Here is a 62,378-nt window from a genome sequence, read left to right as displayed (position 1 = left end):
ATACCTATTTTTTAGAAATTAATAAAAGTTATTTTAATAGTTCGACAACGACGCCATCTAATATCCATCAAAACGTTTATCACTACCCTCGTCAAAAATTGCAAAAGTCACCAACCAGTTCTTATACCAAAAAACAGTAGAAATAGTCGTCCAAAAAGCTTTTGAAAATTTTCGAGGGCTTCTTTTCACCATAAAAAATCATTTTGACGAGCTGATAAAGTCGTTGACTTTTACGCTGTCTGTCATGACCCAAATCACAAGTAATTTTGTAAGTTTATTTCTCCTGATGTTTTGTACTTTCTTTTTTGTATATAAAGGATTGCTCATCTCTACATGTGAATGTTGGCTGATTGACCGAACCATGTAAATTTATTGTGTCTCTATTGGTATATTTCTGTTTTATTCTGATATTGTCTTTCAAAGCTTGGTTTGTTAGCTTCCACATAATATTTGGTTATTTCGACCCTGAAACTAGAGGCTACCCTAACAATTTGTAACTAGAGTCTACTTAATCAATAGAATCCACTCGTATAACATATCAAAGAAATTAACATCTCAAATGGAGCATCTAAAAGTATTAAGTGCATACAAGTCGAACAGAATAAATTAAGAAAATATTTAAACTAAACAAACTAACCACCATGTTTCTGTCTAAAAAGTTTGGCAGAAAGATCAATCATGATGCTCACTGGTAATAGTGTAGATATGTACTTTGGAAGGATAAATCTTTAATGAACTATAGAAAGTAATCTCATGCTGTGCTATGTATAGTCGAAACATATCAAATGGAGTCCGGAGCCTAAAGGGTATAAAAATACACGGTATAAATTAAAAGGGGATGACCAAAAATTTATATACCAAAAGGGGTATAACGTGGATTGATCCACGTTATACCCCAAATTTTTTCTTTCACCTGTCAGACGATACACCGAAAAATTAAAAAAATTAAAAATAAAATGTATAACATGGATCAGTCCATGTTATAACAATATATATGTTACACCCCGTATCTTAGAACTAAGGTTAGACTCGTATCATTAGAGTTTTAGTGGAAAAACTGAATGTTTGAACGTTTTGCGAAAATGGTTGATAGGCCTACTTCGGGCAGCCGTAACCCCTTGATTGGTGGGGAAATTGAGAAAGTACCCTTAATGAAAGTTGTAGTACGTAGAAATACCTTTCTAACAATATAAGGACCAGGCCAATCAGAGGTCGGAGCAAGGAGATATGATCATCTAAATATGACTAATAGTAAGGCACTTAAAATTCTATAGAATCGGCTAAGTTTTCGATACGTCTGTCTTCCAGTCAAATTTCGTGAACATCCGTTGGGAATTTGAGGAAACTTAAAACATGAAAGTTGTAGAACTTTGAAATATCTTTCCAACGGTATATTGTGGAGCTCAAACAAAGCTGTGTACAAGAAGTTATGTCCATTTTACCGAACACTGTGCGGAACTGACACCCGTCGCTTCTCGAAGCGCGTGAGGGCGCGTGCAAAGGCCCCACATCTCGGGATGATAGCGAAAGTCTGAGTATTGAGCTGCAGAATATTGCGCGATGGCCCCGCATCGCGGACCCATCGCGTAACAGGTCGTGTTCGGGTCAAAAAGTCGGGATTTCACGTTTTAAGTTATATTTAAGCTTGGGGTTTATTTCCCTAACACCCCTAGTCACGAAAAATCACCCTAAAGTCAGAGGGAACGAGTTCCAAGCCTCAAGAACCCTCCAAGGTAAGTTTTATCATGATTCTAGATTGAATTCAAGTCTCTAATCTCTTTCTAACTTGAGTAAACCCTTCTAATCAATAGAGTTGTGAGTGGAACATTATTGTTGGGCGTGGAAACCCTAGAACTCGTATTCAAGAGGATTGAACGTCAAAAAGGTAATGCTTCTACACTCTAATCATTCATAATAGTGAATTGATGAGTTCTTGGGAGAATAGTAAATGGGTTTAGTAAAGAGAATTACACGAACTATAGTAAGATTTTGGATTGTTAACTTGAGATTGTTATAATGATATGGGTGATGGAGAATGATGTTAATTACACCTAATTGAGATTCTAGAATCACCTAGAAGTAATAGAATGGGAATTAGGTGAAGAAACACCATTAATGGAGATTGTGGAGCTTTATGCCTACTAAGTGTTTGATGAAATGCTTAGGTGACCAAAGCATGAATATTATTGCTAATATAGAATCCCTCTGACTTGTATTGATACAGATCAAAGTTGAAAGGGTTGACGAACATTGTATTACGCTCAAAGGCTGGAATTAAGGTATGTGAGGCTAATTATCTACGTTGGGGAATAATCATGATTCTCCCTATGCCTCATTCTTCATACTTGTCAGTAATTTGACTCAGAATATAGTTTAGCCCTAGTTTCATGGTATGGTATAAAACTGTTATCTTCTAGGGTTGCAGTTACAGAATTCGTTCATGGTTGTCACTTTGAACATCATGAACTCAGCACGTAATCTTTATAGACTTGTGCATTGTTATCACATGAGTCTCAGCCAGTGTATAACCAGTTATTTGCATGAGTCCCATAATCAGAAACAATTATCATGCTATCAGCTATAGCCAGTCTCAGTCTTGTAAATTGTTAATGTTGAACACCTGTATCTGTATTTTTGGGCCCCAGGCCACAGTTTATGCATACGTATTGCTTGGGCCTGAGGCCACAGTTTTTGTGCACATTATTTGGGCCCTAGGCCACAGTTATATTTACAGTTTTACAGGTGATTCTTCATCCAGAACAGGGAGTACTTCAGTTTCTTGCTTTCCTGTTTAGTTCAGTTTCAGTTCCAGTTCTAGTATTTTATTGCTTCAGTTGCTTTACATGCCAGTACAATTCAAATGTACTGATGTCCCTTTTTATTGCTTGGGGGCCTGCATCTCGCGATGCAGGCAATGATATACAGGTTCACGAATCAGCTATTTAGGAGTGCACGTATCAGCTACTGGTGAGCCCCAAATTCCTTCGGGGCGTTATCAGCTATCTAGTCATTCAGTTTATAGACAACTTTATTATTTAGTACTCTTAGAGGCTTCATAGACACAGTTCAGATAGTCAGATATGTTAGCCTTGTTGGCAGTTGTTCAGTCGTTTTGGTGTAGCCATGTTGGCTTCTTTCAAATATGTTCAGATTGTCTAAGTATTTCCGCATTATGATATTTCAGTCAGACTTTTAGTTAATCAACATGTGTTAGTTTTATTTTATAAATTAGTTATGTTTTGGTATCATATGTTGATTCAGCCAGCCAGTTGGTTCGCTCGGTCACATGCAGTCAAGCACCGAGTGTCGTGTTACGTCCAGGCCCAGGTTCGGGGCGTGACAATATATTTGTAAAGTGTACTGTCCACGACTCTCACATTTGTTGCCCTAAAATTTTCAGCTAAAGCCTCCGCCTCTTCCTCTATTAAAAACTTACATAACCTCTCCATCCATCTCCTTCTCCTTTTCCTTCTCCTCCATATTTTTTTAAACCCTGCATTACAGTCTAATTTTTGGAGCAACTTCTTCATCTTTATCTGTTGTTGCTATTTAAATTAAGGTATTTTTTCTAAATCATATAATATTGTATATTTATAGTAGATGTAGATATGTGTTTGTCTTATATATCTTAATTGTTATTTTTTATTTGTGTTATTTTAATACGTATAAGATATATGTTTGTGTTATTTGTGTTATTTTAATTTGAACTTAAGATATGATTGTTAGAAGCATTATTATATAAAAGGTCCGATTTGTTTAGTAGCACTTTTGAAGAAATTTGTTGTTATGTTACTGTTATTTTTGTGGATTGTTATATAAAAGATCTGAATAACTAATTGTTTTTCATTGTACCTTTAATGTGATATTTATATAGTCAGAAAAGTGAAACTTAATTGATGCCTTAGTAGCCAAAAAAAAAAAAATATACTTAAAATGTCATGATAATGCTTAATTATATGGGACCTAAGTCTAAGTGGGTGGACAATTATTTTGTCTATACCTTATAGGTATTAATGTGGTCCACTATCAGTGGTTTCTAAATAAGGCGTATGAAAGTTGGCTTTATCTAATCAGTGCATATTTGTTCTGCTAAAATTGAAATAATATATATTTTTTTAATAGTAAGTTACTCCAAACTGGACTTCATTTTTTTTTATCTAAGGTATAGAGTTTCCACGGGTATGCGTACATCTGGGGCCAGAAGTGTACGATGTGTTAACACTCCAGGAGAAGCATCGATCACAAGCTGTGTGGGATGGTGCCTTGAGAGGATCGACCGGATGCCTGTTTCCTCCCCTCGCGGATACCGAATTTTGGAAGCACGTGAGGCGTCATCCTTTTCATCCTCGCATCCTTGACTACTTTGGCCTGTGTGGATTTAGGGGAGTAGTAGAGGTAGGATGTGTATCATATGATTAGGCAGTCATCATTGCACTTATAGAGAGATGGCGTCCCGAGACGCACACCTTTCATCTGCGTACAGGTGAGGCGACCATCACATTACAAGATATTGAGGTCATGTTTGGCTTGGCTGTTGATGGTAATCCCTTGAATGATCTTAATGCTAGAAATATAGGTATTGTTGGATGGCAACAATTGATCCATGAGCTTACCGGTTGGGCACCCGGTCTGGATTGTTTTAATGGTGTTAGTAGGTTAGAAGTACATAAATTAATTGAATATATTAGAGGCTTAGATGACATTACAGATCAGACCCCAGAAATTGATATGCAACAGCGGGTTAGGTTGTACTTGCTATGGCTTTGTGGCGGCACGATATTTCCGGATAAGTCCGGTGACTTACTTAATTTAGACTATTTGCTTGACATGTGTGACCTTAGAGAAATGAGTAGACAAGCTTGGGGAGCGGCTGCATTGTCATATTTGTATACTTGTTTATGCCGCGCTTCGTTGAGGAAAGCCAAGGATGTGTGTGGATTCATTTCCTTATTGCAGGTACGTGACCTTTAAAATTATATAATTTTACTTGGTTGTCCTATTTGATAGTTATAAGGTTTTTATGTATTTATTTTAAATTTTTAATATAGGTTTGGGCTTGGGAGCGAATTATACTGATGCAGCCACCACCCAGGGCCCTTCAGCCATACACGGTCATCAGTATAGACAAGGAATTGGACTTATTTCTGACCGTCATCAGGGCATCTTGCAATGTGTCCAAACACATGATTGGTTACAACCACCATCCACACACCATAGATTTTGCGTTCGGCATTTGAAAAGCAACTTCAATAAAAAGTTCCTCAGCAGTGACCTTGAGAAGCTAATGTGATTGACGGCTACAGAGCGCCAGAAGAAGAAGTATAAAATGAGGATGGAACAAATCAAACAATGTCACCTCCAGCGCATCTGTGGTTAAAAGCTCTTCCGGAGGAGAAATGGACATTGCATAAGGACAACAGTCATAGGTGGGGGGCTATGACAACGAATGTCTCCGAGTCTTACAACGGTTTATTGAAGAAAGCTCGTGGATTGCCCGTTACTGCCATGGTCCGTTATACGTTTAAAAATCTTGTTGATCGGTTTGTTGAGAGAAGCACCCTTGCTGATTTGTTGATTGCGGATAAAAAGTTTTGACCGCACGCTGTTGAAAAGAAGTTTGATGAATACTGGGAGAGGTCTCTAAAGCATACTGACATGCAGCAATACAATGTAACTGAAGGGGTCTTTGAGATTCTGACATTTGCACACGAAGGTAAGGGCGGAAATATCCATAAAGTCTCTGTCGAAGGGAAAAAGTATTCGTGTGGAAAGTGGAGAAACTACCATATGCCACGTTCACATGCAATTAAATTTTGTGATATTCGCGTAATTCAACCAAAGACCTATGTTAGCAAGTACTACAGTCGCAGGTTTTACAAGCAAACGTACAGTGGAAATTTTTCACCGTTGGGTGATGAGGCATATTGGCCACCTTCTCCCTTCAGTTTAATTGCAAACACTGAATACAAGCGAACTTCAAGAGCACGGACTACAACTAGAAGGAGGAATGAAATGGATATAGCTCCTGCTCGCATGGCTAGAAAGTGTAGTACGTGCAAGCAAACAGGTCATAACAAGAATTGCTGCCCCGACAGAAATCAGTAGTTGTTGTTGCTTGTTGGTTTTTATGTTTTTTCTTAAGTTGTACGATTGTTGTTTCCTTATGTAATCTTCCAAGAATATATAACATGTCTTGTGCCGTTTAATAGTTAGTATGCAATTTAACATTTACTACTCAGTTAATGTGTGACGTTTATTTAACTTATATTTTATTTTTTATTTATGTTCGCATATATAACACATTTAATTATTGCATGTGTTAAAATATTTGAGTTAATCAGTGAAATTAAATATATGCTTTAAAAATTAAAAAAATCAATAATTTTTTTTATTAAAAACACAGCCGAATATGATTTAAATAGAGGCAACGTCTTACCAAGTATTTGTAAAACGGGGGAAAAAAATTAATGAAGTTATAACGTGGACTGATCCACATTATACAATATATTTTGTATAACGTGGATCAGTCCACGTTATACATTTTAATTTTCTTTTTTTTTTAAAACAATTTCGGTGTATCGTCTGACAGGTGAAAAAAAAAATTGGGGTATAACGTGGACTGATCCACGTTATATCCCTTTTGGTATATAAATTTTTGGCCATCCTCTTTTGGTTTATATCGTGTATTTTTATACCCTTTAGGCTCCGGACTCATATCAAATGTGTACCTAATCATGTTGTCAGGAGTTTGGCAGAAAGATCAATCTTAATAGTTCATGTTAGTCATGTTAATACGGGAGCATCAGACTGGGATAAGATATGATCATGATATGCAACGAATGCACCTAAAATTTTCTTTTGTACTGGACATTAAGATACGTCATACGTATAGTAAGGCTTAACACATTGATTGTCTCTTAAATTTGTCAGTAAATATGATATTAAAGTGTTTCTAGTAGATATTTTTTATTCAAATTTTAAAAAAGTTTTTGTGTGTATATTCAGACATCCGTTATGTATATAAGTTAACTATATAAAAATTTGAAGAGAGATGCATGCAACAAGGTTGAAAATATAGATGAAAATCCGTCTCTTAAAATTTCATTAATCATAAGGCATTAAAAATTCAAATAAACAAAGTAGTAGCAGACTCTTACTTTAACTAAGAAACTAAATATTCTAAGAATTGAAGTCAAATATTAGGCTTCTCATATAACTAAACAACTACTTATTCCAGAAACCTGTAGCGGTAATAGATGCAAATATCCAACAAGAAATTCATTTACGTTTCAAAGCGACAAATAATTGGCATGCTTTCTCGCAATCAATTTTCATCCACGCTGAAATCTCTTCACTTTTGAGAATAGTCCTTGCAAAAGCTTCTTCTGCAATTTTACTCCCAAAGTGATTGATGAAAAGTCCTTCTAAAACCGCCCTTAGGTTTATGATTAAACTTTTTGCATCAGCCTCATCCACAAGCTTTGATGGGGGATATGTCAACTCTATTCTCTCAATGTTAAAACAACCATTTTTCTCTACCACTTTAGTCATGTCTTTAGGAGAGGGAAAATACACTGGCACATTGAATGAGTCGACTAGAGATTCATCTAGCATTCCCTATATGTCAAAAAGAAAGAAAGTTTAACTACAAATGTACGATAAAAAAGAATGTGCATCACATTAATTAGGAGAGAGACAGTACTAGTTTTGTTTTCATTTTATTTTATATGATGGTATTGTTGTTGAATATAAAGATTAAAATAGATTTTTTTTTTTTTTTTTTTTTTTTGCCATACTGAGGTTGATTTATGATTTGAATTTATTAGGTTCGGGTGCGGATTCAACCTTATCCCTCCATCTTGCATGTCAATTAATTATTGCTTTCTTTGTCCTTTCTTTATTTAGTTTATTTTTTCTAAATCCCCTAATAGAAAGGGAAGATATAATTAATCAGTTCAACTAGTCCCAACATTTTTGGTACGGAGTGTTAGATATATATGTGAAAAAATAACTAAAATTAATTTAAAAAGTAATTTTAAACTTATAATTCAAAAATGTGACAGGTTCAATATTAGGAACTTAAAGGTTGTCAAGTTTAAATCCTAGGTCTCTTATTCATGATAGTGGATTCATCTTCTTGAAATATAATGTTGGATCCTATCACACTATCAAGTCACCCATAATATCTACGGATAGTCTTCTTAAAATCTATATATAATATAAAGCTAGATATAGATAAGATGATGTGGCACCTCTCAATGACCACCATTCCTATTTATCTTTTATCTCCTTTTTTTATATTTTCCCCTTATTTTTTAATTAAAGAATTAACAATAATATACCCTATTTATTGAGTTTCATTAAATTTTGCTATATTAATTCATTGTGTATTAATTATTTATGCCATTATTTATTGTTGTATCCGATTGGTTTTCTTCAGCAGATGATATAGTCATTAACAGTAGTGGTTTTTCATTTTAATTGCTATGCTAATTAAGTATTTGTTCTGCCATATTAATCTTAAGTTACTATATTAATAATTAATTGTTGAATGCTAATGGAGAATTAAAAGCTCACTATCAGCTTTCAAGTTCATCCACCACCGTTTCTCCTCCCCATTACCATATTTGAAGATACTTATTTCATTATCTATTGTTTGGCCTCCTAACTATAGATTCTTTATATTCTCAAAAGAACTTTTGTACACCTTTTAAAATGCCATCAAAAAACCTCTTCAGATATGGGTTTTTGGTGATGAAACCTTTGCTTTGTCTCTTATTCTGATGATGAATTCTTCATTTCTTAATTTGTTTTTGTCTTCTTTCATAACATGTGAGAGTGCTTCTTGTAATGATGTTTTGGCTCTCTATATTGTTTTTCATTAAAATCAATAAATTGCTTCGTCATTTCAAAAGAGGGCAACCTGGTGCACAAAGCATCTCGTGTTGGCAAAGTTCGTAAACAGCCGCACCCCAAAAGTTTTGTTAATTATTTTTACATGTGTATATGGGTTGTAAACATATAATTTTGCTTTTGTGCACCCTGATGAGTTCATGAAATCTAGGACAGATCAAGTGATGCAGACAGATATATAAAGAGACAAAAAAGGCATACCAGTTACCCCTGTGTTAGAGGCGTTGGATGAAGCTATCAGGATAATGATATTATTAATAAACGACAAGTTGAGAAAAAAAAGGGAGAACAAGCTGAAGATTGAGGTGAATCGTAGTAATTTGAAGAGAGAATTATCTAATGTTCATAGATCTTAAAATTTATTGCAGTCAAATCAGAGTTTATGATAGTCTTTTGTAGATAGATGAATAAGCTATTGTTTTTTTGTGTTTAATTTCATAATAATTTTTTTTGTCTTTCACATAAATTCCAACCTTATTCCTCTATCTAAACACCATGAATATGCATATGGGATGCAAAAGATATTATGAAATTTTTAGATCTATTTTTGGTTTCTCAAAGTGTCCTCAATCTCTGAAAGTTGTGTTTTATTTATCATTTTAATATATATGTTTTGTTGATACGGGAAATATTTCGGGACTTTTATTTTAGGCTTTTTGTTGTTATAGTGTTGTATTTTTGTTTTCTTTTTACTAAGAATGTTGGTGATATTTTTATTTATTTTGACTTTTAATTTAGTTTTTGAAATATAAATAAGAGTTGAATTTATAAACTTATTTGTTTAGTTATCTTATGAAAATTAAAATTACTTTAGATTTCAGATAACATACTTTGTGTTTAGTTTTTTTTTTTATGAAAATTTAAAAATATTTTAGAGCTAACAAAAGTATTTTGTGATTACTTTTAATATTTGGGTATTAGCAGTGTTTTAAAAGGCGGGGGCGTAAGGCGGGGCGTTTTACATACGCCTCGACGAGGCGTAAGCCTCGAGGCACGGGGCGTAAGCCCCATGGGTATTTAATTTTTAGTATTTCTTAAAATAATATAATTACAATAAATATTTTTAAATAGGTAAAATTACATAAAAAATAAAAGAAAACTGTATATATATATGTGTGTGTGTGTGTGTATGTGTGTGTGTGCGCGCGCGCGTTGATCCTCACAAAGAAATGATCAAAGCAATCCATTATACACCGCTTATAACTTGTAATTATATATAACATAATTTTACAAGTATAAACAATACAATGAAATAAAAGCTATTATGAAATGCAAATCAATTCTAACATTTTAACTTTCAAACACGGAAAAAAACATAGTTTCTTAAAACACTATTATTATCATACTATTCATTTTATCTCCCTATAAGCAAACAATCAATAAAATTTATCAATATTACAATTAAAACATAACTTCTTCATGAACAAAAAATAAAATTATATGATAATTCTGATACATAGGACTTATGACCAATGACAAGTGAAAATGTACAATTCCGCTATGTGTTTTTTTTTTTTTAAATTAAGTGATATTCACCCTCACGACGTTCTCAAATAGTAAATATCCAATACTACGACTTGTTATATGAGTTACACCCAATCTTCTATTTCTATAGATGAAAAACTATTAAGTATCATTATTTTGTTAAACAATTATGAGGGTGAATGATTTTAATTAAGGAATTTAAAATATAATTTGTGTAAGAACTGTTAGGCAAGCCCTGGGCGTTGGGCGTTAGGCGTGTTTAGGGCGTACGGTTGGGCGCTTAAGGCGTAAGCCTCATAGGAACTAAGCCCCGCACGTTAGCCCCAGGGCGTTTTGCCACTGTCGTACCCCGAGGCGAGCCTCGGGGCGAGTCCTAACACTGCCTTTTAAAACAATGGGTATTAGAAATAAATATATCAAAATCTAATAAGGTCTTATATTCACGCGGACAATTTCACTAGTGTACTCCATAATTTTGAAGATAAGACAGGTTACCTGTTATAATAGGTAGGTGACCCGACAATATCTTTACACAAACGATCCATATAACTTGAACTCAGTGACGGAGCCACACTATGCCGGGGCGTTCATCCGAATCCGCTCAGCGGAAAAAAACATTGTTTTTACAAGATTAAAATCATTTTTTATGTATATATAGTAGATGTTGAACCCCCTTAGACTTTTTCGTATGTTTACTTTTTTATATTTTGAACCCTCTCGACGGAAATCCTGGCTCCGCCATTGCTTAAACTCAAAATAAAACAGTAGGAATATTTGAAATATGTGTTGATGACGAACATTTACTTACCTCATTCACCAAATCCGTAAGACTAGATGCAAAAAATTTGAGGTAACGATAACCAGAATATGGTGAAAGTAGCACCATCATTCCTCCTTCAACAATCTCCTCAGCTCTTGCATTCAAGAAAACTTCCATATCCTTGTTGAATTGAGCAATATAGGCATTCACTACTTCAATATTTGAGGCATCTACATAGTGAATCAATCCTTTATTCCATGCAGGGGATTTCTCATCTAATAACTCTTCTGGACACTTAGATAACCAATGTATAGCACATGAACAATGCGCAAAATGTATCGATTGCGATGGAAATAATCTTCCATGGAAAGATCCTGGAACTCCGGTTGAATAATAGGACATATCGACGGGTAGTGATCGAAAGAGAGTGTTGAAATCATTGGTGATATGGTCATTGAAAAAAACTTGGAATTCAAGAATGTTATTTGTGGAATTTGTGAATATTTGATTATAGTATTTGAATTTTACAGCTTCTACAATATGTTGCATTGAGCTGAATGTGTTTGGTCCAATTGAACATCCCAAGTCCGTAATACGGAATGTGTTTGAAGAAGATAACAATAGGCTTTTGATGTCAAGCTTTTCAACAATTGCATCTCTGACCATCTCCTTTGCACCATCTAAAACTTCTCTCTGCACATATATTACCGTGAAGTTATAGAATTTGTTTTTGTCACGTTAAATAATTGATCTTACCCATATCTAACAGTAAAATTACAAAGTTACTATTTTCTTGTCGAATTAAAGTAACTGAACTTTAATCACTATATGTAACATTAAAGTCATAATTTTATCCACTAAAACAGTAAAGTCACCTTGATGGGTAGCAAAGGTGTATTCAAATCTGGGATTCTCGAGTTAATTGTACAATAATAATTGGTTTCACGATATTGATAGATATTTGGTAGATTTCTTGATATACATACTGGGTCTCGATCAGCGGCGGAGCTAGAATTTTTACTAATTAGTGAAAATATAAAGGAGTAAACCCACGAAGAAGCAAATGAGAGTCAATATAGTATATACATACATAAAAAAGATGTTTTTACCTATGTTGCTCGGACCCTTCACTTTTGCCGCCGTACTCGTGTCCGACACGACACGACACGGGTTTGGGTACGGAATTCGTGTCGGATCCGGTCAATAGAGATCGGATACTTTGACCAAAATTCATGACCAAATTAAAGAAAAATTTTGACATTATGATTTCTCAAGATAACAAAAAGTAGAGATTTGAAGACATGAGATGGCATACCTTCAATATTATGTAGAAAATTTAACTAGTTTCTCGGAGCACGCAGTCTAGCACCTAGTAGAATGGAAGATTGAATCACATGTCTGGTACAAACTACATGTAGGTGCTTCCACAAAAAGCTCTCATAATCTAGGCATATTCTTGTAGCTATATTATTAAAATTTTGAATTATTTTTGCCGAATTCCCGCACCCGTATCCGTACCCGGATCCGTACCCACAAATCTTAAAATTTAGATCATGCCGAGTCCGACCTCTAGATCCATACCCGTATCCGACACCCGCACCCGAATCCGAGCAACATAGGTTTTTACCTTGCTATACAGTATAATTTTCCAACTAAGGGATGTCAATTGACACCGTTGAATACATGTGGTTCCGCCACTGATCTGAGTAGAAACTGTTGGACTCAAATAAACTTGTAACCAACCCTCTAGATCCACCCCTGATGGGTAGGTTTTGTTGTTACAGAGAATAAGGTTAAGTGTTTGTTATTATTATAGAAGGGAAAGTAGTTACTTTATTATGACAAAAAAAAAAGTATGATTTTTCGGTTATAAAAAATATAATTTTCTTATAACTAATCCAGATTCAAAATGGTGCAAGAAATACCTGTATTTGGGAGTTCTTGGAGTAGCTGTAAGCAGTATCACCAGCATTCATGGGGTAAAATCTTGGCATTTTGGCTAATGCTGATATTCTTCACCTGCCTTTTCTCTGATCAGTTCTTGCTCATAATATATAGCCTTCTTCATAGTGCTTATATATAGGCTATAGGGGTCGTTTGGTAAGCGAGATAAGGTGGGATATTCCGGGATTAATTTTGGGATAAATTTTATAACTTGTTTTGTTGAAGGTATAAATTTATCCCTTCATACCTTCAACCAAACAAGTTATAAAATTTATCCCAAAATTAGTCTAGGATAACCGATCTTATCCTATCAAGGTTGGTATTATTTTATTCCACCTCCCAAATAAAATAAATTAGTCCTGAAATTATAATCTCTGAACGATAATATCGGAATAACTTAGTACGCATACCAATATGTAGCCGGGGAGGGAGGCAGAACTTTAGATCGAGTTGGCCTGGTCAGTGAGATTAGAAAACACTATTTCAACATAATTAATGCAGTGCACTTGGTTGGCAGTATTAAAAAAATGGGTATATAATTAATGCAACAACAAGTTGGCAGTATGAAATGATATCTATATTAAATTATTTAAGAAATTATATACTTCCTCCTTCCATTTTTATTTGCCCCGCATACTAAAATAGTTGTCCATTTTTAGCTATTCAGTTTGGAAAGTTAAGAGCTAATTCATCATTCCATACCGATTTTACCTTTATTATTAATTATTGGGTTGAAAAGTTTAAGAATTTTAGCAATTGCACAACTTTTAAAGTATGTTATATTGATTTCAATCATTAGGTTACTTCGCAATTGTCACGCCCCGAACCATGGCCTGGACGTAACACGGCACTCGGTGCCTGACTGCATGTGACCGAGCGAACCACATGGCTTGCTGAATCATCATGATACATAACATATGCGGAATATAACGTGAATGCATGATGAGTCTTTATAAAACATGTTAAGTCATAATACTTAATAAAATACTTGTTTAAACATGAGTGAGCCAAAATGGCTATACGACTCCAAATGTCTGACATGATATAACTGACTTGTCTAGTCTATGAAACCTCTATCATGAGTCTGACTGGAAAACATACTTACTGGGACAAGGCCCCCAGCATACCTTTAGATGCATAATTAATCATAAAATAAACGTTGACTAAACCCCGAATGAGATGGGGCTCACCAATAAGCTGATACGAATGTTGTCCTACTGAGCAGATGTGTCGTCCTGTATATCAGTACCTGCATCGTGAAATGCAGGCCCCCGGGCAATAAAAGGGGACGTCAGCACATTGAATGTACTGGTATGTAAAGCAACCGAAAGAAACAACATGGGACATGAAATAACATGATAAGAACTGAAACTGAAAACCTGGACATGAACATGGGCATGAGTGCATATGTATATATATAACATAAGTAAAAACATGATAAGTAGGGAGAGCAATAACTTATAACCGATCCATGGTCTGGTGCTTGCGTCCCGCCAGCAGAACACTCAGTCCTTGCCAGGGAACATGAGATTTGATAAAATATGAAAGGATCCAATCATTATGAGAGATCGTCCGGAACATGGGTGGAGCGATCCTCTTCCTACGGTGGCTACGTAATTTCAGGCTATCTGAAGCCCTCCTCGGTAATTAATGCAACTCCCAAAACATGAACATGAAAAATAGTGGCACTTGCTGCCCATGGTATATCATGAATCATAACTTGCTTGTACATAGTGTTCATGAATCATAACTTGCTTGTACATGGTTTTCATGAATCATAACTTGCTTGTACATGGTTTTCATGAATCATAACTTGCTTGTACATGGTTTTCATGAATCATAACTTGCTTGTATAGTTTCATAAGATAACTTGTCATAGTCTTGCAAAACATGTTTTTCGTTCATGAGTAATAACAATAGTTCGAAATCATATATATATACTTTTCTTGAAAACATGCTTGTAACTTGCTGGATGAAATCATAAAGTTTCATATAAACATAATGAGAACACATGAGGAAGAATTCATTATTCATGGATTAAGCTAGGATTTCCTAATAACCGTAATGGAAGATTAGGAATGCAATAACGAATATAGATACAAAATTCATGCACATAAATACATAATTACGGGCTACCAATATGTTGAGTTTAATGCCCTAGGATTTGAACTTCATGGATTTTACGAAACGGATCATGGGGAAGAACATAGAGATTCCCACATGTGGATGAAAGTTATACATACCTTAACTTCCTGCTTTTGAGTGTATCACAATGTCCTTCAATCCCTTCAACTTTAATCTATAGCAATACAGGTCATAGGGACTCTATATTAGCAACAATATTCATGTTTTGTTCATCTAAGCATTTTATCAAACACTTGGTGGGCATGAAGCTCCACAACCTTCATTAATGGTGTTTTCTTCCCCCCCAATCCCCATTCTATTACTTCTAGCTGATTCTACAATCTCAATTAGATGTAATTGACATCATTCTTCATCACCCATATGAATACAACAATCCCAAGTCAACAATCCAAAAACCCTAGCATAGTTCATATAATTTTCTTTATCAAACCCATTTACTATTCTCCCAAGAACTTATCAACACTTTAATCATCAGGAAACATCATAAAACTTACCTTAGTTATTGTAGGAATAAGCCTTGAGTTGAAATGCTTCACTTGAACAAAACCCTAGTTCCACCTTCCATGGAATTTCTTGACTTGAATGGATTTGATGTGTTTCTCACACTTAGTTTTGGTGGATTGATGAAGTGGATCTTTTGTTTCACTTGGATTCTTGCATATGAAGTGTTTGGATGGCTCTAGAGAACCCTTGAGTCGTGTAGGAGAAATGGGAATGAAAAAAAATGGGTTTGGGTCTCTTATTAACATCTTAAAATCTGACCCATCGGGCAATTCTACGCCCATTTTTACGTTCCGTATAATGGTTTTACGGACCGTATAACTCACCGTAAAACCATTCCAGTGATTTGGACATTCTGTGCTCATTTTACGGTGTGTTTTACGTCCCGTATAATGGTTTTACGGACCGTATAACTTACCGTAAAACCATTCCAGTGATTTGGACATTCTGTGCTCATTTTACGGTGGTCTGAGTCAATTTTACGGACCGTATAATTGTTTTACGGACCGTAAAATTGAACCGTAAAACTGACCAACGAAATATCATTCTCTGTGACCATTTGACGGACCGTATAAATATTTTACGGACCGTCAAAATGTTTTACGGACCGTCAAATGGTCCGTCAAAATTCTTCTGCTCGGACAGTCTGTCGTATAATGGGCATAACTCTTTGCACAGATGTCCGTTTGAGGCCCATAATATACCGTTGGAAATCTATTTCAAAGGGCTACAACTTTTATCAAGAAAGTTTTCCCAAATTCCAAATTAATAATGGGGTTATGGTCGTTGGAAGTAAGGCCATCTATAAACTCACTTGCAAACATGCCCCGTAGAGTGGTTTTCAACTTTGTTTTGCCCAAAGACTCTTCTCAAGTTTTGATTGGGTTTCAAACACCATTTATACACTACTAAAATTGGGTTCATTATACCCCCATCTTATAATACAAATCTTAACCCGAATGCACGAGGTGTTACAGCAATAATTAGCGGTCATATAGTAAAATTATCATTCTATTTTTAGCTTATTAATTAATAGGTGTGTCAAGTCAATACATGACAACTGACAAGTAAAAAATGACCGCAGGGAATATTATTTTATGCGTGATACCATTTAGAATAAGAATATGTATATTAACAATTCGGGGATAAACATATTTGAAAAGATTGGGGAAACAATGTAGGTATAACATGTTAGGATCTCTTAATGACGTGAGAACTTTTGGAAAAAATCGTCCGAATTAATTTGATCTGAAGTGGACAATACCCAGTTACCCACAACATATTAAAAGTATTTTTTTTGGCTAGCTTAATCCAACACAATCTGTTTTACTATTTTCCACCCACTCCTCAAAACGTATTATTTGAAGAACAGGAGTATATTGTTACTAACAGTTGGCTAGCTTAATCCAACACAATCTATACATTATTAGTCGCCAATTATCTGTTCATTATTATTTACGTTATCAACAATTTCGACGTTATAATCTCTAACCAAATGATTAACTGCTATTAAGAACGAACAATATCATGCATGAACACACACAGGGTATGTTTTCTGAATAGCTTAGATATTCTAAAGATCTTTCGTAGGAAAATTAATCACAATTATTGATCACAACATAATTAGCCATTTACTCTGGGAAAAAAAGCCACTTATCCACAGAAGTGAACAAAATGGATGCAGAAACTATTAGCTGTAATTATTGGAATATATTTATGCAGCAAGCCAGCAAAGCGTGGACATATGTTTTTGGTTCCTCAATTATGATATATAAAATTTTGATGTGAATATTCAGGATATTTAACAGAGCACATTTAACTTTAATTAGAAAATGTATGATAGAAATACCTCTTCTTCATAAAAGCTGTCTCATGGCCAATTTTTGCACACCTAGCTAGACAAATTCAGGGGGGGGGGGGGGGGAGGGGGGGGGGGGTTAGGTATATATTTTACACTATTATGATTGATACTGGTGGGGCGGATCGAGAGGGACAGAGGGTCGGTTACGAATTTATGTGAACCCAATTCCTGTATACATATTAAGAAATTTACTGAATATTAGATTGTAGATTCGCTTGCATCAGTTGATATTCACTTGACATAGATATAAGAACTCATAAATTTCAAATTCTGAACCCTTTTTTAGATCGGGCGACTTACCGACTAAGACTTAAGTAGGTGAAAATACGTCACATACCTCTAACATGGGATTAAAATTCTTGATTCTTAAGATTATTCCTTGTCAGTGCGTAGATTGAAAATTTGGACTTACAAATGAGTAGTGGTGAAAAAAGAAGAAGTTTAAAAGTGTCTGGTAGGCTTGATGACTTTATGAGAGCCAAAGAAAGAGTAAATATCTCAAAATGTCACTCAACTATGAGAAATTATGTAGCAAAGTCATTGAACTTTGTTTTATATCAATAGAGTCACTCAACTTAGAGTTTTTCTCTTATAAAATCACTCAACTAAATTCTTATTAAAAAAACTCTACTTTGTCCCCTTAACATTTTAGGTTTGGGAAATAATATCCCCTTCACATTTTGAATGGGATAATAAACTCCTTTGATCTTAAATCAATGGCTAGAAACAAGTTGAATTATTACTTCATTTGAACCAAATTTTCAGGAATAGCACTGCACTTCTTAAGAACAAAACCCTTTAGAAGTAATAAAAGAACTGCATGCAAATACACACATAATAATAATTTACATATTCAAATTCTTATTAAAAATCACGATTATTTTAAACTCTCTTTTCATAATTAGTAGAACCTATTTTTTTAAATTGCTGGTAGATATAGCAAATTAGGTATAATTCCATAAGTTCTGGTAGGCAATAGTAGTTTCATCGTCAGGTAAATAGAACCTTGGTGGACGAAGTAACATCCCTTCAGCCATATTTAAAAGAACATTAGGCATATCATTTTCCCCATCTTAGTAGTAGACTTTGTTATTATCATAGCTAGCCACGAATAATACCTTGTAACACGCCATACTTCAAAGTTAACACATTTTCCCAAAGTAAGTACTAGCAGTTACTTGTGTTTTAAAAATATATACAATAATCCAATTCATTTCTAGTCATTGATTTAAGATTAAGGGAGTTTATTACACCCTTCATAATGTGAAGAGGGTCTTATTTCCCAAACCCAAAATGTTAAGGGAGCACAGTGGAGTTTTTTCATTACAAATTTGGTTGAGTGATTTTATAAGATAAAAGACCTAAGTTGAGTGACTCTATTGATACAAAACAAAGTTCAATGACTTTGCTTACTCGCCAAAGAAATAAATAAAGATAACGAAAAGTCCAAGTATTCGATTTGTGACATGTGCAAACAGGTTGTAAAAGAGGGGGAACTCCGATAATTCAGTCACTCTCTCAAGGAAAGGCACCAGGAAGATCACCATATCTGATTAAGCCTAAAAAGGAAAGATTTTTATTTGTTTATTGTTAGAATGTAGCCACCTCCATGCAGGGAGCTAGAGGAAACGTTTAACTTGTCCCCCTATTGTCAGATATGGTGATCTTTCTTTCCTTAATAGGGTGATTGAATTATTGGAGATAGACTTAGATACTTTAATTACGGTTTGTTCCAATTGAATATCTGAACACATGACCCGTAAGGGGGGCTCACTTGAGCATGGGACTTCCATAATGGAGGTCTTATGTTCGAAATCCCTTGCCTACGATAGCAGGAAATTTGCCTTCTGGGTCGAGCTCGTCGCACGGGACTTGCCTAGTTCGGGTTATCTCTCCTGTGTGGTTTATGGGCTATTGCACAAAAGCGGAATTTACATAGGAATTGCGGCTGCGGGTTCCGTTGTCATAAAAAAAATATCATAACACATGATAAAATATTAGACACTTTGGTTCAAATGTTGATTCTTTTTTTTTACACGTGTACTCAAATATATTACTTTCTTTAATTATAAACAACAACCTAAACATCGATGTAAGCAATTTGCTATTTGTGGTATGGTTTTTTTTTTCTTTTTTTGGTAAGCATATGGGTCGACGTTATTGGTCCCAATGGGAACAAAGAAAGAGTCGCCATATATTCACCCACCATGTGTCCGGGTCCCAATACCTAATCAAATTGTTGGCCTCTTCGTGATAAGGTACTTGAAGGGATAACTTTCTCTAATCGTATATTGGATATCCGTTATGAATTTCTAAATTCGAAAAGTTCATTCCGGACTAAAAGTAGTGTCGACGTCAGAATTTCACTAAGAGTGTTCAAAATATAAATAACTAAACACATAAAAAAGTCAAAGAGGGTTCGACATCTATTATATATACGTAAAAGATAATTTTAATCATGTATAAATAGTATAATTTTTCATCAAAGAGGGTTCGCTCCTTGTCCCTACATGGCTCCACCTCTGAATAAAGGACTCTATAAAAATTGATTTTGTTTTTAAATTTTGGATTGAAATAAATTAAGAATGAATAGATAATTTACTTTAGGCACTCCAATTTCTAAAAGGAAGATTAACTTAAATAGTTGTCAGAATGTCAGCCAAAAAAAATAGCTGACGAACTATTTAACTGGTGTACTATTGACTAGTGACTTCTATTATTTTTTGTCCCAACGGCTAAATGTGTAATTTGCTTCTTTTTGCAATCTCTTTTTATTTTATTCTTCAATATTTCTTAAACATGCAAAAATGTTGATGTCGCTCAAGCACACCTTAAGAGTGTAACTCTTTTCATGTTATTTCACCCATAATTGTGTCCTAGAGTTCAAAAACGATACGATAGTGAAATAGACCCTTATAATTCAGCCTTTTTTCTAATTCCGTGCATAACGAGAGATTAGTATATCGGGCTGTCATCTTTTTCTTTTTAGTGAAATAGTAATTTTTATATTATTACTCGTACTTATTTCACTCATCATACCTAATTTAACAGTTATATATTTTATCATTATTTTATTGATCATACTTACGTAAACTTTGTCATTATTTCACTCTTTGATACATATTTCAAAGTCCATGAAAAATCAATTGAGGAGTCGTTCCTTGAGTTTTCAAACTCCAGAAAATTTTCGAACTCCAACACATTATGTTAGAGTTACTTGTCAAAGTTTCGAACTTCAGCATTGTACAAGAATATTCTTGTCTAATTATTATTTGCATTAAAATGACGGCTAAATTTTGATTGCCGGTTAAAAAACTTATCATCAGCCTAATTTTTAGAGAAAAGACATAAAATTCCCCCTTTAACTTGTCTCGAAAACTTAGTTTAGCACTTTAACTTTACGGGCGTTTATATACCTCCTTATTCTAGTCTAAAGTGAAATTACTACCCCTTAAAAAGTGACGTGACACAAAAAATTCGGGAAGCGCGTGAAGAGGTAAAATTAACACTAAAAATGCTCCAAACGGTACATATGTAAATACGTTTAATTAATGGGTTTATTATAATACATAACAAACGAAAGGTCAAATTGTGTCTTATACAAATTAGATGTGGGTTTGTTTGGCAGGAAAAGTTGTTCGCCGAAGCCATTTATTTCCGATAAAGTAAACCATGTATATGTTTCTTTTCTAAAACACCGATTAAATCGAATTCCGTCAACTTTGCTTTCCTCTATATGATTGTCTATCTCATCCATAAACTATATTCTTGAGAAGCCCTTGAATTATGGGCTGTGTGTGTTGTGAATTTGATAATTGAAAAAAATATATATATGGCATGAAAGGGCACTTATAGCCATGGATATGGAGAAAAAAGTAGGGAAAGAATGAAGAAGAAGGCAAAAACTAAATAAATAAAAATAATTTAAAAAATAGTGTTATATACGTGTCAGGCTCGTGTATAACACTCATGTACACTAATGAGGGTTTTTTCGAGAAGAGGGTAGTAATTTCACTTTAGACTAAAATAAGGGGGTATATAAACACCCGTAAAGTTAAAGTGCTTGACTAAATTTTCGAGACAAGTTAGGGGAGAATTTTATGTCTTTCCCTAATTTTTACTTTGAACATGTGTGTCATTAAGTTACGGGCAATGACTTCCGCATGTCCAGCCCACAACACGCCCAAGTTGGCTTGACTGACTCAGAGTCTAAAACTTTTAATTCCACTCAAAAGTTAACGGGTCATTTGCATGATTGCCCTTCGAAGACACTTGTCTTTAATTTTTATCCCTCAAATTGGTGGTATTTAATTTTGGTCATTCGCCTAATGCCCCGAAGTCCTGAGTTTAAACTCCGGCTCAATAAAAAAAAAAATCGCAAGGCAGAATGTCATAGCAAAATTAGGCTCATTTGGGCAAAAGTTAGGCCTTAAGGCAGAGTTTTACAAAATTTCAACTAAATTAAAAAAAAAAATTGTATTAATGCAAACCTCTACTTTAAGGTAGATTTTGCCTTCCGGTATAAGGCCATGCCTGAAGGCAAAACTCTACCTTAAGGATCGGGTAGAGGTTGCCTCTAACTCTACCTGAAGGTAGCAAAAGTCTGCCTGATCTAGGGGTGGGCATGGTAAGGTATGGTACGGTATTTGAAACTTCGGTATGGTAATTTTGATTTTCAGTTTCTAAAAATACTATACCATTATTGTACCAAATTAATTCGGTATGGTTCGGTATTTTAAAGTTTGGTTTCTGTATTTTACGGTATGGTAAATCGATACCATAATTTGTCCGACTTCGACTTACATATACTCATATCGAAGAGAATTATGACTTCCACTACTTAAGAAATGTCTCAATTATTATGTACTAAACACCTTGCACATGTAAAAATATTCAAAAGAAAGTACAAGCAATCTCCATCGTAAATCAATTATACAAAAAAAACATTTAAATCAAGATAGAGTAGTCAAAGTTCCAACATTTAAACAATTAGTTTTCTAATAATACTAGTTTATATATTTGCTAGTATTATTATACTAAGATATGTGAATTGCATATGTAATTATATACTTCGGTATGGTATTTAGTATTTCGCTATTTTCTTTATGAATACTGAATACCGTACCGAATACCAAACTTATTGAAAATGCATACCAAATACAGTCCCAAATACCATAATAGTGAAATCGCGGTATAAAAAATTTCGATTTCGGTATGGTAATCGGTATCTACCATACCATATCCACCCCCAGCCTGATCAGGCAAAGTTTGAGGTAAAACTCTGCATGATCAGACAGAGTTTGAGATAAAACTCTGCTTTGAGAATCCAAACTCTATCTTACGTTTTTTTTTAAAAAAAAATTAGACTAAGCGGGGGTTCGAACCCGGAACCAAGGAATTTTTAGCAAAGGGCAGAAATTAAAGACCACCATGTTTGCAACAAATTTTCTCAAGATAAAGAAAATAAACTACAATCACAAAATAAATAAAAAGAGTAATTTTATTTATCAAGATTGTGAGTATAAATCTGTATATTCCCTTGATTCTTCTCTCCTAAATATACTTCATGATTCGAGGGCCGTTAGTAATGTGTTTCTCGAACGTAGGATGACCTCCTTGGGGATGTATTTGATCTCCATGAATGTCGAGCAGTTTTATAAAGGCAGTATTTGATGTCTTGATCTCTTGTGACTATTCCATGAGTTTATGCGATATTCGAGATATGTGTTGATCTCTTTGTGAATATACATGAGTTTATGAGATATTCGAGATGCTTTTTTAAAGGAATATGTGCTCCTTTATATAGGCGTAAGCTAGGGTTTAAGGTAGAGTAGCCTCCAAAAAATTCTAACAGATATTGGACTCATCTTGTAGAGTCCACAAAATTTTGATGTCTACACACCGATTTGAGGGGCAAAAATTAAAGACCCGTGCCTTTGAAGGGCATTCGGCACAAAAAAAAAAAATGAAAGTTCACTTAACAAATAATATTAAAATGCACTAAATTTCAAATATTAACAAAAGTGAAAAGAGAAAGTCATTAGCTTTATTTCAAACTGATAGAAGATTGAATTCCTCAATCCTGCATTTCTCGACTAACAAAAAAAAAAAACACTTTACTACGTCCCTATTCCCCTCCCATTCTATATTCCAAACAATAAATAAATGAATATATTTTACCCAAATAACTTAACTTAGTATATACATAGCACAAGTCACCAATTAATCAAAACTTTTAATTACAACCCACGTTATTGGGACTTCTCAAAAAGCTAAGAAGATACCATATTCAACAAGGAGAATTTAACTCGCAAGCAAATTTTCCCTCTTTCCAAGTCCAATTTTGCCCCGGTAACCAACCAATGACCCGGACTGTCCAATGGTCCCCTACACAATTGGGCCGTATCCACAAATTTTAGTAACTTTTGTGTTTGTACCGGTATTGGTGGGCCCGTCGGGTACACGCCCGAATCCACCACCACGGGTGGCGTTCTCTCCTTCTCCGATAAAAAACCGGGGATCGAGGAGCCCCCACTAAGAGCCGACAAAAAACTGGATGACGATTTTGTACTATTCTCGGAGGCAGATTGCATCCATTGAGACTGCACGATGCAAGAGTTTGAAACTTTGGAATATAACAATCTGAGATGTAAGACGTTTTTCGTCTCGTGTTTTTTAACGTGAAGTTGAGCGCCCGTGACGATGAAACTAAAGTCATTCTCGTAAGGTGCCCAATTCGGGTCGTATTTTACGGGGGCCGTGCATACATGGGAGAATTTTTTCCATTGGATGGCTTCAAAATATCGATCATCGGGTGTATCTTCGGATCCACGCCATGTTAGCGGGTCGTCTATTTTGTCTTGAAGGAGTACTGGAGTATTTAGTATGTGTAGTAGATGTATGGCCAGCCTGGAAAAAAAAACCATCTTCATTAATTCACTTATAATGAAGATCAAGGGCGGACTTAAGGAGTTCATTCGAACTCTTTTTGTTGAAAAAACACATTGTATACATAACGTCGAATATTCTTTTAAATATATATAGTAAAAGATAAATGCCCTAGGTAAAGATTCTGCCTCCATCATTGATGAAGATGTATGGAAAATCTGAATCATTCACATAATTCAAGGGAAAGCTTTTGTTGTTAGTGAATAAGTTCATATTTAGAGTTTTGGACTAACTTTGTAACGACAGAAGTATATTTGACTTCACTATCAACGGAGGACAAATTTGACATGTAAATGTACTTATATATTGTATTAAATGTAAGAATACTAATACACTATCTCAAAACAATCTTAGTATAGAATACTAAAAAAAGAAAGTTTCATACAAATTGGTAGGAGGAAGTACTATCTTGTCTATAAAGACTACTAATATATTTGGAGCTATTAGAAAAAGGAAATACCTGTCACATTTCACTCCTTCAAGGTAAAGTCGCATTCCAGTTACTGGTGTCTTTCCAACAATTACCTGATAATGTATAAAATATAATATTATTTATTTGGACGCGTGGAGTTAAAACAAATCTATCTAAATGTGCAACAAGGTAAATTTACAGTTAGTTGGAAGTAAACAAATAATTTCAAATTTGTGTTTTGTAGTTCCATGTGCTTTACATTTTAAAAATATACTTTTGGTACTATGCATACATTTGGCTTTATATATCCCAATAAACCTTCCTTAATTTCTTAAATTTTATATCCAATAAATACTACCACATAAAATAGAAGAATAGAATACTAATTAGGTACAGGAAAGATATTTTTCGATCCAAAGTTTTAAAAAATAATCGATGTTTGGAAATTCGTCGAAAAGTAGTCATTTTTAATGTGGAAAAACTGTGACAATATCATAGATTTCGAACTTAAAACAAGTGAAAATTCAAGATATTGTCCTGATTTTGAAACTCCGTGACAATATCCTGAATTTCATCTAGGATGCTATCATGGATTTCATTCAGGATACAATCACGGTGTCTCACTTTTTCTTAAATTCGAAATCATATTTTTTTTTTTAATGACTTTTAAATCTGTTACTATTCTAAATGAAAAGTCCGAAAAATGGCTATTCTTGAATTTTCCCCTATTCACTAAAGGTTTTTTTTTTTTTTGGTTAAAAGGTGGAATTTACCTGAGTTGGGTTTACATATAGCTTAGGGCCCATCAAATTGAAATGAAGAGCTGGAGGTCTAATGGACCTATTGGTAGTTGGGCCTAATGGAAGATCACTGTGAACAGGGGCCCAATTTTTGTGCACTTGGAAATCCAGAAAATACTGCAAATCTGCTATAGGTGGCTTGTCTGCAAATCAATACATAATATAATATACATTATTCAAAAATAAAAATCTACTACACTGTATATGACAAATACAGTTCAACTAACTTCAACTAACACATTTCTCCAATATTTAATGTTTGAATTATCATAACAACCCCTTGACTAAAGTCAAAATTTGCATCGTTATAGAGATAAAGACCTTAAGTCATTTTGGCATGTATTCAAGAAAATAAAAGGGTATAATTTATCTTTTATTCAAAACTTGAAACACTCCTCTCTACTAGCTTTTGGTTTTAAAAAATTCTGATAAAGGTGAAGGAAAAAATCATGAAAATTTTAAAACATTTTGGGAAACGAAACGCCTCTTGTGTATTTATAATTTTTAATGGCATCCATATACATACTCAGTTTTGTTTATATAGTTGAATTTCTTAAAATTTAGACTAGATAAAGAACAACAGCTCAACACACGAAGTATTCCGCATTCGGGAAAGGGCCGCAGACCAAAAGAGGTGTAATGTAGGTCAGTTTACCCTGATGCAATCATCAGTAGCTGATTCTATAACTCGAATATGTTATCTATAGGTCATACAAAGTTAACTATACCATTGGTACAAGTTTGAGACTACAATAAAAAAAAATGTCCAGTGCACAAAGTATTATGTGCTCGAATAGGGTCCTAAGAAGGGCTCCACCATCCCCTAGAAGGTGTTATGTAGGCAATTTATCATAACGCAAGCATCAATAGTTGATTTTACTACTTGAACTTTTAATTTATAGGTCACACAGAAATAACGGTACAATTGCTATAAATTTGAGACTATATAAAGAGATAAAATATTTGTCACTTACATCTTAGATAAAGGTTGATAGCATGTGATAAAAACCCCTTGCCAGGAACACCTTTAAGAAGAGAAGTAATAGGGATGAAGCTGAAGGCAATAGCATCTGGCATTGAAGGCACTGTTAGAAGCCATTCACTATGTGTATTAGCTGTTAAATCTCCACCTCTTTTTGAACATATCACTGTTACTCCCTGCAAAATGAATTTTTCATTATAATCTTTAAGATTTTTTTTAAAAAGAACAAATTCTTTATTTTTATTAATTTTTTTTAGTAAAATGGAACTAATATGTTCTATTTCCACCATCTTATTCATGCTTCAATTTCCTTAAAATTGGGTTTTGACTGTCAGAAGGGAAACTTGAAGCAAGGGTAAAGTTGTTTTTTTGTGTGATCTTATATGTTACTGGTTCAAGCAGTGAAATCATCCAATGATGCTTGTTGCATCAGGATAGACTGCTTACATCACACCCGACCCTCTTGAAGTACGGCCCTTTCCAAAACCCTGTGTGAAGGTACAAACTTACCTACGTCGGGTGTGATGCATGGCACGTGTTGAAATATACACATCTATCACTAACCATGATTAATAATATATATTTTCATTTTATTAAATCGTTTAGCTATAATAAATTGCACTAACTTAGCCCTCAATACGGGTAAGTATTCACCCTGTTTGAACGCAGGATATTACATGCATCAGGCAACCTTCTTTTGTGTGTTTATTGTCAACGAAAGTGTCAAATTTGGTTTCTTGATTCTTACAGCTAGCAAGAAAGTATATAAAATTAATCAGTCACATCTAGTCCAAAACCTGGTTGTCTGCATGATGCATCATTGTGTTTAATAAACGAAGTTGGACTAGTTTTTTTCTAATGTGTTTCTAGTAAGACATATTATATGGGGTACTTCTATAAATACTTAAGTTGAAAAGGAATTAAAGCATTATAATTTGAAAAGAAATTTATATAAATGGGGGATGGGTAATTAAAAGGGAAAACATAGACATTGCTTGGAACACGAGAGGAAAAATGTCTATAACTCTAAACCAAAGAGGGATAATTTGATTGGAAGGAGAAAATTATTTACCATGAATTCTTTTTAGTATTTTCAGAAAATCTAATAGTTATTATTGACTTGGAAATCTTTAGAGTTTTGTTATTTTGCTAATTTTTGGTAGGTAAAATTCAAAGAATCTCCCATATGTGATTGATATGAATTTTTATGATACTAGAAGCTTCATATTGCCAATATTTCACACTATTAGCTGAAGAATTAGACTTAATGGCTGCGCATGATACAAATCAAAGCAAGAAAATGGTAAAGAAAGGATCTTGGGTCTAACTCAACCCCAAAAGCTATCTTATAAGGGGAGGGAGGATTGCCCAAATCCATATAAGGAGTTCACCCATCTCTTAAACAACCAATGTGGGATATTTTAACACCCCACCTCACGCTCAGGATTGGACATCTGGTGCGTGGGCAATTTTAATTCGGGGCCCACTACCGAAAAATAATAATTGGAATGAGTGTTGCTCTGATACCATGTAAAGAACGGATCTTGGGCCTAACTCAACCCCAAAATCTAGCTTATGAGGGGAGGGAGGATTGCCCAAATTCATATAAGTAGTCCACTATCCCTCATACCACCGATGTGGGATATTTTAACAAAAATTGACCTATCAATTTATGAAAAATCAGATGAGAAAACAGTTTCAATAAAGTCGTTTCTTGGGGTTTTAAGGTCAAATTATTTGGTATTGTTAACTTACTACTTTGAAATTTAGTTTCATTATGAATTACGTGTCATTATTTTTGAGGGACAATTTTATCCATGTGATATTTAGGTGCAAGTTTCAATAATAACAACGGAACACACGAATTGAAAATCAATATGTACAATTATCAACGTACATTTTTCGTTGTTGCTGTGAAGCTGTTGAAGATGTTGGGTTGTGGATCAAAAACATTGTACGCCTCTAGAGCCTGCAATTAAAAAAAATGGAAAAAAGAAGTCAGTTCAATTGAATTTATACACAGATATATACATAATATATGTATATAGTTTAATTAATATTTCTTGAAAAAGTTCTTTAATCAGGTTAATCAACTAGCACCAATTTGTTTACGATTTATAAGTCATAGATACGTTTGTAATAACACTTCATTGAATTAATTTTAAACATAGATTCTTCGAGAATTTTATAATAAAGTTTACATATTTGAAAATTACATAAAAAGTACTATAAGTATGCATAATTAATAATGCACAATATGTGAAACAGTTGGAGAAAATCGTAGTCAAAGAAAGAACTGTTTGACTCCTAAACTGGTCAACCTTCAAATAAATTGGGACGGAGGAAATAGGTATTTTGCTTTACCGATGTTAAGTACAAAAAAAGTTCTCACACTATTACTTATCAATTTCAAGAACAATTTTTTTTTTTTAAAGAGATTAATTTGAAACATAATTTTCAATTTGAAAAAAGAAGCAAGGATTGTGAAAAAATCACTAAGAGTTGTAGCAGGTGATAGGATCCCTCCACCCTTAGTCGAAGGCTTCGGATACGAGTCTTCGATACAGAATAAAACTTGGTAGGAAGTGCTTCCCCTTTTAATGAGCGTCATACAATAATAATTCATATTAATCGAGGTCCCAATGCGAACACCAGACACCCAAGTGTGACATCAAAAAAAGATTATGAAAAGAGAGAAAAAACACCTTATGCTTTTGTTCTCTTGTTTTGCATTGGTGTGGACAGAAGTTACAAATCCCAGTGAATAATTGATCACCAAGTTCATCCAAATGGTTCTTGAGTTCTGATGGTTCCATGTTTGAAAATTTGTCTTGTCTCAGTAGGACCACATCTTGTCCTCCTATGCTTAACCCCACAATAACGTGGGTACCATATTTCTCAATAAACCTGTCACAAATAACCAATAATTAATTTTCATTGTATTAAAGAATTCAAATAGACATTCATCACATATTGATTGATATCGACTTCTCAGAATTTGATACGCTCAACTATATAGCAATAATTACATATAAATCATTTTACAATTCACACTATATTTTAAGTGTTTGGATCGAACTAATCCATTGACAAAAATAGTTCATGACAGAGCATTAGATTTTTTGGACTTTGGAGGACTGACAAAGCGAACCAATAATTTTCGGACAAGAGATATCTATCCTTCACGATTTTATATAATAAAAGTTATTCATATTGATTGTGTTGGTGTTGTAACTACCCTTCCATCATTAACTAGAGTCGCGGGTTCAAGTCTTGAGAATAATCTTATTTGATAAGGAGCACTTTAATCCTGAATTAAAATTTTTCAATGCGAAAACGAATTAGTCAGACCATAAAAAGAATATTGGACACCAAATATGAAAACAAACGCACAAAAAATTGCATAGACATCTTTCTACATTATAGTATACGTGGTCTTCTTAATTTTAATAATTTTAACTTGACTACACGAATTCTAACTGGACTTATTCTTCCCATTGCCAAGTTTTCTTTCTTCAAGTTATTTTATAATTATGACATGATAATTATAATATAAAAATCATTATTCTTTGTTGAAGAATAACCTCTAAATCACGCAACCCTCTAATTTTTAAGTAGACTTGGTCAAAATAGAGGAATAGAATAATTATGAATAATATATTATTCAAAATAGAAAAAGAGAGTAATTGATTTTTGACTTCTGGTGTTGGCAGTTATTGAATTTAATAAACAGTTAATATAGCAATGAGTTCTTTTTGCCACACCATTTTGGCCATAATGGCCCAAATGGGATAAATTCATACGATTATTTAGGTCAAATTTAATAATTTATGCTTACTTAATGTCATCTCTATCTTTTCTTCTCAAAATTTATCTTAATTTAAAATTATACAATAGAAGTTATGACAATTTTTACATAAATATGATCAAATTTAGGTCAACATTGCCAATATTTGGACGCCATTAATTCAAAAGTCAGTTACCTAAAAAAGAGCTGTCCTAAAATAATACTCCTAAGTCCTAGCTATAAGTTTTTTTATTTTTTTATTTTCCTTTTCTTTTAGAGGAAATTTTATGCTTGTAGTCCCTAGAATATTGACAAATTCTAGTTTTCAACCATGTGGTATTTGATTAATCACATTTAATCTTCCATTGACTAAAATTGTATACTTTTGATCCTTCTACTTGTGAATCTTCACAAATTTAACGTATTATTAATTATTAAACCATTCATTTAGTCCGTGATGTGTTAAATTTATATTGTTACATCATATTATCAAACTAGCCATAAAGAGATAAATTACGAGAAGACAGACGCGGACAAAAAAAGCAGCTATTGCTAGTTAAAAATAATATAGTTCTAAAAATAATTTAAATATAATAGATTTTCTATGTAAAGGTGAGAAATTAATCAGGAAAAATGAGATGATATTAGTTACCATCAAGAATTGTAGTTGGATAGATAAGATCCTTTGTTAGCGATTTTGGGTTCAAGCTCTGAAATGAAAAAAAAGCCTAGCTGGGAACGCTTTCCTATTAAAAGGTTTTACGCGGTACAAATTTTAATTAACCAAGAGTGCAAAGGGGATACCAGAATGCGAACATCGAATGAGAAATTAGAAAAAAGAGAGTTGATATTAGTTACCTTGCAAGAGCTGCAGGATCCCAAGTGGAAGGAACATCATTTATAACTTGATCATCCAAAACAAGAGAATATCTATCAATATGAACATCAAACAATATGATGAAGTAACCATCAAGGCCTAAGTACTTTGTATTTGCTGCATCAGTTGCCCATGAACCACTGGCAAATCCAAACATTGAATTAAACATCCCTGATGGTATTTTCCCAGGCACTGAACTTCTCCTGTTTATATATTCAGACATCTGTGCCACAAACAAAAATAAGAAAAGAAGTTCAAACATTTGATAATTTAAAGTGTGCCTGGTAGGAAAGAAATTATTTTGTTAGTTTTTTCATATTTAGTTGGTCTCTAAGAAAATAAATTTCTTAAAAGTCAGGAAAAAGACTACGATAAGTGGCATTTCACATAAATTGTTTCTTTCCCACCCCCTAACGCCCTGAGACTGTGAAGCAAGAAATTTAGTCAAAGAGTGTTAAAGAGCCCTTCAATATATATATTTTTAAAACAAAAAGCTAATTTTTTAAACTATATATACGACATAATTTTTTATCCATGCAATGTAATGTTTTGGCAAAGGATGTTCAACTAATTACCATTCGATTTATGTTGCTCTACCACTGCATCCCGCCACTCGTGCCCCCATCCAATCCCCATCTCTATTCCTATAGTATTTGACTAGATTAATTATAGAAGAATTAACATAAATAGCTAGTCATCCACGGAAAAAAAAACATTGCTACGCTAGCGTGCCTTGTTTCACTTTTCAAGCTCCGCCCCCAAGCTTAAACTAACAATAACTTACAGATATATAATATATATATATAATCCATATATAATATGTGTATAACTGTATATAATTTATGTATACCAACAACGAATAGTAAACAGTAAATTTGACCCGATATTTGTATAAAGAAAAATGCTTTTGTAAAAATATTTTCTGCTTATTTACTAAAACACCAGATTCTAAGTAGGAAAACCACTTAATTATTTCCAGGAAAATATTCTCATTCCTATCAAACACCCTTAAAGAATTTGTTGACAAAGAAGAAGAAGAGGAGGAGATTGATATAACTTGCCTGATTAAAATCAAGAATATCAGATTGATATCGAACTCGATCACCTTTATCACATTTAATATCAACAGGGACATTTTCAAAAGCTCCAAAACCAGGTACCATCATCTCCTTTGTAATATTTTCATTGAGCAATACAAGCCTTTCATCTCCTTTACAATACTTTAGTCTAAAATCACATGTTAAATCAAAGCCTTTGCCTAGACTCTTGATAGCATTCTCTACAATATTGTTATTGCCACAGTAATTGCTCATATTTTCTGGTCTTCCTTTTTCTCTTCTTTGTTGTATATGGTAGCTATTTAAAGGGTTTTTTGAAGGAAGGGTTTGGGTTTAAAAAAAAAAAAAAAAGAAGAAGAGGAGGAGACAACGTGTGTGAATGTGCAAAATGGGACTTTAGTTTTGTAAAAATAAGTTTGAATATAAGAAATTTATATGAGGATGTAACTTGTTGAAAAGTCTATGGGAAACTTCATTCTCTTTCTTGTTTGTTAGCTGGAACATACCCTGTTTTAACTGTTCTATCTATTTTTAAGTTAACTTGTGAGTACTACATCATCCAATACTTTTTTTTTCTCCTTATATAGTCAAACCTTTGTAACGGTATAGTTGGGTTCGAAATTTTTTGGTTGTTATAGAGAATGACCGTTATACATCTATAACAACATTGACGTTTAAATAATATTTTGCTGTTATAGGCAAAAAAGTCGCAAAAATCTATTTTTTCATTTTAATTGTCAAATTCTAAGCTTAATCACACTCTGTATAACGAAAGAAATCTTTTAATGATAAATATATATATATATATATATATATATATATATATATATATATATATTCATATGATATTCTTTGTCATAAATAGTGTATTAAAGGATCAAATATTCGGTCAAAATCTCTACACTTATTATTGGTAATCATAGATATTCTATTTTTATAAAGATGGTTAATTATTATATTATCAAAAAAAAATGTTGTTATATGAGGGGTAATTTTACGAAGAGCGTACTGTTATAAAGTTGGTTGTTGTTGTTACAGGTAAAACGTTGTTATAGAAAAAATATATATAACATAAAAAATCGATTCTAAAAATACTCGGCTATTATAGAGAGATGTTGTTATATGCGGATGTTGTTATGAAGACGTCTGATTGTATATGTATTGAAGATTAATTTAAACTATATATAGATACGTAGTAAGTCTGCACAAAATTTTCCACGGAATGCACTTGTATTTTTTTTTTCACTTACCAAAAATTGTAGAAAATAGCGATTACAGATTATTTTTTGAGCTTGTGTTTAAAACATTACCACTATCTAGAAGTTTTAAATCCAATAGTGAAACCTCAGAACAATATTTTAGAATTTCATTTGTAAATTAAATTCAAAATTCTAGAATAATGATTAATTTTTAATTACAGGAGCTAGAAGTAACTATTTTTGAATTCTACCTACTAAATATCTGAGTGTCAAATAGGCATGTCGAACTATATTTACACTGATTAAAATGTGTCAAAGTAATTAATAGGTTGATAGACTGTTTGGTCAAGATCTTAGAAGTCAAAGTGCTTAATTTTTTAAAAAGTATTTATTATTTGGATAGTTGAAGTGCTTGGACAAACTTTTAGAAAGAAAAAGAAAAATATTTTTGAATAGTATTTGAAATCTTGACCTAGCACAAATGTTGTTCTAATATTTATAAAAATATTTTAAATTAATATAGTATATTTCTGATGAACAACACTTTTTCAAATAAGCATATTTTGTAAGCTTGGTCAAAGACGTTATGAGTAGGTACTCATAATAACTGAATTAGTTAGCTCAAATTATAAGGCAAGTAACCTTACCGAATATGTTAAGTTATACTAGTCGTTGGGTAAAATTCATTTATGCGGTTAGTGGATATAAGTTAAATCTATACTTATTATTTTCTTAAAAAAAAAATACTCCCTCTGTTTCAATTTATGTGAACCCATTTCCTTATGAGTCTGTGCCAAAAAGAATCACATCTTTCTATATTCGGAAACAATTTGCGTTTATGCAATGATTTATAGCCACACAAAATATATGTGTCTCATTTTACACCACAAGTTTAAAAGTCTTCTCTACTTTCTTAAACTCGGTGCCCAGTAAAATGAGTTCACATAAATTGAAACGGATGGAGTACTTATTATTTTCTTTGAATAATAAACCAAACAGAGTATTTCAGCTATTTACGCACCATGTACTACTGTTTTGCATTGAATATCAAAATTGAACCAGGTTCAATGTGTAATGTGTTCATACATTGTAGCAATTACTTTCCCTTTTGCATTTTTTCCAAGATTACTTTTCTTTATGTAGCGTATTAATTTCTACCAAAAGAAAAGTACCAATAAAGACTAGAAAAACTAAACATAGAATATGAAAGTTTACCCCTGCGTGAATGTGAATAATCAAAAGGATCTTTCTAATAATTCAAAATATGATTGGCAGTGTTCACACTTAGACATTGTGGTCTATCCCACTTACGAATTTTGACTTTACCCACATTTAAAGAATTTATTAATAAGTTCTTGGCAAGGTATGTCAGTATAAAGTACTACTAACAAAAACTCAAATTAATTTTAAGAAAATGAGTTATGTTATATATACTGTTTGTGTAAGGAAATAAGGAATATTACATTATCAAACTAGTTTTACTTGTTGTAGCATGTAATTTACTTTATTTTCAAGAATACAAATATTATATTCAAAGGCATGGAAGACTTTGGGTGATCTGATCAGGGAGTAGAGAGTTTCAGAAGCGAATACGGCAAAACCCAATAATCTTATTCAAACCCTACATTTGTCTTAAAGTATTCATTTATTATGCATAAATTATTAATTTAGAACTCAATTATCTTAAATGACTAAAACGCCGAATCTATAGATTTCAAATCTGGCTTCGTCTATAATTTAAAAATCTTAAAAAATAAACAAAGAAGACGTTAAGAGTCTAGAAAAGGTCTTCCATACATACTAAAGTGGACCGTCACTGATCAAGGTTGACAATTAAAAGTAATAACTCTTATAATAGAAAACCCAAAAATTTATCTAAAAAGGAAATACAAAGAAAAATATATAAAAAGAGATGAAGTTTGTTTATTGTTTGTAACAAGTTTTCTAGATTGAAATTGCACCTTCACTTTATACCTCTCGTATGAAGGGTCCAAATATTACACAAGAGTATTTTTTTTTTTAATTGGTAAAAGGGGTTAGTAATATTATAGTTAATTAAAAGTTTTTTCTCTTTCTTTCAATGTCAATGTAATTTCTGGTTGTAGTAGTTTGTTTGGTCGAGTTTATGGGAAGCTTAAAGTACTTTTTTTTTTTTTTTTAAAGGGTGTTAATTTTAAATTTTTGAATTGCATTTGAGTAGCAGTAGCTGTGTTTCAGAATTTGAAAAGTAACATTTCATCATAAGTACTTCTAGAACCTCAATTAAGCGCATTTTTTTTATAACAACTGTGAAAATATTACCATTAACAAACAAGAATTTACAACCTAATGAGCACCCAGGACTGCAACCACCTTCCAGGAAGGGTGCTGCAGCCTCCTAGGCCTCAAACAGAAAAAGAACCCAAACACCTACACCTCTAATTACAAAAACTGTTGTATCAATTGTTGCCTTCTCCCTGTTCTCCCTGCTCTATGTAGTATAGTTACTCTATCTCTCATCTTTTTCTTGATTTGGCTAATAACAAAACTATTATTTACACTGGTCTCCTTAAAAAAAAATTCAATTTCTGGCCTGCCATGTGTGATAGATCATCGCCCCCAAAGACTGCAGTCATCAATTCCTTCTTCAAGTTGCTCCAGTGTTTGCCTTTGAACCATGTGAGGCTCTGCTGCACATCTAGATGTCGAAACTGAACCTCTGTCCATGTTAACAGCTCTTGCCTCACCTCTGTTATCCATTGGCAGTCAGCAAATAGATGAGTTGGTATCTCCAGTTGATCCAAATCACATAAACTACATTTGTTGCACTACACTGGGATGTTCAACCTCTGCAATCTGTCCTTGGTGAGTAACCTGTGCTGACTTGCCACCCATACAATGAACCTATGCTTAGGTTGCATTACTCTTGACCATATGAGCTCTGCTGTATTCAACCTTCTTTACACCCCTAATGTAGCATTATAGCTTTGTGTCACAGAATAAATGCCAGATTTTGTCAACCTATATCTTCCATTTTGATACCACTGTCCCATTTCTAGCTTCAAAGCATTCAATTTCTTCCAATACCAACTACAATCATTTGTTGGAGTATGTTCCCATATATTATTCTCCTGCTTCATATATAACTCATGGACCTATTTTACCCATACAACATCCTGTTTTTCTGATAATTGCCATAATAATTTCCCCACAGATGTTTCATTCCATCTTCTGCATCCTTTAATGTTCAAACCACCAAACTTCTTTGGAGTACAGATCCTTTCCATGCCACTAAGGACACTTTCTTGTGATCATCAGTTTTTCCCCATAGGTATTCTCTACATTTCCTATCAATCTCCTTAAGCACACTTTGAGGCAATATAAAAACTGCACCCCAAAAATTATATATTGAAAATAGAATTGCATTTATTATTTGCAACCTCCCAGCATAAGAAATGTTTTTTGAATAAGCAGCAGTAATTCGATGTGTTATTTTCTCCACTAATTGGTGACAGTCCATTTTCCCCCATTTCTTTGAAGATAAAGGTAATCCCAAGTATCTAATGGGCAGTGATCCTACTACAAACCCAGTGATGTTCAATATCTCAACTTGGGTCCTTTCATAAGTGCCAGCCAAAAAAATATTAGATTTATCTTCGTTTGCCTCCAATCCTGTGACACTACTAAAATGCCTTACTGACTCCATAATCCTTTGAACAAACCATACATCTCCTTTACAGAAGATCATAAGATCATCTGCAAATATTAGGTGAGTTAATTTCAGCCTTTTACACATTGGATGGAACTGAAAGTCAAGCAGCTCACTCATCATGTTCAGAGTTCTGGTCAAGTATTCCATTACTAATACAAAGATTAGGGGAGGGATTGGGTCTCCTTGTCTTAAACCCCTCTTGCTCTCAAAATAACCATGTCCCTCTCCATTTACCTTAACGAAGAATTTTGTTGAGGTTATGCACACCATTATCAACTGAATAAAGGACCTTGGAAATCCATATCCGGTCAATGCTTCTTCTATGAACTCCCAGCTTACCATATCATAAGCTTTCCTTAGGTCAATCTTCATTAGACATCTTGAGGTTGTTTTCCTGTTATAATGTCGCATCAAATCATGACAAATGAGTATGTTGTGCACTAAGGACCTGCCTGCCACAAATGCTGCTTGGTTCTCTGCAACCAAGTTTGACAAAGCCTTCCTCAATCTCACACAAATCACCTTAGAAATGCATTTATAAATCACATTACAACAGGATATTGGCTTGAACTGACTTGCCATATGAGGAATAGTTATCTTGGGGATCAGGGATATCATTGTGGAGTTTATCTGTTTAAGCAACTGTCCAGTCCCTAGAAATTGTAAGGTAGCTTTGGTTACATCTTCTCCTAATATCCCCTGTGCTTTCTTGAAGAACTCACTTCCATACTCTTCCGGCCCAGGGCTTTTATTACTCCCTATGCTAAACATGGCAGCTTTCACCTCTTTTGCAGTATAAGGCTGTATCATCCCCATTTGTTGTTCAATTGGCAGTCTATGCCCATTCTGAATAAAACTCTTGAAAACTTTGGTTTTGTCCCCCTTGTTTTTTCCCAACATTTCCTGATGATACTCCACAAATATCTGAGCAATTTCCCCAGGATCAGTTCTTATTTCTAATATTAAAAAAATTATATTTCAAATTGATTAGCTAAACACTTGATATTCTTCAAACGTATTTTTTCAAGAAACTCTTCCGACAAAAAAACAAAAAAAAAATATGTTTCAAAATAATCATATTTTGGAAGTTTGACCATCATTAACGTATGGTAAATTTAAAATCCAATAAATAAAGGAAAAGATTGAATTTGACCATAGATATTGAGCTTGCTAATGGCAAATCATGGTGTGTTTTTAAGCAATAGTATCGTCTCACATGTGCAAGGTGGGATCTTTCTTGATTTTTTTGTGCTTATTAATATCAAAAGAAAACAATAAAATATATATTCATGAAAATGTTGAAACATGTATGCATTTTAGTTCAACAGTTAGCTCACATGTTATGACCTAATATATCTTTAAAATAAATATTAATTAAAGGAGAATGGATTTGATTAAAACAGGTTAAACTTACATGTAGCCATGTAGGGACCAGTTAACTCTAGGGGAGTCTCTTGATTTTGCAAATTTCTGAAAAAATTAGTCAAAGATTTTTTTGCTATAAAAAATTAAAGAAAATAGCCAAGGATATCCAGCAAAACTTATTAGACTTTTGGAGAAAGTCTTAATTTAAATACCTTCTTATTTTGAATTATTCTTTTATTCAAATAACCATTCAAATAAATATATAATTCTTGTCATTGACTTCACTAGTCATAAGAAATATATTACCTTACTTACATAATTTTCAAATAAATAGCAGAGAAAAGAAAAAGTAAAACATAATAGGAACAAAGGGAGAAAAGTACCTTTATAAGAAGTCAAGGGGAATGACTTTGACCTAGTAGAATGACCAAGTCTGCTTTTGCTTATTCGTGGAGTAAATTAGTATTTTAATACTAAAACATTTTTTTTTTTTAATACTAAAACATTGCACTATTTGGTCATAGTTTTTCTTATATATGCAATTCTTGAGGAACTTGCCTTATTACTCGTACGCTATTTATCATACCGATAATGTTAACATTAGCCACTATCATAATTTCAAATTCTAATAAACATTTTAGGATAATTTCATAAATCTCCCTTCAAATTTAACTTTGTAACACTACTCCTCCAACCTACGTGGTGCAGACTGAGGTCGTGGTGACATCTGATGCGGTCTCATATGTATTTCTATAGTTTGTTCACGTGATGTGTAAGCACTCATAGGCCCAGAATCTAAATTCTTATATATGTATTATACTTTGTAATCGGGTTGGAAAGCAGTCATAACATTTAGAAGAAACATTTTCGATCTCTACTCCTGTTGGAGAATCCTTATAGTAGCTACACTTCTAGATTCATATGTCTATGATCTTTTGATTATCTAGGTAACTTTTATGGTATCAATATGGTTAGATTCAAGTGTGTGCGCGAAAGTACTTAATAGGTGTTATTATCACCACTAAAAAATTATTATTTTTCTAATGAAAACTAGAAAGTTTTGCCAGTGTTTTCATGGGAACTGTTTCCCGCCATGCATTATCCCAGTGAGCTGGTTCGGTAAGAATGAGGTGAAATCGTATTTTATAACACAAATATCCCACTGATTGGCGGTAGAAAAGCCTCTATTTCTAGTAGTGTATGAAACTCTATTAATTAGCACCTATATAAACCCCTTTATAAGGATATTATGTAAGAGTGGAGTATTTCAAATACTATGAAGTGAGCTTAATGTCTATTTCCCGCTTCCATCCTCTTTGTGACCTATGATATTATCAAGGGCCACCTAATATTTCCGACGATTATATACCAAAATTGTTTGATTAAGGTCTTGGGTCGGAATACCTAGGTTGATCTTATATTATTAGAGATGATCAACTTCAACATCATAGTGGGTATGAATTGATTGCCATAGTGAGTATGAATTGGAGGTATATGCCCTTTGCGGGGGAAAACTGTCTAAATTCTTATTCATTAATACCATTATATGTGCTAGTCATGATCAAGTTTGGATCTTGAGATAAAATTTAAAATTAACTCGTATAAAACGACATGGAAGACACGGATCAGGGTTATGGAGGTTATGAAGGACAGTAGGACACGAATCAAAGTAGAAGACTAGTAGTTAGGTAGTTGAGTGTTGTCACGCTTTGTATTACTCTTGTAATTTCTTGTCCTTTGATTTCTGTTATCATCTGTCGTGGCTTGTACTTGCCAGTCGTATGATTTTGTGGTAGGTACGTTATGTTCTTTTTTTTTTCCAGATGTTTTGTCATGTTTTATTTAGTAATTTGTCATCACTTCTTTACTTTTTTTTTTTCCCAGATTGGTTTGGTTTGCTTTTCTTTGAGCCGATTGTCTATCGAAACAACCTTTCTACCTCCCATGAAAGGATTAGCGTACACTCTATTTTCTCCGGACTCCATTTATGAGATTACACTGTGTACGTTATTGTTGTACTCGTATAAAACGACAAAGAAAGTCCAAAATGATTAATGAACGACAGCAACAATATTTGATAACAAGCATAATCGAACTAATATTGCTGATAATAATACTACAACATTATAAGTGGGAACATAGAGTACATCCATCGATAATGCTTTCGTCTTTTACACTTCCATTGGAAGAAAAACTTGCCCACTCTTACACGGCTGACAAAAATCCTAAGTGTCATCGACATCAATTTTTCTCATTACGATCTATCGAAAGAGACACTGTTAAATGATTTATTTTTTCTCTCTCACTAAAGAGTACTCCCTCCGTCTTAATTTAAATGTTATTGTTCGATTGGACACAAAGTTTTTAAAAAATAAATGGAGATTTTTGAATCTTGTGATTTTAAATTAAAGATGTGTGTAGTCCTTTAAATTTTGTGGCTTGAACTTGTCATGTAACGTTGGAATTGAAAATTTTACCAAATATAGAAAGAGACACTCTCTTTGGGACAAACAAAAAAGGAAATTAAAACACTTAAATTGGAACGGAGGGACTACTAATTAATATTTTTGCCAATTTCATTTTACATTTTAGCTGAATTCTTTTTCGCTATTCACTAATTACTCACTTAACTCTCTCTAATGATCCAACTTATCATTTATTTTTCTCACATAAATTGAAGTTTTCTGGGTCTTCTCCTTTCAGTTGTGATGCAATCAAGCATGCAAGTGTTGCAACAAACAAGTTTGCAACATTTAATTTATTCAATTATTTTGTAATATATAAAACCAAGTTTTTACCTTTTTTTATTCATCATATTCACTTGCCTAATTTCAATCAACAATGCTCACTATATATGAGGCCTCTTATAAAGATTTGGCTTTAGGCCTCTGACTTAGACGTGTTAGTTCTGAGATAGAGACTTTTAGACATGACTCATGAGTATACTTACGGTTTGAGTCGGTAATCTCCTATAAAAAATAAAAAAAATAAAAAATCTTTTTATTAGTAGACGATCATATTTTTCCACATAATTTTTCATTACTCATATCTATATATATATATCATCATTTTTATAACCGGATCATGCATTATCCACCGGCAGAATTGTTTTTTCAGTCTGTTATGGGTTCCAACCCATATTCTGGTAGCACACCTTTCGTAGGATGGTTGTGTCCTGAACCCAATTAGCAGCGCATCTCCTATCTCCTAGAGAAGCGGCTAAACAACTAAAATCGATTTTTTATTAGTTCGATATTTATTGATTTTTTTAATTTTATTTTCTATGACTGCCTATATACCCCTAAATTCTAGTGGATATCAATATTCGATTGATTGACGATATCATTAATTGTTACATTCTCTTGCCGTGCTTATTATGGCAGTATCTTCTTGCACTTTGACTAGGGTCATGGGACTAATGAGAACTCTAGTGGCCTAGTGGGAGCACAAGAAAATCTCGTAACACGGAGAAACGTACGAAACAAATATAAGAAGTGGAAAAGATGTAAATAGCTTCACACTAATAAATAATCGAAACAAATGCGTGGCTTTAGAGTGTGAGACAATAGCTTTCATGATAAGTCGATGACATTGGTATTTCATAGATATTATTAAAAGTAGTCGGCACTAGCATACGTAGAGGTGTAGAGGTGTTAATGGGTTGGTTTGGGTCGGTTTTAGGTTAAAACCAAAATCAAATCATTCTAGTCGGTTTTTAAAATTCTTAAAACCAAACCAAACCAAATATAATACTTATCCATCGGTTTGGTTGTAGTCGGTTTGTGTCGGTTTTAAAGAAAACTAACGTTATTTCCCTCTTTCATTTTCTTTTCTTACAATTAGGAGAGAATTTTCTATCATTTTCCAACTTATAATTCGTTATTACCCTTTTATAATATTCTTGGATTATGTTGAAAATGTCTTAGAATTTATAAGTAATAATTAAGTGAATAAAGTTTGAATTCATGGATTTGTTTTAGAAATGTGCTTAAGGTATAAAATTCTTAAGCCTATTAGAGATAAATATATTTTTTTATTGAAAAAGTATACAAATTATTTAAAAGTATTTATAAAAGTAATGTATTGTATATATATATAATCATAAAAATTATGTATAAAATTTATCGGTTTGGTTCGCTTTTTTCTTCGATTTACTTTTAGAAAAATCAAAACCAAATCAAATATGATCAGTTTTTTAATTTTTAAAACCTAACCAAACTCAACCCAAATAAATATCGGTTTGGTTCGATTTTCGATTTGGATCAATTTTTAACCAAACCGCGAACATCAAGGATTTGTACAAGTAGTATCGATTTAATAGTGAATTTATTATTTATTACCACAAATTCTACATATGTAATAGTGAATTTAAAATTTATGTTTCTGAGGCTTTACAACATGTCCTACATTTATGAATACTTAGCCATATTCTTATATAGCTGTGTCGGCATGTTGTATATGAGTTTAAGTTATGTACACTAATAGTGTAAAAGTTTCTTCCATTACCACTTACATGCTAGGTTACTCAAATGATAATGTGTGACATTTATAGTCTTCAACATAAACATACATATATATATTATTTTGCAAATAGAAATTGATTAGCTACGTATTATTTGTACTTGATAACGACCTATGATTGTTTGCTTACCCATTGTCATAGCTCAAAGGGAAACCTAAAAAGGACATAGATGAGTGGTCATGTAATAGGGTCAGTTTTTTGTACATTTAAATTTCATAAAAAAGGTGACGAAGATAACTTTAATATTCATCATAAATGATCACCTTCTAAAAAGTGCCAATAATTTTTGTACACATATTTTAAAATATTAATACTAGCCTTTTTGGAGTAAACGGTGCAACCTAGCTTTCCCCATTCTGATTCAACTCTTTATTTTTGTTCCAATCTCACACTTAAAAACTTGTTAGTCTTCCCTCTCATGTCACCTAAATGGTTAAATAATTATAATTGTTGTGCACTAAAGTTATACAATTTTATTTTGTCACTTAAAACTCACAATACTATCACTTTGCTAACCAAATCTCTACTAAAAAAAATCTATATTTTCCCACTGATTTTCCATTGAAAAATGTGCAGTGGCTATTTATGTCAGTAGAAAAAACTAAATAGTAGTGTTTTCACACAGAAAAATTAAGAAAGTTTTCAAGTGTTTCAATGAGAACTTGTTTCCCACCATGCGTTTTCCCAGTGAGCAGGTTCGGCGGGAATGAGGTGGGAAAAATCATGTTTTACAGCACAAATTTCTCACTGAATGTCAGTGAGAAAAATGTCTGATTCTAGCAGTGAATGGTAAAAGTGATAGTATATACAAAAGACAGGTTGAATGTTTGGAGTATGGGAGTGGATCCATTATGTACTTTCTGTGATATGTTAAAGGAATAAAGCATGCAACATTTATGTTGGGTGCCCAGTATCTGCTTGGGCCACTTAGAAGACTGAGACATCTGAGTTAATTTGGACAACAGTTGCTCAGCCCAAACACAGATTTGTCTTATGGGTGGTTAGCCAAAGTAGGCTACTTACCAAAGACAGATTACTCAGGTTGAACATTCAAGTGTAGGATGAACACACTACTAAATATGTTCCCACTGATTTTGGCTGAAATATGTTCAGTGGTTATTTTATATTGAATGCGGTGGGCAAAACCTTAATAGTGGTATTTTCACACGAAAAAAATAGAAGTTTCCCAGCATATCAATGAGACCCAGTTTGGCTCTTTCCCACTATGTGTTTCCTGTGAGCTGGTTCAGTGGAATTGAGGTGGAAAATTATATTTTATAACATAAACTTTCTACTGGATGTCGGTGGGAAAATCTCTTGTTTCTAGTATTGACACTACTGCTTGTGTATATTCAGGCTGTAGAAACTGCTCAGCACCTATTTGTGGACTGCTTTTGGACTCTCGATGCAAGTGGGCTGGTGCCCAACTACAACTTGGAGGTGTACAACAAACTTTGGCTAGAATCAAAAGGAAGCATTGGCCTCAATTTAAGAAGGTGGTTGCAGCTATCTGGGGTGCAGTAATTTATCATACATGGAGAGCTAGAAACTGGAGGATTTTCAAGAGAATAAATGTACATAGTGAGGTTATTCTTATACAGATAAAGCTCAATTGTAGAGAGGATTGGTATACTTAAAATGTCTAGGAAAGCTCATAGGTATAAAGGATTTTTTGCATTAGTTAAGGACCACCTCTCATTGCACCCTTCTTAGTAGTTCAAGAATTGTTCTGCAGGGCGCTAATGAAGTTCAAAGTGAGGAAAAATTCCGGAAAAAAATAAATAATTCTCGGTCCTTTTCTTTGGTAAAATTTGAAATTGAAAAAATGAATTATATTACTGTGATTTCAATTTTTAAACAGCAGATAAACTGAGACCCTTAATTGAGGAGCAAGATTATGGAGCTTGAAAAAGGTGGAGCAGATGTAGAAACTAAATAAATAAATGGATTAATTGTAGTGTACAATACAGATGCAGAGACTAATAATTAAATAGTTTGTCATATTTAGCAGACATTAAAACCATAATGCTGCAAAAGCAAAGAGAACAGTAAGTAAAAACTTACCAGCTACTGCTTAAAAAAGCAATTTCGTATACTGGTATTGATATAATGTCTAAAATAGGAATTTGACTTTGGTTAGGATGGAAGACCATAAAACAACAAAAGAGACAACATCATAGCAACTTAAAACACTTATGTATAATTTACTAGAAAGAGATCAAATACCGAAAGGGGGTAAAACAGAAAAAATAGAACATTAAGTCAAGTACTTCGAATGCAGCTTCACTATAGTTCATTAGTAATTTACAACTGATCGAAACACAACAAAACAAAGAGACATTCAAGAACTAGTAATGCAGCTTCCCTATAGTTCCATTATAATTTACAAATCATCAAGAAACAAGAAAACTTAGAAAAACCGCATTTGGCCTTTACATCTGAGGTAACATTTGTTCAGCAACAGAGGCCAATCCCTGCATGAGTCTGACTATCTCGGTCGTGTCATCGAGATAGTATTTTGCTTTGCTTGGCTTCCGCCCGACAGTGCAAGCAAAGACTTCAGCTGATGGAGCCATGGACGGGCCAGACACCGAGCTCATAATCACCTCGAACATGTCTTCATCCGATCGGTCATCTCCTATGCAAAGGACAAAATCTGGTGACATTCCTTTCTCTTGCATTGTGGTAAGGAGCCGCTTGGCAACAAGCCCTTTGGATACACCCTGCAGGAAGGAGCATGTTTTTGAGGACATACATTCACATTACCAGAAATTTAGCACATCTCAAGGACTAAAAAAATGTTTAGAGGGCAGATTTGAGTTTGCAATTGTGAGGTTTAGGACTGTGCCACAATATAGAGTTGCTATACAAAATCCTGCAGTTCGCCCCTTTCCCAGCATATAAATCATACTCAATTCATTTCAATTTATGCGTCTTAATTTGACTGGGCACAAAGTTTAAATAAAGGAAATTTTTGAATCTTGTGGTCTTAACCCTTAAACCATAGATATATGTATAAATTACTTCATCAAAAAAAAAAAAAAACTACAGATGTGTATTGTACCAAAATACCCGTGAATCTTGTGGTCTGAGACATGTCATTAAACATGTCATGTATGATGTTGAAATTGAAGAGTTACTTAAATATAGAAAGTGACAATTTTATTAAACAGACTAAAAAGGAAAGATAGCGTAAGACACAATTTGAAACAGAGGGAATACCAAACAAGAAACAAAAGAGAAAGCACAAACAAAGATAAAAGAATGTTTCACATATGAGGTCCCACAGTTATACATCTCAAGTCCTCCTCTCTCTTTTTCTTTTTCGCAAAAGGTTTTTCCTGAAGAATACAGAAAATAACGCGGATTCAAACTAATTACTTTTTCCCCTAAAGAGAATTTGTATCTACAGTGAACCTAATATACGCAAAGTCGATACTAGGGTCTGGCTTCTGTCAACAAAATTACAACTCAACAATATAGATTTCATTTTAAATGAGTCACATACCTACAAGTAGAGATGATGGCGTTATTATGGAACGGTTGCTCTATCACCAACTTTTATGATTTAGAATCTTACATTAATTTTACTATTGATCAGACGCAACCAGTTTCATACACTGAGAATCGAGAATTAAAATTGACAACTAGTCTTTCACGTCATAAATGCACTGCCACGTCTCTAACAAACAAACCGACATATATGCAATAGCAACTATCTTCCAAAACAACAAATATTAATTTGCAGTCCTCAAGCAAGCGGCAGAAGCGTTTTCACTCCTGCAAATGCCCTCCATTTCTACAGAAAGCTAAAACACATACCTGGGGCTTAACTTCCACTATATTCTGTCCACTCTTGACAGTGACAGGTTCATTAGCCAGCACACTTTCTAGGTGATCAAGAAGTTCTTTAGCCTGACACGATCCGAAATCAGGATCCGCATCCTCGTAAGACCAGACCATCGATGTTTCCTTGTCTTCAATAACCGATCCATCAGTAGTCTCGGTGTAAAGTTGCATAACAGGCTCGGCGATTTCTTTCCAACAACATTCTACTTCTGGTATGCATGTTTCCCATCCTTCATCTTGATTCATCCTGTAAATTCAAAGAACCATTTGAATTTTGAATCTGATCGTTAATTGTGAATTCATCTCTTCAAGGGAACCATTTGAAATTTGAACCTGAGCGTTAATTGCGAATTCGTCTCTTCAAGGGAGATTGAAAAAAATGGTCCTTATGTTTGAGGGTAGGTTCAAAATAGTCCCTCAAGTATGCATTTAACAGTTTTGGTCCCTCAAATAGTTAACATTTAATGTTCTTTAGATTTGATGAAAATAGTTTTTGTGTGTGGGTGGGTGGGTGGGGGGGGGGGGGGGGGGGGAGGTGTGAAGATTTAACCATAAACACCAAGAAAGTCCCAGCAAAACCTAAAATATGCAACATAAGAAACTGCACTAGAAACGAAAATGATAACAAAAAGAGTAGCAGTAATTACTCCTCAAAAAGCTGCACCCGATTCTAGAAATAAGTCTAAAATAGTAGAAACTACATAAATTGTACCTCTAATTATGAGTTCCCGCTAATTTTCTTTTTTCTCATAGTTCCCGTCAAATTTAACTTTTGAGCAACTTAAGGGACTAAAACTGTGAATGCATGCTTAAGGAACCATTTTTGTCATTTTCTCTATCAAAAGGAAACAAGTTAGAACATCAAGCAATACCTCAAGAAATAGCCATGCTCGGCTGCAATACCAAGTTTCTCACAAGTTGGAAACCAGTCAGCTAACGTCTTTCGGCTTCTAGCACTGACGATGAACACCATATTGCTCTTGTCTCTGCACAAAGTTTTGATGATTTCAATGGTTTTAGCACTTGGCTTCTTATCGATTGCATTTTGAGGCATCAAAGTTCCGTCATAGTCCAGAAGGATCGCCCTGGTTGTTGTCCTTTTATATGCCGAAACTATATGCTCCATCGAAAGCTTCCTAAAATTCGGATCGAGCGCAACAACCCTGAAACTTAAACCAAATCCAATACCCCAGCATCTTCGTCTTACGTGATCCTTGCATGTTCTCCCCAAATCTTGCAAGAAGCTACGAGCCCAATATCCAACATCATGGGTACTAACGTACCTGTAATGTTTTTCGTGCCTAAGTTGCTTCTCTGGCTCAGGCATTACTAAAGCAGAGTCCATTGCATCGGCAACTACGTCGATGTTCCACGGATTTACTCGGATTGCTCCGCTCAACGAGGGAGAACACCCGATAAACTCGGACACGACTAACATGCTCTTCTTCTGTGTAGATGAGTCGAGCTTCAGAACCTTATCCAGCTTCTCATTTCCTTGTCGACTAATTATATACTCGTACGGTATAAGGTTCATCCCGTCCCTGACAGCTGTCACCAGGCAACATTCCGCAACAACATAATAAGCAATCCTTTCGTAAAACTTTAGTGGCTTATCAATCAAGATAACTGGTTGATACCCGGGTCTTCCGTAAACTTCGTTAATTCGCTTCACTGTTGAATTCGTTTCTTCCCGAACTTCTTCGACATCTTTTCCTTTGCCTCTAGCGGGATTCGCTATCTGCACTAAAACAACTTTCCCTTGCTTCTCCGGGTGCTGCAATAGAAGTTGCTCCATTGCCAATAACTTCAAACTAATTCCTTTAAATATGTCCATGTCGTCAACTCCGAGCAACAACGTCCTTCCCTGATGATTAAACTGTTCCACGAGCTCGGCGACTTTCACTTCCGTCTCGGGGAGACTCAAGACTTGCTGAAGCTGCCCCATGTGAATACCGACCGGCAGAATTTTAATACTTACAGTCCTGCCATAGTACTCGAGGCCTATGTAACCCCTTTTCGACTCATAAGAAATACCTAACATCCGACTACAGCACGAGAGGAAGTGCCTCGCGTAGTCAAAAGTGTGGAACCCAATCAAATCCGAATTCAATAAAGCTCGTAAGATCTCTTCGCGAATAGGCAAAGTTTTATATATCTCCGAAGACGGAAACGGGCTATGCAGGAAAAATCCTAGCTTCACTCTATTAAATCTCTTCCTCAAGAAAGTAGGTAATACCATGAGATGATAATCATGAACCCACACAAAGTCGTCTTCTGGATTAATCACTTCCATGATTCTATCGGCAAAAATTTTGTTTACAGAAACATAAGCCTGCCATAGTAATCGATTGAATCGACCACCAAGATCGGGCGAAAGTGGCAACATATAGTGGAACAAAGGCCAAAGTTGTTGTTTACAAAATCCATGATAGTACTTGGTAAACAAATCAGGTGGAACAAAAGTGGGAACACACTTAAATGTCTCAAGGAGTATTTGTGACACTTCATCTTGCTCATTCGGGTGGATTTCTTCCTTAAGACAACCAACATATATAACCTCAATTTCATCATCACCTAAACCATCTTTCAACTGGAGGAGAAGCGAATTCTCGTCCCAGCTGAATAACCATCCTTTACTACCATCAGTTTTTCTTTGTACTCTAATTGGCAGCTGATTAGCTACAACAATTATCCTATCTTTCTGAGCTGAGGACGATGATGGATCGGAGCAACCGCTCTCCGATCCATCATCATCCAGATCAGACATTATCCCGGCAACGGTCATAATACGTGGAATCCTCCGGCTCATTCGTGTGAAAGACGGCGAAGGAGCCTCGCCTGAAGCTAGTTCTAAAAGATTGGAATAGGATCTTGACACCATTTTTTCTTAACTAACAACACCAAGCCCACAAAACCAAAACACACTCTCGATATAGTAAGCTCCTAACATAGAAAGAAATAAACACAACCCCACTTCAGAAAACTTCCCCCAAATCAACTAGCTATAAGTTACAACTTCAGCTTTTTGCTCTTTCCTGCAACCCAAAAACAGATTTTTTTAGCTTGTGTGAACAAAGAAAAACCCCAAATGACTCAAAAGGGTACAAGAAAATAGCATCAAGTGACAAGTGAATCACCCTTTTAGATTTTGTGAACCAAAAGGTGTACAAGAAAATAACATCAAGATTTCATTTTGACAAGTGAATCACAGCTATGGTTGAAAACAAAATTAGATTGAGTGAAACCAAGCAAAAATCCCAAAAAACTCAACAGGTGTAAAGAAAATAACATCAAGATTTCATTTTGACAAGTGAATACAATTATTCTAGATTGGGTGAACCAAGAATAAACCCAAAAAACTAAAGAGGGTATAAGAAAATAACATCAAGATTTCAATTTGACAAGTGAATATAATTTTTCTAGATTGTTTGAACCAAGAAAAAAACTCAAAATGGAATAACATCAAGATTTCATTTTGACAAGTAAATACAAGTTTTTAAAATTATGTGAACCAAAAAAAACCCAAAAAACTCAAAATGGTACAAGAAAATTACATCAAGATTTCATTTTTACAAGTAAATCACAGTTATGGGGTGGACACAATACATGATGTATATATCAGCTCAAATAGATAAACTTTATGGTAAAGAATAAGAATATATTCAAAATAACAAAAACAGCTAAGACATAAAAATATTTTCTTGGAATAATTTAGACAGTAAGCACATAACATAACACATCAACAATTACAAACAAAAAATAGTAATCTGAGGAATTATTTACCAGTCATTGAACACTTTGAATTACTAAAAATGGAAACCTAAAGTGAAAAGAAAAATAAAAATTAAGGAAAGTGTGAAGACTGAAGAGAAAAATAGACAGCTAAGCTATACTGCAACAATGGTGTTTTTCTTTGTTTTTGTTATCTTTATTGTGGTGGGAGCTGTCTCAAAAGCTTATTATATACACTGCACACTGTTATAGATGTGGACTATGTAATATAATATTAAATATCTGTTATTGTGGCTCTTTATGTGATTATAATAATTAAGTTGTAAACAAAGGTTTTTAAATTGGATTAGTTAATGTTTAGATAATGTAGAATGTTATTGTAACATTGTAAATAATTTTGTGATACAGTCAAACTTCTTTATAACAGCTTTAATTATTGCATATTTTCTTATTGTTATAATAAAAAGCTATAGTAAAAAATATAATAGCATATGTTATTGTGGCTCTTTATGTGATATAAGTTGTAAACAAAGGTTTTTAAATTGGATTAATTAATGTTTAGCTAATGTAGAATGTTATTATTGTGACATTGCCAATAATTTTGTAACAACGTTGTTTATTGCATAATTTTTATTGCTATAACCAAATGCTATCATAAAAAATATATAATATCTCATAACATGAAAGATTGATCGCACAAACAAATATTTATAATAAAATGTTATACTAAAGAATAACTGTTATGGAGAGTTTGATTATATTAATTGCAATCAAAGGTTTTTGAATTTGATTAATTAATGTTCAGATAATGCAGAATGTTATTATGACATTGTCAATAATTTTGCCAAACATGACTCATGAGAGTGTGGGTGCACCAACATTATAAATGTGTATATACGTGTTTTGCAACATAAATGTTACTTTGCTAATAATTTTTTATAGAATTATCTTGTTAATATGTCACTTTCTTCCTCTCAAAGTTGAAACAATGAAATGGACAATTTTGATGGAATTACTTATTTACTATAATGCAGGATATATTATTGAACTTATTGGCACTCGTGTCGAGTAGAGATTTCTAGATTATTAAAATATATCGAAATCTTGAATAGTAAAAGAAAATGAAATAATATATTTTCAAGATTGAATTTCATATTCGAATAAAACATGTTAATCGTACATTTGGGAGTTTTTGGTTTATCCTTCACTATCACAAAAAGAAAATTATTGATAGTTAATTAAAGTAGTGGTATGTGTCTTTATTTTTTTGTTAATGTAGGACAAGGAAAATAATGAAAAGATCTTATATAGGATACTTTCTCTGAGAAGAGATAACATAGAATTTTGCAAGAACTAATCATTTCATAAAGGGTCTCTTTCATTAATGTATATGATCTATTCTTGAAGATTTAAAATATCTTGGATTATTCGTAGCTTTGAAACTTCTTTCACATGGAACTGTTTACATTTTTTGGGTACTATTTCCTAAAATATCTAGGCACAAAACTCTTTTATTTTAGTGGATCACTAAGTTTATCCATTTGGCCTAACCTTTTGTCCTTACTTTTATAAGTACAAAGACAAAGAGGACACGCTACACAATTTGGTAAAATGAATAATTAGAGTTAGGCAGATATTAGTAATATAGAGATTAATTATGAAGAAATATATGTATTATTTTTTTGGAAGGGGGTCATTTACGCAAGATTTAGTTATTCTATCTTCTCGGCATCAAATAATACATAGATTTTTTCATATTTTATACATATAGAAATCAAACACCGTGTTAATTTATATATGAATAATTTACTTCCTAACTAGCTATCAAATATGATATATTACTTATGTAGAATTTAAAATCTACATAATTCATCTCCAAACCAGCTAGCAAACGACCCCTAAAAGTTTCGTTTTTGAACTCTATAAATAAAAAAAAATAATAGAAAAATCTTTTACCTTTTATTAAAATTGACCCTACACAAATCTAAACGAATCGAATCATACGAGGTAATTATTCCTCCCTCTATCACAATTTACGGGAGACACTTTTCGTTTTAGTCTGTCTAGAAAAGAATTTATGTATTTAAAAATAATTTAACTAAAAACTTTCCCTTTTACTTTTAATGAGATAATTTATAGTCACACAAATATATATGACTTGTTTTAAATCACAAATTACAAAAAAAAAAAAATCGTTTCTTTTATAAATCGTGTACAGTCAGACCTCTCTATAATGACACCTGCATATAGCAACACCTCTCTAGAACAACCAATATTTTTCGGAACCGATTTTTTATGTTATATTTTACCTCTCTATAACAGCATTTTACTTATAACAGCAACAACCAAATTTATAATAATACGCTCTTTGTAATATTACTACCTATATAACAGCCGTTTTCTTTTTATGGTAATATAATAATTAGCCATTTTTATAAAAATGAAATATCTATAATTGCCAATAATAAGTGCAGAGATTTTGACCAAATATTTGATCAATTTAAAAATCTATTACAATAAAAAATATTAGAATATATATATATATATATATATATATATATATATATATATATATATATATATATATATATATATATATTCATCATTAAACGCTTTTCCTTCGTTATACAAATTGTAATTAAGTTTAGAATTTAGCAATTAAAAATGAAAATTAAATTTTATGCATCTTTTTTGCCTATAACAACGAAATATTATTTAATTTTTAATACTGTTATAGGTGTATAACAGCTGAAAAATTTCAGACCCAATGATAATGTTATAGAGAGGTTGCTTGTGTAGTCAAAATATATCACATAAATTGTGACCGAGGGAGTATTTAGTTATTACCAAAAGCAAAAAAAAAAAAAAAAAAAAAAAGAGAGAGAGAGAGAGACAATGACGCAATGGAGGTACAGCCGAGACACATGGGATCATATCTCTTCGAGTTTATCCACAAGGGAACTTCGCTCGTTGAATTTGAGAAGAACGAGGTGTGCCCGCAGGTCATTGTGGGGTCCACTTAACGTTCTTACAAAATAGCTCTCTTGTTTGATTCAAATTACAAATTATGGCCATCCATTTGCACAAGGAAGTTGCACTTTCATTCTTGAAACTTAGCTTAATCTAGCATTGATCCAACATTTTATTGTACTGGTCTCAGATTACACATTACTTTGCTTAAGCTGACAGATTTGGTTATTTGATAAAAAAGTTTTGCCCTTACAATCCTGTGTTAGTTACATTTACTTTGAGTCGGCTTATCGAAAACAGAAAACCCCACCCCCAAAAGAGAGTATGTACTTGCGGTACATCCTATCATTCTCTGCGTACATTCTATAATTCTCAGACCTCACTTACAGTACACTATTGTTATACTTATTGTTATCAAAGAGTTTTGTCAGACAAAAAGTACTATGTACTTGCTGTGCATGTATCCAAACAATGAGTACATAAAATGTGAGTGTACATAAAAAGTTTTATAACCTAATCGTGATTGAATTATATATTTTATTATTTTAACTTATCGTTTAATCATAGTAATTAACACAATTTGGTTTCAGTATTGATCCTGGCAAAGTTTTTTCTTGAAGGTAATTCCACCTTTTGATTTTGATTTATCGTCTGCTAAACTCTCCATAGTTAGTCTAACACTCTACTACTTTGTTATTAGAAATACATAGATAAGGACATGGTGCGTTTATTTAGACCAACACTACGTATGAATGGTATAAATTGACTAAACAAGAAATTGTAAACAACAAACAATCAGTTCAGATATTCACGGATCAATAAATAATAAAATATTATTCAAATAAAAATTTGAAGTTGAAGGTTCATTATTTTAGAATGCTTGGTACTTTGTAATTGTATTTAAGCAAAGTACTGAAAATCGTATTTACTCTTTCTATTTCGGACCATCGTCATAAGTGCTAACCTGATCGAAGGAAAGAAGGGAAATGTGAAAGCAAGGCTATTCCGGGGCCTCGAGCGTCTGTAAGCCTTTCAGCTGTGAAGTACGGATAAGTGGGAATGGGCAAAAATGACGGTTATAAGGCATCTAGAAGACCTATTTTCGGCTAGTCAAAATCAGAACTGTTAGGTTTGGGGAACGAGACTATTTCATTGACCAGACCATGGCCTGAGACTGTTGGGGGAAAATTCATCCCCTTGGAGAGAAGTTATAGACATCTTCCCACACCTTTTCATACTTTGTATCTAGAATGCTTCATTTAATTTTTTCTGTAGTATTGGACTTTAACCGCTTTTGTCATGCACTTCTGGAATCCGGCACACTTGAAGAATCTTTTCTGATTATGGCATGCTACAACTTAAAAACCTATCTGCATCGGATATTACATCAAATCAATAGATGCATGACACAAGTATAAATATACATAATTATAATTAACTAGTAAACATAGCCGCGCTTCGCGTAGTTTATTAAAAAATTGAATTTAGGAACTAATTTTTCTCTAATATTTAACATTAAGTAGTAATAAGTATAAACACGAAAGATCTCATTGAAATTCACGAACTAATCTTCTCCTAATATTTAAATACTAAAAATTATTAACATTTTAAAAAAGAAAAAAAACCACAATAAGAAAATGACTTGGAAGAAAATTAATAGAATTTTTTTTTTTTAATTCATCCCACTCTCAGTCCTTAGGGATCATTTGGTAGGAGTGATAAGTTATCCATATAAACGGGATAGGATGGGATAACTTATCACACCTTTTATCTCATATAGATGGAATTGGGTGAGATACCAAAAGAATTTTTCCACCAACCAAACATGGGATAATTTCAATTCCATGAGACCAATAGTCCATCCTTCCTACCAAACGAACCTTTAGTGTTCTATTTTGTAACTATAATTCATCAAATGTATTCAACCATTTGATACAGGGAAAGCGCACATATAGCCAATTCTGGAACCCTTATTTAAGCTACAGTCTTAGGTTGTAATTTCTTGTAAGTTTCACCAATTTGGAAATAACTTTCAACATACACAATTGAAGTTGCAAAAATTTGCATTTGAAATCATAAATTTGCCTCAAAATTGACATTTCTTGTGCCAACAAACTTCCAATATACGAAGTTTGGCCTTGCAAGCCAAACCTCAGTAATTATATATTGAGGCTAATTATAACTAAAAATATATTCTGAAAACATAAATCTCGAATCATGCTGCAATTTATAGTTACAAATAGATCAAATTAAAAAGAGGAAATTAGATTGAGCAGTGAGAGTCCGACTGCTATATCTCTACCAGTTATGCATGCATTATTGTTTTTGGAGCGGATCTTCCTTTTGAAACTTGAGAGTTATAAATTTCTCTAGTGTCCTATCTTCTCTAATTTTTGTCGTTCCTTAAGTAACTCTTTCTTTCATTTCTATACTTACCCTTAAAAAAGACAACTTTATGTAAACTCAGTAGAATACTGTCTTGTCTGAGTAAAAGACATTCCTCATAACCATGAGTACAAAAACTAACATTGAATGAGTGAATATAACAATTGCACTAAAGATCTGTATTTAAAAAATTAACATAATATCATTGAGCAAAAATTTAAATTGACTCTAACCCTAGGGATAATCAGCACTAAGAGTAAACAAATCAATAACACCTATTCCTCCCTAGCATAAAAGTAAAAGTACTTATAATATTTTGAAAAATTACATGAGAAATATACTCTACATATCCAATAAAAAGAAAAAAATAAAAACACCCAAAAACATGAAATAATGCTTTCATTAGTAACCATGAGACCGAGAAGAAGGAACATGCTCAGCAATGATTTACCAATTTATATCCAGTAAGCCTTCAACACAAAGCTTTACAGAGAAATTTTTGTCAACTTGTTGAAGATCCTTTTCGGTTAGCATCCTCAAATGAGTAACATTTTTATGCTAGCTTTGCCATGGCAGGTGAAGAGTCTTCCGCTTGAATTTTCTATACAATAACTAAGACATATCTATTTCTACAATAATTAAGACATCTATTCTTGAAACTTTTAAAAAATAAAATAAGGAGAATTGGCGTGAATTCAAAATCATGAGGATACAAAAAACGCACCAATTTTAAAGCAAATTAAATACAAACTTGCAGCAAACTATAGATTTTAAGCAACAAATTGTAAATTTTGGACCTTGGTTAGTAGTTAGCATACTTCCAACAAAATCACAAATGACTAATTTGAGCCCAAACAAAAATACAGACTTGAAACAATTAAACTCATTTATAGAAAACTAAATTAAAGAGGTCTCACAAAGAAAACAAATGAAAAAAGTAAACATGAAAAAAAGTACAACAAAAACATCCTCCTAATTAGGAGCCTAGGACCTTAATCGTATATTAGTGCATAATCTTTCAACTTTGGTCGACGTCCCTTCTCGCAAACCGATCAACATTCAAGAGCGTTCTTCACCAAGCCAAACTAAAGCATGAATCTAATTTACAGTGATGATATATGGGCATTGCTACTTCAAATATGGAATGAAAAGCATAACATTAGGTAGGGGTCTCATAAAATAAAAATTATGAATTTATATAGATAAAATGGAGGAATATCATAAGGTATCTTAAACTTTTGCACTAAATATTTGGGGGTTATGAATATAAAAAGCATGTGAGTTATGAATATAATTAAGAGTAGAAATTGAATAAGTAATTAAATATGAGTTATGGAGGTGAAAATTTTAAAGCAAATAAAGAAGAGGAAAAAATACTCCTACGTGGGGTTTAAGAAACGTACCCCCATTTACTTTCAGACTTTATTGGCTATTTGGACTTTGGTAGGCAAAGCGAAATTCTCAGACACTTCATTTTCTTTGACGATGGAGAAAAAAAAACTTTCTTTTTCTTTGACATTCCATTGTGTTAAATAAATTGAAGGAGCAAAATGAAAAAAGAAAATTAAAAGAAAAAGGAGGTAAAAGAAAAATGACTTGCTGGACATAATTAAGATAATTAAAAGTATTTTTTTTATAGTTTTTTAACATATATAGCATATTTAATGTAATTAAGAGAGTTAAAGGAGTGACTTTTAAGTTTTTTTAACATAGCACATAAATGAGGCAAAAAAAAAAAAAAAGGAAAAAAAAGATAATTGTGTTTCTAGGCCATAGAGAGGTGTCACAACCCCTTGTCTATGCCTAGCTTTATATTATATATAGATATAGATTAGATGTAGCTTCTAATAAAAACTTTTACAAAACATCTACCCCTCCTTCCTTTCTTCTTTTTGCTTCATCCCGTGATATGATACTTTAAACTGCTCACCAAAAGCTTTCTGATTCCTTTTGTTAAGTCCATTTGATTGACGTTTGGTGACTCGAAGAATGAATGAAGAGCTAATATGGTACAATGTTGATTCCTTGAAATTACCAATGACTTGAATTGTTAATGCCTTGATTCTCTAGCTCTGTTCATGTCTGTATTATCTGACCGATTTTTGCTAATGCATATTGCATAAGATTTGGATTTGATATGTGAAAAAGTGAGATGGTGAATGCATATGGTGTAATCTCATGAATATATATATTTTTTACAAAAATTAGGTGAAAAGCCTAAAAAATCAGAAAAAAAGATAAATAGTAAAACGGATCATAGAAATGTGTCACATCGCTTTGCCTAATTTAATACTTCTTTAAGCAGGATGCACGTATATTACCCCAGCCAATGTTACCAACCAAAATATTATATAAGTGCTAAATTAGAAGTATTGGATAAAAAAGGTTTGATGCCATAAAAGACAAGATAAATGAATGTTTTATTAATACAAAATAAATAACAATTACTCCAAAATTGTATGGGAGAGTCTCAATTACCTTACTGAAGACGAAGCAACCACCAAAGGATGTGGTGCAGCGGATGGGGCTACTCCTCCTTAATCAGAGGTTTCGGGTTCGAACCATGGGTATGGAAAAATCTTGGTAGGGAGCGCTTCCCCCGAATGAGGCCCTAGGCGCCGGGAATCCGAATATAATCAGGCTCTAATGCGGATATCGGATACCGGGTGGAAAATCAAAAACATAACTAATAGTGTGTACAAAAGTAAATAATACTATACACGCACTCGCAGATTCCACCATGGCCTTCAAATTAAGAAAAATGCATGCTAAATTTGAGTTTATTTGACATCTTACGAATATGCAAACTTACCATCATAAACTACATAAATTCGCCAGTTGACAGAGTGTGAGAGAGAAATGAATCACACTTGCGGAAACAAACATAAATGAATCACAAAATTATTGAGGTTCCACCATGGCCCAAAAGAGAAAATATTTGGGAGATGCTCCGATCTTGCAATATCCTCATTGTTCCACTATGAAGAGGAAAATGCGTAAAGGATTGGTTGTGAAGACTGAAGAGGCAGTGTATTGCTTTGTTACTACTTTAATAGCTATCATTACATATTTACATTCAGTGTTGTAACCTTCCAATAAGGCCATAATCAGGAAATTGCCCATTCAAATTGCGTCCGTTATTAGAATTAATTGTTGCAACTGATCCACTCTTTTGGAGGAACACGATATTTGACTACATAAATGTCAATCTTAAATGGAAGTTTTCTTTGATATATTAATATTTTTATTACAAAAAATAAGATAAAAAGCCAAAAAAACCACAAAAAAGATAAATAGTAAAGCTGGTCATAGAGAGGTGTCACATCACCTTATCTATGTCTAGCTTTATATTATATATAGATTACTATATTATTTCACTTCATTAAATCACTTAATCATGGTAACCTAAATTGATTCGGGGTAAGTACTTGCCATGTTACTACACCTATTTTTTTTTTTTTTGTAAAGTGTATTTGACATAAGATAATTATATATTTCCCAAATGAAAGATTATTTAACTGCAATATGATTCAATACTAACGATTTTACACACTGCTCAAATAGTCCCATTTACCCTTGGATTAGCACTAAAGTACCAAGTATCAAGAAACGTTTCATAAATGATCACTCAATCTTCACTTTATTGTATCAAGTTACTAAGTTATTTATTATAACAAAACAGTTACTTAACTTTATTTAAGTATGACAAAATTCACAATAAGTCATTTAACTTTATTACAAAGAAAATTGTTTTGTGACTTGCTGCTATACTTTGGCAAAGTCGAACGACCAATTGATTGAAGTCCTTTACAAATTATGTTAATTGGATTAATTCTTTTTATTCAACTAGTGAAAAGTTATGTTTACTAATTTCCTTAAATATTACTACATGTAATTGTACTAAAATTTAAAATTAAATAATTTGATTTAATATAAACATTATTATATGATTAAAAATTGTCATTAGTGTTTCAAGCCGATTAGACGGACATCTTGCAGACTGTGCCAGTAGTAACAAAGCCAACAGCTTGAACTCTTTTGACCAAACAAATGTTTTTTTTTTTTTTTTGGGGGGGTTAAAAAACAAATGATTTTTTCTTCTATTAATCCGACAACAAAACGGCCAAAAAAGGCTGTGCCACTCCAATATTAATTTTGTCTTTCCTTAAAATCATTTACTACTTCTAAGTTGAACCCTTAACTTTGGTAATTTAGAGATTTTATTTTCACCTCAAACCAATAATTTAGTTCAAAAGTCTATAATGATGTATGTTACATGCGCTTTAAAGCAATTCTTTTGTTTATTTTTAGACATATTGGATAATGTTATTATAGCACATGAACTGGTGATTCTATGTCTCCATATTTGTTTGTCTCGGCTATGGTGTATCTCCACCGAACCTTGCAGCAATTAAGGCACAATCCTCAGTTCAATTACCATCCCAGGTGTGCCAAACTTGGCATAATTCATATAAAATTACAAATAATTTCTTAAAGAAATTAAAATAAAATAAAAATCAGACTGCTCAGTGTGCCAAATTCCAAAACCAAACAGCAAAACAACATGGTAATTTCCTATCTCCAAAGCCCACCAGAACCTTATCCTTAAGGGATGTGTCCCACATGAGGTATTAGCTTGTGGACCCACTATCACGAGGTTGGGCCGTTGGGGTTTGGCCATTTCAGTGTATAATACTATAAATATAAACATGTCTAAATAAAGTAAGAATTTCAACTTTTAGTCCAGCTTTTATTGGATAATTGCCTCTTTTCCGATTTTGGGATAATCATTTAACTCATATTAGTAGTGCTTAAAAGTTTACAAATTTCCCACTTAGGAAAAATTTGAGGAAATTATATATGACTGAAGTTTAAATATATATGGAGTCCAGTTATTTTTACCTAAACATCATGCACATATGATTGTAGTTGAGTCATATGTGATTTTTTTGAGTTATTTTTACATGAACTTCAGTCATTTTAGTCTAAGGTTCAAGTATTTTTGTTTGATTTTAGTTATATGCGTCTTGGTTAGTTATTTCGCTTGAAATTCAACTATTTTTGTATGATATTTAGACAGTTAGACATTTTTGTGTAAAGTTCATATACATATGTCTGAAGTTTAGTCATTTTATTGAACTTCATGTAGTAATTGACTGGATTTAGATTTGTCAAAGCCAATTTCAGACACCGCATATCTTAAGTTGTCTAAAGTGGATAAACATAATTTTTTTTTAAAATAGGTATAAGTTAAATAATAGTATCCAACTAGAGTGTGATGTGAATTATTTACGTCGCTATATAGTCGTCGATACATTTAATATATAACAAATATATAAGAAGTGCATAATACATGTGTAGTTGTTGATGTATACTCTATATTTAACAAGTATATAAAAATATAGCTCATTGATTATGCACAAATATTACTATTATATATAAGCGCTGATCCTAAATGTTTGTCGTCCTCACAGACCTTAAAGGTCCTATAGGAAGCCTACACGTGGCTTTGCTAAGCAAAAGTTTTACTCCAGGTAAAGTTGTGTGAGGCAGTGTTACTTTTAGACAAGTAAAGGAAAAAAAAAAAGAGGAAAGGATATATAGTTGGTATTTTAAAGATAGTCTGGATTTGGTGGATTAAACTGTTTGGAATTCCAGGAAGCGCGGTCCACTTGTCAGATGATTTGTGGACAATTTTATCCATCACTTTTGAAATTCTAGGATGTATTACAATTTACAAATACATAAGGGGTTGTTTGGTTAAAACACAAGTTATGATGGGATTAATTATGTTGAGATAAGTTATATTGAGATTATTTATGTTGGAATTAGTTATGCTGATATTATTTCTTATTGATTGTTTGGTTTGTTATATTAAAAGTAACATGCATTGCGTAACTTTTAAGAAAAAATTGTTTGTTTACAAAAATACCCTCCACCTTACGTACTAGAAAAAGAGTTTTGAGAACGTCAGGGCTATTTTAGTCAATTTCACTGTTTTATCGTGGGATAAGTTATCCTACTATTCTTCTTTCTATCATGCCACTTACATTTGTACTTGTGTGCTCTTTATGCCTATAGAACAAAATTCACTATATCACTTAAAGAATTATTTTTTATGTATATATAGTAGATGTTGAACCTCTTGACTTCTTGGTGTGGTTCTTTCTTTATATTTTTTAACTCCCTTAG

The 62,378-nt window shown here is 33.2% G+C and overlaps 3 protein-coding genes across 4 annotated transcripts; all 3 read right to left on the bottom strand.

The window, feature by feature from the left end:
- Positions 1–7,073: 7,073 nt before the first annotated feature.
- LOC132625853 (loganic acid O-methyltransferase-like) lies at positions 7,074–13,362 on the bottom strand. 2 transcript variants are annotated; one of them, XM_060340444.1, is made up of 3 exons: positions 13,084–13,362; positions 11,207–11,851; positions 7,074–7,617 (listed from the first exon to the last, which is right to left on the bottom strand). In XM_060340444.1, the coding sequence occupies exons 1-3, from the start codon at positions 13,150–13,152 to the stop codon at positions 7,279–7,281; spliced, it is 1,053 nt and encodes a 350-aa protein (XP_060196427.1). In that variant the 5' UTR covers positions 13,153–13,362; the 3' UTR covers positions 7,074–7,278. The 2 variants fall into 2 exon arrangements, with proteins under 2 accessions (XP_060196427.1, XP_060196428.1); XM_060340445.1 differs by lacking the exon at positions 13,084–13,362 and adding an exon at positions 12,474–12,792.
- Positions 13,363–23,767: 10,405 nt separating this feature from the next.
- On the bottom strand, positions 23,768–32,882 carry LOC132625851 (MACPF domain-containing protein At1g14780). The gene is made up of 8 exons (XM_060340443.1): positions 32,477–32,882; positions 31,397–31,638; positions 29,457–29,658; positions 28,649–28,720; positions 26,744–26,927; positions 25,743–25,912; positions 25,018–25,082; positions 23,768–24,518 (listed from the first exon to the last, which is right to left on the bottom strand). Exons 1-8 carry the CDS (start codon positions 32,726–32,728, stop codon positions 23,882–23,884), a joined length of 1,824 nt encoding a protein of 607 aa, XP_060196426.1. The 5' UTR covers positions 32,729–32,882; the 3' UTR covers positions 23,768–23,881.
- A 12,635-nt stretch (positions 32,883–45,517) lies between these two features.
- On the bottom strand, positions 45,518–51,049 carry LOC132625850 (alpha,alpha-trehalose-phosphate synthase [UDP-forming] 6). The gene is made up of 4 exons (XM_060340442.1): positions 50,883–51,049; positions 47,972–50,134; positions 47,073–47,346; positions 45,518–45,973 (listed from the first exon to the last, which is right to left on the bottom strand). The coding sequence occupies exons 2-4, from the start codon at positions 49,978–49,980 to the stop codon at positions 45,683–45,685; spliced, it is 2,574 nt and encodes an 857-aa protein (XP_060196425.1). The 5' UTR covers positions 49,981–50,134; positions 50,883–51,049; the 3' UTR covers positions 45,518–45,682.
- Between the last annotated feature and the right edge of the window lie 11,329 nt (positions 51,050–62,378).

The sequence above is a fragment of the Lycium barbarum genome, chromosome 2, assembly GCF_019175385.1.
Source record: "Lycium barbarum isolate Lr01 chromosome 2, ASM1917538v2, whole genome shotgun sequence".
Lineage (NCBI taxonomy): Eukaryota > Viridiplantae > Streptophyta > Magnoliopsida > Solanales > Solanaceae > Lycium > Lycium barbarum.
The sequence above is the reverse complement of the archived record's forward strand: the minus strand, read 5'-3'. Positions and strand labels throughout refer to the sequence as shown.

Coding starts and splice junctions, on each gene's coding strand:
- LOC132625853 (XM_060340444.1), bottom strand. CDS start 13,152: ATGCCAAGATTTTACCCCATGAATGCTGGTGATACTGCTTACAGCTAC. Junction 11,852..13,083: donor CCAAGAACTCCCAAATACAG/GTATTTCTTGCA, acceptor ATATATGTGCAG/AGAGAAGTTTTAGATGGTGC. Junction 7,618..11,206: donor TTACGGATTTGGTGAATGAG/GTAAGTAAATGT, acceptor TTTGACATATAG/GGAATGCTAGATGAATCTCT.
- LOC132625851 (XM_060340443.1), bottom strand. CDS start 32,728: ATGAGCAATTACTGTGGCAATAACAATATTGTAGAGAATGCTATCAAG. Junction 29,659..31,396: donor GATCCTGCAGCTCTTGCAAG/GTAACTAATATC, acceptor TATTTGTGACAG/GTTTATTGAGAAATATGGTA. Junction 24,519..25,017: donor GAAGGAGTGAAATGTGACAG/GTATTTCCTTTT, acceptor TTTTTTTTCCAG/GCTGGCCATACATCTACTAC.
- LOC132625850 (XM_060340442.1), bottom strand. CDS start 49,980: ATGGTGTCAAGATCCTATTCCAATCTTTTAGAACTAGCTTCAGGCGAG. Junction 47,347..47,971: donor GAGCATGGCTATTTCTTGAG/GTATTGCTTGAT, acceptor TTGAATTTACAG/GATGAATCAAGATGAAGGAT. Junction 45,974..47,072: donor TAGTGGAAGTTAAGCCCCAG/GTATGTGTTTTA, acceptor TCCTTCCTGCAG/GGTGTATCCAAAGGGCTTGT.